Below are 72,089 nucleotides of genomic sequence, written 5' to 3' on the forward strand. Positions count from 1 at the left end.
GTTTCCTTTTCAGCTTGGCTTCACACGAAGGAATGAGAACCCAGTTGCAGAGATTTGAATTTGACCAGTAGAAGGCTTTCATTTCTGGAAAAAGACTAAAAGAAAATGGCAATCCAGATAATCACATCTACAAATTGCCACACTCCCCAGCACTCTCTCCATGTTGGGAGCTACTCAGACAAGCCCAGCAGTGGCCACTTTTCTAGAGGTATGGCTGTCTAGGGGGAGACTGAGAAGGAAGCAACAGTATGGGGGAGTTGCTGCTACCTTGAACAGAGGCTCCAGCTGCAGTGTTTTGTTTGTTGAGACAGGCAATCACTATGTAGCTCTGTCTAGCCTGAACTCACTCTGTAGACCAGGCTGGTCTCAACCTCATAGAGATCGTCTGCCTCTGCCTCCTGAATGCTGAGATTAAAGTAAAGGCATGGTCACCACACCTGGCTGAACTCCTTTAAGCAGAAGAGGCACTGCTTTCTAGAAGCCTATCAACTCTCATTTTAACACATTTATAAGTTTCTGGTTTCTTTATAAAAAATTTAAATTGCATATGTTTATTTTCATTTGAATATTCACAGATCAAAAGATTGCATTTTATTGTTATTTTTATTAGAGACAGAGTGCAGCACTGGTTTCTGATGGGGGAAATGTATTTCTAACAGGATTGTGTCTTGATGACGACTTGAATAAAGCTGTAACAACACCTGTGTGGTGCCCAGAATGTGGGCCTAAGACTTGAAGCTGCAGGTAACATATGTTCTCAAAAAGACATGCCTCGGATGCTGCTGGCTGCTACCCCTTTCACATGCCCCACAGACACAATGTTGTGTGACCCATGGGCACAACACTGATGAGCTCAGCAGGTCCATCCTTGGAGGACATGGGTGAATACATGTAGACAGTGCTTTCAAAACCGATGAGATTCAGGAAAAAAAAAATGTTCCAAGGCACCAAGGATATAAAGCTTTTTATAAAATATACAGAAAACAGGGGGCAGCGAGACTGCTTAGTGGGTAAAGGCTCAGTTAGGTGGTTATGTAGAGAAGCCTTATGGTGGTTGTCATTTAACTGCATATTTTTCAATCGTACATGGAGTACTTATAAAAATGGATCACTTATTATCCCAAAGCAAGAGTCAACACTACAATTTGGGTGTGAAACATCTTCCTTAGGCTCACGTTTTGAATGCTTTGTCCCCAGCTGGTAGGCTGGCCCTACTGATCTACTTCCTGTATGTTTCACAGCCCCTAGAGTCGTCTGGTTCTTATCTTCTCTGTTTGGCCCTCCGTGCTGTGAGGGTACCATGGAATGAGTTGCTCCATCATGCTATCCCTATAGTGATGAACTGAAATGGTGAATCCAAGTAAGCCCCTCCTGTCTTAAGTTGTTCATATCATATTGTTTGGTCACAGCAACACAAAAAGGAACTAATATACTTATTAAGTAATAAAGAACTGACAGACAAGATTCACAAGCATTAGTACAGTAAAATTACAAACAATACTTTGCAAAAAGTTAGCCCCAAACTGAAGGAGATTGTTCCTAAGATTGTTCAACAACCTTCAGTGAAAATGTGAAGAATTATGGCCACAACTGCTGATCTAATTATTGGAAACTGAATAGCTTTTAAGGACCCAAGAGGAGCTTGGTTTTGCACATCTAAATATGGAAATTTAATAACTGTACTTGATATAGTCCTCTATCTCTGTCTGTAGTGCTGCAGAGAGAAAATTAGTCTTGGTGTTTGTAATTTTACAGATATTAAGAGACTGGTGCAAACAACAAGATTCACGAGGTGGAGGGATTGAGGCAGCGGAGCTCATCTCATGGCCCAGTCAGGCTGTTGATACAGTGTAAGAACTGGAGGTCCTGATTGCTGAGTCACACACAGGATCTGCATGTGGGGATAGTGAAGTCACCTAGGTGATAGGTAAAACGTGTGGTGTATGTGTGTGGTGTGTGTGTATATGTATGTGTGTGTATGTGTGTGTGTATATGTGTGGTATGTGTGTATGTGTGTGTATGTGTTTATATGTGTGTGTGGTGTGTGTATGTGTGTATATATGTGTGTGTATGTGTGTGGTGTGTGTATGTGTGTGCATGTATGTGTGTGTGGTGTGTGTATGTGTGTATGCATGTGTGTGTATGCATGTGTGTGTGTATGTGTGTGTATGTGCATATGTATGTGTATGTGTGTGTGCTCTAGGGAGAGCATGCAGAAGGGACCCATAACTACCAAAACACTGAGGACCTCGAATGTAGACCATGTCCTTTCCTTGGTGGTGGAAGGACAGGGGTCTGGGAAGAAGACATGGGAAAGAGCTCCTCGGGTTATTGTCTAAACTGGTGTCAAGCAGTCCTGATTCTAGGTGTAAGAAGTCTTGTTTTAACTTGATGTCCCACCTAAGCCCTCAGAGGGATCAATTAACAGTTTTGCAGCCTGAGCTGACCCCTGCCCCACTGATACAAGGTGTAGGCGAACCCGGAAAGACCACAGGATTAGAAAGCTTTCTGGGTGGCTCCTGTGCTTGTCATCTGGAACTGGCTCCAGGATAAAACTTTGGGCTCGTACTGTGAGAAGATCATTCTCAGAATGGAGTGGGCCATGACGGGGGTACTGTGTTTGATGTGTGTGTGTGTGGTGGTGAATGGGTGTGTTGTTTGTAAAATACCTTTTCAGATTTACTGCAGGGACTCATAGGACTCAACATAGGTTACAGCGATGGCTTGGATTTATTTTAGCAAAAGTATACAAAGAAGAATAGCAAAGACAAAAGGATGTGGGATGAAGTGCAGGAGAAACCAGATGTAAACTTTCTAGAGTCCTCCCCCAACCATGGAGTCACATAGGATACACTAATGATTATCTATAGGTGATCCTGATAGCAGGCGTGGGCACGGTGCAATGCTAATGATTTTCTATAGGTGATCCTGATAGCAGGCGTGGGCACGGTGCAATGCTAATGATTTTCTATAGGTGATCCTGATAGCAGGCGTGGGCACGGTGCAATGCTAATGATTTTCTATAGGTGACCCTGATAGCAGGTGTGGGCACGGTGCAACGCCAATGATTTTCTATAGGTGATCCTGATAGCAGGTGTGGGCACAGTGCAATGCTAATGATTTTCTATAGGTGACCCTGATAGCAGGCGTGGGCACGGTGCAACGCCAATGATTTTCTATAGGTGACCCTGATAGCAGGCGTGGGCACAGTGCAATGCCAATGATTTTCTATAGGTGATCCTGATAGCAGGCGTGGGCACGGTGCAATGCTAATGATTTCCCATAGGTGACCCTGATAGCAGGCGTGGGCACGGTGCAATGCTAATGATTTCCCATAGGTGACCTTGATAGCAGGTGTGGGCACTGTCTACTAGGGAGGCTCATTTAAGCTTCATGGAACAAATGTCTAATCAAGTTCTTTGTCCATTTTGAATCAAAGGTTTGTTGAATTTTAGGAGTTTCTTAGATAATTCAGATGTATATTTGTGTGATATTTAGTTGGCGAATACTTTTTCTCTATTACATGTGTTGACATTTTGCTCGGTTGATGTCATCTTTTGATGCACAGACATTGTGCATTTTAAGACAGGATTTCTCTGTGTAGTCCTGGCTGCCCTGGATCTCAGAGGGGTTTGCCTGCTTCTGCCTCCTCAGTGCTGGAATTAAAGGTGTAGTGTATCTCCACACTGGGAATGGTATCCTCTTTGAAAACATTATTTATTTTTATATGTTTTATATGTTTCTGCCTGAATGGATGTCTGCACCACAAGCATGCAGTGTCAGGAGAGGGCATCAGGTGAGTTAGGGATGGTTCTTTGCTTCCATGTTGGTGTTAGGAGATGAACTTTGGTCCTCGGCAAAAGCAGAAAGTGCTCTTGACAGCTGAAACATTACTCCAGTCCCAATACTCTCTCTTTTTTTTAAAAAAAAAAATTTAATGAGAGAGAGAGAGAGAGAGAGAGAGAGAGAGAGAGAGAGAGAGAGAGAGAGAGAATGTGTCTGTATGCATGCCCCAGCATACAGGTGTGGTGACCAGAGGACTTCTTTCAGGAGTTGGTTCTCTCCTTTCATTGTGGGTCCCAGGGATCAAGCTCAGGTCGTTAGGTTTGCACAGCAAGTGCTTTTGCCCACCGAGCCGTCTCACTGGCTCACTGTCTTTTCCCTATCTGGGCCATAGTTAGAGCTCAGAAAAGGGAAATAATGTGCCAGGTTTTGACTGTTTGGTGGCAGTGCTGCCTGGATGCAGGGCTTATGTCATTGGCAAATGTTCCTAGTCCTGAATGAACTTCAGAGCCCAGATTTCGGCAGGTTTATTCTGAAGCTAGGTAGCCAGTTCCATGGCTACTTAGAGTCCCAGCTCAGATACTCTTCTGGGGCAGAGATAGCAGAATTGCTGTGGTGTTTTCAGCTTCTTCTTTGCCAAGACCTAGGCTCTGAGCAAAGCCTTGTCTCCAATCAGACATGAGAAAGCTGAGTCATCCAGAAGCATCAGCAGGTCGGGGAAAAGGCTGTAGCGGTAGCAACACCTCTTTTAGCCTGTATTTTCTCTCTAAGGTCCTGGACTTTCTTCTTGCCCCTTCCAGAAACCAAATAGGAACCTTTGTACAAGCTTACGAAGTACCTGCCCTGGTTTATAAGATGAAGTAGAGTTTCTGAGGTTCCTATAGAAGTTTGCCTGGCACATGTCTTCAAAGTAACATGGAGTAGGTAGTGATACCGGCTTCTACACTTGTACCTTCCAGGGTCAGCTAAGGCACACCCCCTCCTGTTCCCATCCCCACCATGTAGCCGGGGTTCCACTTGATGGGCTATGCCTTGTTTCTCCCTAGGAGAGTACACTGTTTTCTTCCCAGGTCAATACTTAAATCTGCAACAGTCTGTGATTCTTCTGCAGCCATCCAAAACTGAGATAAGGGGAAATACCCATAGAAAGGTGCAGTACTGCAGGCTCAGGAACTAGGGTGATTTATTGGGTGATTTACTGACCTATGCCTCACTTGGAGCATCAGCAGTTGGAGGTGGGGGCTCTCCATGCGCAGGTGAAAATGTTAGTACTAGCAAAGCCTGTGTATCCCTTGGCAACCAGACAGGCAGTACAGTGCCTTTGACCTTTGCTTCTCATTGCTGACCTCTCCGGGTAATTGGGCCCCTTTGCCTGAAGATGCTGCAGCCTGGGAGCTGGAGCTTCAGGCCAGGACACACTAACTGAAGGGTGCCCCCTGGTGTCCATCCCACAGATCTTCAGGTTCCACTGAAGCTGAAACGGAAGGAGACATAAGCTGGGAAGGTACTGGAGCATGGTTCTCCCTGCTCTTCAGTATCTCCAACATGAAATATTTGCCTAAGCCTAGGGCACAAAGAGACACTTCTTCCTCACTTCCTGGAAGCATCCATTTAACTTCTCAGGATTTATGCTTAAAAATAAAAAAAAATCAGACATTTGTTTAAAGATAGATATTGAGGGTCTGGGGATGCAACTCAGTTGACAGAATGTTTGTCTAGCGTGCCTGAGTCCCCAGGTTCTGTCTCCAGCATTACATAAACAGGATATAGTAGCACATGCCTGTGATCATACAACCTTCCAACCTCCCCACAGAACTGCAGTTCTAATCAGTCAGCCAGGCTCTGCAGACATAGCTTCTTACCAGGAATTTTCATTCACACCAGCTTCCAAAATGTTGTTTCAGCTGTTTTTCATTCTTTTTGTTCTGGTGTATTTATTCCACTGTGGGCCTGGGGGTATAGCTCAGTGACAGACAGCATGCTCAGCATATGTGAAGCCCTGGATTCAGTTCATAGTGCATGCACACACATGCACACACACACATACACACACACGCACACACACACACTGACACACACACTGTATTGGTTGTTTTCCTTGTGACTGTGACAAGGTGTACTTGGAAGAATGTCATCATAACAACAGGGGCGGATGGTAGGGAAGTTCTTACCTAGGTGGACAAGAGTCAGAGATCTTGAGACAGGTGGTGGCTATGGACGACCCCCAAGGATTTCCCACCAATGACCCATTTCTTCCAGCCAGGCTGTACCTCCCAAAGCTTCTAGAACTTGCCAGTGTAGTGCCACCACCTGGGGACTTGGGCTTCTACACATAACCCTGGGGGTGCATTTCAAACTCAAAACATATCAAAGTCCTTTATGATGATTTTAATAATGCAGACTCCCAGGGGGACATGGTTATCATTGTTTTAGGAAGAGCTTATTTCATCACTTTTGTGTGGACATATTGTGGGCTGCTTTTAGGGATAGGCTCATCAGCAAACTCCAAGGCAACTTCTCAGGTGTAATTTATCTTCTAAGAGGTTTAGATTTCACTATGAACAAACAGCCTTTTGGAACATTCTACATAAGTGGTCTGGTAAGAGAAGAGAATGCTTACGGAACAAACTTCTGTTTTGTTTAGAGACAGGGTACCTTGCAGCCTAGGCTGGCCTCATTCTTGCTATATAGCCAAAGATGATGCTGAGCTTCTGGTCCTCCTTCATCTTTCACACTTCTGTAAGTGCCCCTTACTTATATTTCATAAGCAAGCCCAATAAACTCATTGTTCTTAGAGCTGGACTTTGGTACAATTGTCCTTTGGTTTGGAACACTCCTATAAAGATGGGATAGATGTTTGTGTATGTCTCCCCAGGGAAAGAGTTCCTGAAACAGTCATGCATTCTAGGCAAGCATTGTAATAGCTGAGCTACACCCACAGCCTGGAACAAACTAGTAAAAGAGCTTGGTTTCCATTTTGCTCAGAAGCGTGACAGATTGTCTTGTAAATGCTGCTGAGTGGTAAGCTTGGGGATGTAATCTGCACTTGTTGCTGTGTTAGTTTCTAGTTACAGTTGCTGTTGGAATGTGTTTTACGGACTGTCTGTCTGGAATAACTAGACGGGTTATTATTGGATTTTGGTTGGGCATTAACATTGCATCTCTTGATGCACAATAAGGGTGTCTTTAAAGTGAGGAAAACATCCTACGTGCTTGGAAGAAAGGAAGCAAAAGTCTCCTTCAGTGATGCTTTGTGTGCTTGAGGGTCTTTGCATGAAAGAGCAACTGGACTGATTCTCTGGGATTCATTCCTGTTATACTTTGGTTTCTGGTGCTAGTGATGAGGCTGCATTTAAAACCCTTTAACGTTCTGCTAAAACTGCTCCCTTCCCTTGAGTGATGTTGTGGCCAAAAGTTGATTCATTGTGTGATTGCCTCTGTGCCCTTCCAGCTGAACACAGGACATGTGGTCATATCATTCCACTAAAGAGGAAGGATCTTTACTGATGGATGCAGTTGGAAAAATGCATTTGGAAATTTGAAAACACATTTGGAAAAAAATTGCTTTTGTTTTCTGAGACCTGAAAGAACTTCTATCCAGGAATTTGGGTCTCAGGTTCTGTGTGAGATTGCTTTTTTACTTCACCTTTTCTGGGTGCTCTGCCTGTGCAAATGGCTTGGCAGGCAGGACTCCATTTGGGCTTGCTGTTCCCTCCTGGCTTGAGGGTAAGGAAGAATTCAGCCCACCCTGGGAACTAAGAGGAGCCCAGTTGGTAGTCTTAGTCATTGCCTCACTGTTGTGAGTCCAGGTGCAGCTTTCTTGGGGTGAGTTGTCGAGTGGTGGGTTGCCAGTAGGCTTGAAGCTCTGAGCTGGGCCTCCGCAAGGTGTGAGTGCAGGGGATAGTTCTTGTGTGGTCTGAAAGCTGAGCTTAGGTGAGGTATCGGCTAAACGAGAGCTGCCCCTGAGAGGTTCATGTGTTTGATCACATAGTCCCCAGCTGGTGACACTGCTTTGAGAAATAGAACCTTTGGGATAAGGAGCCTAGGCGGTCGACATTGTCCCTTTGGGGCAAGCCTTGAATATTATAGTCCTAGTCTGCTTTGAGTCCCTCCCTCTGCTTCCTGATCCACTCTGATGTAAGAAGCAGTCCCATAGGTTCCTGCCACCATGGGTGGAACCACTCTCAGTTACCCTGCTTTCTTTGCCATAATGGACTATGGACATGAGTCAAGACACACCTCTCTTCCCTTCAGTTACTTCTGTCAAATATTTTGTCACTTATAGGGAAGCTTGGTGAACTGCAAAGCTGAGACCCTCTTTGAGGGTAATTGTGTTGACCTGCCTGGCCCTGAACACCTTAGTTCTCATGCTGTCTCCAGCCTCTGACTTCCTGGAACCCTAGATAAAGTCTTTTTCCTTCAGGTTTTTTATTAGCAATACCAGGAGTTAGTCGTGAAGTCAGGCTCCTGCTGGTTCTTACAGTGCAGCTTCATTGCTAATCTGGAGTCCCCAAACTCGTGTCCCAGTGACAAACCTATAGCAACAGCTCTGGGCCCAGAGGCTTTCAGGGTCCTCATCTCCCCCTCTTTTTGAGACAGGGTGTAGTCCTGGCTGTTCTGAAACTCACTCTGTAGATCCAGCTGACCTTGAACTCAGAGATCCACCTGTCTCTGCCTCCCAAGTGCTGGGATTAAAGGTGTGCGCATCACACCTGGCCTCCCAGCTCTTCTTGAAGAACCCTGTGTCCTATGTATCATGGTCTCTAGAGAAGGTAGGAGGGGCAATCCATCTGAAGTTGTTGATGAGTGATGTGACCTCATGTTTGTCTCATGTCCTCTCCTCAGATACTGCCTGAGCCCACACCTTCTGAGAGGTGAAGTATATACCTAGCCTGCTTTTACTTTTTTTCTCTTACTACACAAACTACCATAAACGAAGTGGCTGACTCAAATCTACAATTTCTCAGTTCCATAAGTTAGTGACTCTTCCTGGGCTAAAGCCAAAGTGTGAATGGGGCTGACTCCTCCCAGAAGCTATAGGGCAGAATCTGTTCCCTAGTCTCTTCTGTGGCCCCACTTCAAAAAGGTTTTATTGCCATACAGCAGTACCATCAGATTGTGAACTTCGGGGGAAAATTCAAGATTCAAACCATAAAAGGTTGATGTGTTCCTCATTCCACATCACATTCTGAGAATCAGACCTGCATGCTAGCACCTCAGTGTAACTTTACCTGGAGACAGGGTCATTGTAGAAGTAGTTGAAACGAGGCCATTCTGGATGGAGAAGACACAGGCAGAAATTAGGGGAATACTTCTTTACACCGTAGCACAAGAACCACAGGTTGCCAGCGTCCACCAGCAGCTAGGAATGAGGTCTACCACAGTTTCAGAGAGAACTAACTCACCCACACCTTGGTTAGGGACTTCTGCATGAAGAAGGGAGAAGATTTATTACTGTTTCTGAAGCCAACCAGCTTGTGGTACTCGATTTGGCATTTCTAGGAACAGCTGCTGGCCATAAGCCAGAGGAAAGAGTGCCAGATTCTTTTTAGTGCCAAAAGTGGCTGGCCTTCCTCTGCTTCCAGTTCCCTTCCCCCTCCCCTCTGTTGATTCAGCTACACCAGCCTTTGCCACGCTCAGTTTTAACAGCCTCATAGAGTATGAGGGCTTTATTAGTTTCTTTTCTTGTTGCTGTAACAAAATACCCAACAAAAGCAGCTTAAGAGTTTATTTTTGTGTGGTTTCTAGAATTTTATGTGAATGGAATTTTCCAGTCAGCACTCCATTTTGACTATAGATTGGACTCTTTTTTTTTTTTTTTTTTTTTTATGTCTTGGAGCCGCCACTCCTCCCCTTCTTCCCGCTTCAGACTGTCCCTGTCCCCGGAACAGCTGACTTTCTTCCATCCCAGCAGTTCCTGGGAGAAACTTACCCAAAGCCAAGATGGAAGGACTTTCTACCACACACTCTGCTGAGTCCGTCCTCTGAACCCTTAGTTCTGTGCAAGTCCAGTCTGTGTGACTGGCCCCGACTTCTGCACCTAGGGGACAGGCTACGATAGACTCTCAATATTATCCCTGCTCCTGGCAGATGCTTCTGTGGCACAGGGGGAGCCCCCGAGGAACAAAGGCACCTCCGTGCTGGGATCACAAAAGCAGTCCAGGACAGACTTGGCCTTCTGGCCCTGTGGTCTCAGGCATTATGGCTAACCCTTCTTTCCTTCCTCCTCCCTTCTTTCCTTTCTCTCTTCCCTCTTCCTTCCTCCTCCCTACCATTCTTCCCCTTCTTCCTCCCTCTGCCACCTTCCTTGTTTCTTACTCTTTTTCCTTCCTTCCTCTTTCCCTTTCTCTCCCCCCTTTGTTCCTATTTTCTAATATTTAAGTTGGGTTCAGTCACAGTGCCATCCCCTAGGATATTGTGAGATCTCAGGGAGGCCATCCATGCCAAGAATTTCCAGAGGCTTCCAAACTGGCCTTCTCATTCTCCTGAGTAAGGGGGATGCTCTCCTTCATCTTGTTAACAAGATACATACTTACAAACTTCTTGATGGCTCAGCAATTTTGAAGTATGATTGGGAGATCCAGCATAGACATCATTTGTGGTGCAGAGCTGGGATCTCATTAGCTGTCAGTAGTGCCGAGCTCTCAAGTTTTCCTCTTGGGAAAAGGGCTGGGTTTATAGTGCAAAAGTTCCAGTATAGAGTTCTATCTGTGTAATGGCACCGTGGAGCCTGGTGGAAGGTGCTCATTGATGGGAACACTATCCACACATGGACCATATATAGCCTTATGGATTTCAAGTGTTTGGAGATGATCGTGCAGGAAAACAAACACGTACCATAAGGCAGGGTTCTTTCCTCCTTTGCTGCTGTACCCTCCCTTGCAGGACTTTCTAAACTATATTCACAGTAACAAGAAGTCACCAGAAGCTTTGAGAAGAGGGTTCTGTGGTCACATTGATGTGGGATTGGTGCTCCTTTGTCTCCTCTAGGGAACATTGGCCAGTACTGCAAAGTAGAAACCCACGTAACTCCACTTAACCCAGTTTCTCTGACTATTTGACCATGGAACCCTCCCCCCATGGAATGGCATTTTTATTATTACCCTCATCCAAATTTCTGTAGTGGGACACAGTTTTGGAAATTTCTCCAAGTGATTAGTATATTGTTCAAAATCACTGTGGTTTAGTGTGTGTGTGTGTGTGTGTGTGAGTGTGTGAAAGGGGGGGGAGAGAGAGAGAGAGAGAGAGAGAGAGAGAGAGAGAGAGAGAGAGAGAGAGAGAGAGGAGAGAGAGAGAGAGAGAGAGAGGAGAGAGAGAGAGAGATTCGCAGGGAGGCAAAGGTGAATTTCAAGTATTGCCCACTGGCTTTTGTTTGTTTGTTTTGAGAGAATTTCATAGTCCTGGCTGTCCTAATTGGCCTCCAGCTCCCAGAAATCCTCCTGCCTCTTAAGTGCTGAGATTAAAGGTGTTCATCACCATGCCCAGCCCCACCTGTCTTTTTGAGGCAGGATCTCACTGATTCAGCTAAGCTTGCCAGCCATTGAGGCTAGGGGATTTGCATGTTTCTGCATCCCCAGTGCTGGGATCGCCCACTTTTGCCTTGAGTTACTCCAGTTTGTATGGAGCATCAGCTTACCCTGAGCTGCTCCGTTCTGATTACAAATGCTAACAGAGCAGAATGAAGCGTCTGATTTGTGCCAATAACAGTCACCCCCTGGCCAAGATAACCACAAGCACAGATTGACAGATGACTTCTTTGCAAAAAAGAAAAAAATCACCATCTGTGAACTTGCCAAATTAAATCAGGAGTTCAGATTATACTTACCAGACCATGTCAGAGACCCCAGGCACACGAGCTTATCAAACCAGACTAACAGATGATAGAGCCCCTGGCCTAACTTGCACAAAATGGAGACACACCCTGGGTTGCAGCATAGCCTATTGGCTTGTCACTTTATCATGGGCCCCTGGTTTATTTGTTACAGCCTCTGTCTAAGAGATCACCAGGAATGAATTCCCAGCTGTCCCCTAACTCAGTTCAGTTTTGATTGCAGCCGATTTGGACTCAGGCAGTGCACATCTGGTGTGCACTTGAGGAAACTGGGTCAAAGCCAGTTGTTCCTTCTTCTTAGAGCTGTGCATTGTCATTCATCCGCAGGAGCTGGCAGGTGATGTGGTTAGCAGCCTCTGATATGCTGGGAGGACTCAGATGTCTATTGAGACAAGTGGGGGGCATGGTAATCTGCATGGAGTTGGGTTAGGAGCAGGGTCTCTGACCCCAGTACTGTCCCCGCTTGACATCTGAAAAATTTCTGTCAGGCACTCTCTGTCCAGTGACTGCCCTGGAAGTGGCACTGTTTGCAGAGTTGGGTTCTTTTTGCAGCTAGGTTCCAAAGGGTAATCAGTTGTCACAGCAAATAAGTCCCCAGGCTTTTACAGTAAACCAGGCTGTAAAGAAGTAACTGTGCTTGGCAGCCTGGTAAATTGGGAGTTTGTACATATCTTGAACTCACTGGCTTCAAGCACATCAGCTCTTACTGTGTTTCAACCCAGGGTGCAAAGAGAAAATCGAAGTTGGGTTGGGGTGAGTCCAGGTAGGTTCAGGCCTTGGATAATTCTTTATTAACTTGGTAGGACCTTGAGCCAGTCAGGTGACCTCCTGAGCCTGGTGTCTCCTCTGAGAAACAGGGATAGTAATATCACGTAGACTGGTAGCCTCGGGGCTGTCTAGCTTTCAGGTCATTAGGAAGGAGAGTTTTAAAATGTGTGCATGAAGGATGTTTTCTGTTGGGTGGGAGGGGGAAGAACAAGATTTGTGAGAAGTGTGCCTGCTGAGGCAGAGAAAGGGTCTGGCAGGATGGACTCTATTGTCTGTCTTCCCATTCTCAACCCCAATGGCAGGTTTGAGCCCTTTACAAGCAGGAAACAGTAGCTGCCTCGACAAATGTTATGAGTTGGACCTCAGGCAGCTGCCTGGGGACAGCATAGAATGCTGATTGAGATAATCTCATTATTCTTATAGGCTGGAATATGGCCAGAGCCAAGGAAGCTATCTGAAGCCTGTTAGGTCTTGTGGTCCAGGTACTTTCGGGCACATAGGGTCCTTGTCCAGCATCCTTGCAAGGATCAGGTAAAGCTTTTCCATCAGAAGATTGTGGGTAGCAGTGGGGAGGCTAGAGTGGAGGAGGTGATCTTTTGCACCTGAGTCAGCCAGGAGCACCCAGGAAGTGGTTTATAGGATAAGAAAGACACTGAAGGTGGTGGCTGAGAATCAGTGAGATGTGATCTCATCGGTCCTTTACACCAGTAAGGTGGTAGAGAACACAGTGATCAATCAAGTGAACAATCCGTTAGAAGGCATTGTGACACCATGAATGTTTTGACAGACTCCAGGGTGTTCCACTAGCCACCTCTTGGTGGCCCTTAGCCTCAGTTCCTCCATTTGTGAAATCGGGTTGATAAGGATAATTGCCTTGACTTTGGTTGTTCTAAGGATACAGTATTATGTATTTTATGTTTCAGAGACAGATGACATGCCAAAGTTGCAGAGCCGAGAGCACTGGCGCCCCATCTGGCTGCCTGACATGGCATTCAGTGTGTTGTTTTCCTGTGAAGCTGACAGTCAAGGAAATAGCGGATTCTGTGTTCTACATAGCACTCTAAAATCCTATTTGGTGAAGTCTTGTTCAGGGGACCTCGTGGGAATCCAGCAGGTTCTAATCTTTGAACAGTGAAGGCAGGTCACTGTGGGTTGGCTTCCTGGCTCTTGGGAACACCTCCTTTTGCGCTGATATTAGTCCTATGAAACATATATTGTTATTCAAATTCCATAACGCAGATAAACAAACAAGGTCTGGGAGAGGCTGAGGGATTTGGTCAAGACCATGAAGAGGTTAAGAACAAAGCTTGGGTGACTTACTTATTTTGTAGCCCAGACTTTCTTTTTTCTCCTCTCCTCTCCTCTCCTCTCCTCTCCTCTCCTCTCCTCTCCTCTCCTCTCCTCTCCTCTCCTCTCCTCTCATCCCCTCCCCTCCCCTCCCCTCCCCTCCCCTCCCCCCCTCCCCTCCCCTCTCCTCTCCTCCCCTCCTCTCCCCTCCCCTACCCTCCTCTCCTCTTCCACTCCCTTTCTTCCTCCTCCTCTTCCTTCTTCTTTCCTTCCTTCCCCCCTCCTCTTCCTTTCCCTCCCTTTTCTTCTCTTTTCTTTTTCAGACAGGGTTTCTGTGTAGCCCCGACTGTCTTGGAACTCACTTTGGAGGCCAGTCTGGCCTCACACTCACAGAGATTCCCCCTGCCTCTGCCTCCTGAGTACTGATATTAAAGGCATGCACTACCATGTCTTTAATCCTGGACTTTCTATCCCTTCATTTGGTAGTTGACAAGATCCTAGAACTTGGCTCCTAAATTTCACCTCTGGTTAATCAGCCAGGATCACATTATATGGTACTACTCAAGATTGGGTTGCAGACCCTAGGCCTCCCATGAATTATATGTGAGGGGATGAAAAAGCAGAGATTGCTTCAGAATGGCTGTTGGAGGCGATAATTATTACTTTTGTACGCACAACGGGTAAAATTTGCCTCCCCTTCCTTAATCCCTTGCTAGACTTGATTGGATGAGGAAGGGAAACAGGCATGCATTGTATTCACACTGTTCCATGCAATTATTGTTGCAGATTTTACTGAATTTGAAAATGGTAGATAGTAAATCTTAATTTCCCAAGCTCTCCATCCTGGTAAGCAAATGTTAAGGGCTAGCAGTGCAGCTAATTAGCTGTACACAGTGCCCACCAACACGCAGTTCTCCTTTTCATATAATGCATTATGTTAATCACCTGGTATTCCATTTTTCAATAAAAGGTCAACAGAGCACTGTTTGCTCAGAATGTTCAATTTAAACTTCAGGTCTGTGATTAGAGAAAATCTAGCTTTTGCTGCATCAAGTGGGGTTGCCATGGAAACCAGACCCACAAGCTCTGTTCACGGCCTTTGGAGAATAAGCACTCCGCATTCATATCTTTGGGAAGTAATAATAACAACAACATTAATGATAAAGACTCAAACATCAAAAATTGTCGAACAATTAAATAAGGATTGAAAACAAAGAAGTGATCACTGAGGGGAGGGAGAGAGAGAGAGAGAGAGAGAGAGAGAGAGAGAGAGCATTGTCGTTCATCAAAAATCAATAACTGCCACACAGTTGGTCTCTGGAGCGTTCAAGCAGGAGATTGATGTAAGTGGCCAAATATTTCCCCTGGGAAGAGCAACGTGTTATTATGCCGAATACAGAATTAATTTAAGTGTACTAATGGGCTTTATTCAAGCTATTATACCCTTGAAAAATATTTTTTTGTGAGTAGCATCGAAGTGATGGAACAGACCTTTTATGCCATGAGTTGGGCATTTAGTTGTGAACCCCACATAGCCCAGATGATTTGTGTCCCTTCTGTCATCTGTAAGGACCCTCCCTGGAAGCAGTTCAGTGATCCTGGACTTCAGCATCCTAAGATCTGGCCCAAGTTAGCATGACTATATTTATCAAATAAAATAGCAACTAAGATCCATTAAACATTTAGTCTGAGTATGCCCCAAATATGGCACAGGGCACACTTCTACTGAAATTTTTTGCTGCTTCTCTGAAATTCCAGTATATTCAGGATCCACTGTTCAGTCAGCGCCTCTGTGAGGGAGGGGACTGTAGGGTTAGGGAAGCAATTCTCTTACTGTCAACTTCCAGCCTGACATGGAGCTGTGAAGTGAATGCAGAGACGTGGGGTTGACTAATCTGGTTAAGTCTCAGTGTAATTGTAGCTCTAATTTGCTGGAGGCATGAGCAAAGTCAAGTTCAAAGAGGTATAGCCCCTGCATAGTGGGTCAAGTCTTAAGGTTTTTCCTGCTGAAATTGAGCTGTGGACCCCCTCTGATGTGGTAAAACCACACCCCCACTCCTCTTGCATCTGATCCAGAGAATGGGCCCAAACTTAGTCTGGGGCTGTGATTATCAATCTGGGGCCACAGAGTAGGGCCATGTGAATTGCAGCCCTGGATGATGGCAGCCTCGCTCTTGAAACTACTCAGATGATGTCATACTAATATGGTCATGGTTTGATTGTCCTTTAATTGTCCTCCTGGTTCACATTGATGAATACCTACACACATTCAGTTCAACAAGAAAGAATTTAACATATGCTGCCAGGGCCAGGTGTTGGGGGACTCCAAACCAGCTGATTATCAGTCCTCCTTGCTAGGACAGATGTCACCCTGGAACCAGCAGGTGGAGTAGAAATTTGAGGAGAGGCAGAAATGAAGTACCTCAGGAAGATGGGGAAGACAAGAGGACTTTCACTATGGAGGCTGGCAGACTTCCTGGAGGGGGGACTCTCAGTTGACCTCCAGGGGCTCTGTATTAAATTGGATTTATCATCTCGAGAACACTCATCTGCAGGCAGAGACCTAAGTGGGATCAGGAGGTGGGGTTGGTAGAATTAGTTAAAAATCTGGGGGTTTGGTAAATTTAGTTCCATTCTAAGTCAGAAAGTGCAGAGGTTAAGGTAGACTCTGTGAGCTTGGACTTAGATTCTTGTCCTGTTATAGGGAAGGCCACGGATGTTTGCCGCACTTCTGTCTGTGTAATGTGAAGGATAGTTGTAACTGACCGTTGCGTACCAGGTCCTTTCTGTTGGATGTGACCGTTTCTATCTTAAATCAGAGCGTCTGGGGTGACCTGCAAGAGACTCTCACAAGATTGTGCTCATTAACATTCTTTAGTGTGTATGGAGGGGGAAGAAAGCTCATGGGGCTCACAAACCTTCTCTGGTCTTTGCTAGGCTCTTTTTGTCCCTGAGCTTGTACAAGAAACAAACAATTGACTAGGATGGGGCTCTTTGGTGGTGTAGCTGCCTTAAGTTGTCCAGGGGATTCTTGGTAGTATAGCTTTTGATGAGTCACCCTTGATCCTCTAAGGAACTCCAATAAGTTCATTGGGTTAGTCAAGCTGGACTTGAATCCTTTCTTTGGTCTGTTGATTCCTTTTCTGGGGCAAATAGTCATTTCTGGTTTTGTTTTTATGTGTATGTGTATATATTCTGCATGTGTATATTCATACACGTGCTTACATGTGTATGGGTACACATGTATGTAGGCATACATGGAGGCCTGAAGTTCATGTCAGATGTCTTCCTTGATCTCTCACTTTATCTACCGAGGCATGGTCTCTTTCTTGGCTGGAATTCACCAATTTTGGCTAATCTGGCTAGCCAACTTGCTCTGGGGATCTCTGGCTTCTGCCTTCTGAAGTTCTGGGATTATAGATGGCTGCCACACCTGTCCAGTGATGGAGGAAGGTCATTAATCCTACCCATATTGCTCAGTAAATTAAAGACTCATGTGGTCAGAAAAAGAGAGATATACAGTAAAGAGAGATTTAAAGACAAAGAAAATTTTTAAATGATTTACAGTGTGTTAAAAATATATGCAGGCTAAAAATTAAAGTTCTTAAAAGTAAAAAAGGAAGAAAGTAGTTGGGTGTGGTAGTACACACCTTTAATCCCAACACTTTGGAGGCAGAGGGAGATTGACCTCTGTGACTTCAAGGTGTGGTAGCACACACCTTTAATCCCAATGCCTGGGAGGCAGAGACAGGCGGATCTCTGAGAGTTCAAGGACAGCCTGGTCTAAAGAGTTATTCCAGGATGAAGATATACAGAAAATATAAAATAAAAGTAAAAGTAAACGAAATAGTTGTTAAAATGAAGCCGCACAAAGATGGAAAATACAATGAGAATCTTGATACTATATGCTATTATGCTCTGTTTGAATTGTTTGAATGCTGAGGAAGGAGCAACAGCTGCTAAAAGATATTTGTTTATAAATGTTGCTGAACTAATCCAAGATAGATATTTTCAAAATACCTTGACTTCAGAATTTGGATCTAAGGATATGATACTTTGGAAAAGAGATTCTTCTTTTGTTTTCACAGAGAATGAGACTCTATGGATTGCTTCTTTGATCCCAATATGGTATGATAGACCACGCCCTCCTGAAGGGTTGCTGTGAACACCCTTAAAAAATTGCTTCACTCAACTGCCAACTGAGATGAACCTAGCAGACGGGTTATCCCATAAAAGACCCGAATAACAGCGCCCCCATTCAGCAGGAAGCAGTTTGGAGAGAAAAAACTGCGCCCATGTTCCCATATATTGTTTATAAATGTTCTTTTACATTTAAAGGGGGAGATGATATAGATGTGAATAATTTGCATTGATATGAATCTTGGTTTACTGATATTAATTTAAGGTCAATTTTATTATATGTATATGTATTTCTGATATTGATTAAGGTTTTGTGATTGTGTAGTTCACTTAAAAATGTAATGTATATAGGTTGTTAATGGATAATTATCAATAATAGTCAAGCTTGTAGTCATGTTAGTTAGATTTTCTAGATGTCCATAGATATATTTTAGATAGACATTCTTCATATCTTTCAAAGATTATAAAATATGGCATTTTAAGTGTTTTAATAACTTAGGGTTTTTCTGACAATGAGACACGTCTGCTCTGGCAGCACCAATCTACTTCAAGAAGAAGATGGGCATCGAAGAGGCACCTTATGGAGTTTGATAGCCATTTGGGCAAGAAACTGCTCTTGCCTGGACTACTGCATAAACTGGACACAGAGAACTCGCAGAGAGAGGACTACTGAACTTGCCTAAAGGTGAGATGATCTTTCGGGGTTCCTGATTCATGAAAGAGTCTGCGAGACATTCTGCAGGACACAGCAGATAGTGACTGAACTGCCTTTGAAATTTCCTGCTTCATTGAAATGTCTGCTGGAAACTATGGGCCTGTAGGCTGAAGATGGATGCCCCAACGGTACAAAAGAACTTTGGGTGACTGTCCAGGTAGCGAGATGTCTCTCTGATTTCTAGAGTTTTGTAAGTTGCTTACTTCTCATTTACTTACGTAATATTGTATCTTTCTGGAGTCTTTGATGGAGTTGAAGAATAGTTAGTTATAGTTATAGTTTTCCTTAGTTATGATAAAGATAAAATAGATGTAAATATTGTAATTTTTACTTGATAACTGTTTTGTTGTATGTAATTTTGCTATGTTAAAGTTAAAGCCTTCTTTTTTGTTTTTTGTTTAAACAGAAAAAGGGGAAATGATGGAGGAAGGTCATTGGTTAAAAATAAAGAAACTGCTTGGCCCTCATAGGTTAGAACATAGGTGGGTGGAGTAAACAGAACAGACTGCTGGGAGGAAGAGGAAGTGAACTCAGATACAGGGCAGCTCCTCTGAGAGGCAGACGCGATGCTGCTCCTCTCCAGAGCAGACGCCATGAAGCTCCGACCCAGGATGGACGTAGGCTAGAATCTTCCCGGTAAGCGCACCTTGGGGTGCTACACACATAAATTAGAAATGGGCTAGTCCAGGTGTGAGAGTTAGCCGAGAAGAGGCTAGATGTAATGGGCCAAGCAGTGTTTAAAAGAATACAGTTTGTGTGTTGTTATTTCGGGGCATAAGCTAGCCAGGCTACCAGGAGCTGGGGCGGCAGGAACACAGCCCGCAGTTCCCCCCAACAGTCCAGCTCTTATGTGGTTTCTGGGGACCCCAATTCTGGTCCTAACACTTACAAGGCTAGAACTTTATCTACTGGGTCTTCTCCCTATTCCTGAACAGAATATTTCTTTTTTTTTTTTGTTTGTTTGTTTTTGTTTGTTTTTTTTTTTTTTGCTTTTTTTATTTTTTAATTAATTAATTTATTTATTAAAGATTTCTGCCTCCTCCCCGCCACCACCTCCCATTTCCCTCCCCCTCCCCCAATCAAGTCCCCCTCCACCGTCAGCCCAAAGAGCAATCAGGGTTCCCTGCCCTGTGGGAAGTCCAAGGACCACCCACCTCCATTCCGGTCTAGTAAGGTGAGCATCCAAACTGCCTAGGCTCCCACAAAGCCAGTACGTGAAGAAGGATCAAAAACCCATTGCCATTGTTCTTGAGTTCTCAGTAGTCCTCATTGTCCGCTATGTTCAGCGAGTCCGGTTTTATCCCATGCTTTTTCAGACCCAGGCCAGCTGGCCTTGATGAGTTCCCGATAGAACATCCCCATTGTCTCAGTGTGTGGGTGCACCCCTCGCGGTCCTGAGTTTTAGAAACATGTTTTCTGTATCTAAAATTCAGATAAGTAGACAAACAAAATATTTGAAAATTATTATATAAAAAAATTATAAATATATAAAATTAAACTAAATTGCATTATAGATTGAATATAGTACCTAATTTTTTAAAAAAAAGCCTAATAAGGGGGTCTGGAGAGATGGCTCAGCAGTTAAGAGTACTGGCTGCTCTCCCAAAGGACCTGAGTTTGATTCCCAGCACCCACACAATGGATCATAATCATCTATAAATTGAGTTCTAGGGGATCCAAGGCCCCCTTCTCGCCTCCTGAGGTGCCAGACAACCATGTAATACACAGACATACATATATAGGCAAAATATCCCTATACACAAAATAAAAAATAAAATCTAAGCCGGGCGGTGGTGGCGCACGCCTTTAATCCCAGCACTCGGGAGGCAGAGGCAGGCGGATCTCTGTGAGTTCGAGACCAGCCTGGTCTACAGAGCTAGTTCCAGGACAGGCTCCAAAACCACAGAGAAACCCTGTCTCGAAAAAACCAAAAAAAAAAAAAAAAAAAAAAAAAATCTAAAAGAAAGCAAAGTATCTAATTATCAGACTGTCCCCAGGAAATTAAGTCCTAAGGCCCCCAGTACACACACCGTGAACAGAGAGAAAATGACACCTTGAATGAATTATTCCCAGCTTTCACTCTGCGCTTGATCCTGACACCATCTCCCTGATGTCCGACAAGGCGACCGTCTCGCTGCATAAACACTAGCTCTGATCTCCCACCACCATCACACGGGTACATGCTTCACAGATCTCATAATCAAAATTTAAAATAATCTCATAGAGAACAATTACAAAGCTAAAGCATTAAAAAAAATAAGTATAAGCCGGGCGGTGGTGGCGCACGCCTTTAATCCCAGCACTTGGGAGGCAGAGGCAGGCGGATCTCTGTGAGTTCGAGGCCAGCCTGGTCTACAAAGGGAGTTCCAGGACAGGCTCCAAAGCTACAGAAAAACCCTGTCTCGAAAAGCCAAAAAAAAAAAAAAAAAAAAATAAGTATACTGTGGAAAATATAAAAATGTCGTTTACTTCCCTTATTTACTAAATGATTAACTATAAAGATCCAATTTTGCCTTGCAGTTTAAGGAGTTCCTTTTTTGCCATATTTACTTTTTATAGTCAAATGCTGAAGCCAGCTCCTTCTGCACTTTATTCCATACGATTGTAGGCTCTGTGCTGAACAGACATTTCTTTATGTCCTCCCAGGAAAAGTGATATAATACTGAATCACCAGTGTTGTGAGAATCAAATAAAGTGAATAAACTCTTTGCTCAGGTTTCTGTGTGCCCCGAGGGCTTGATAAGCGTTGTTGCTGTCCTCATAATTCCCCATTGCCTTCAGCCAACTGGGTTCTGACCCTATCTCTAAGCCTTTATCCAATGTGAGCTTGAGGCCCAGAAGCGCCATTCCTTACTAACTGTCCCCTTATCTCCATCACTGGCTTGCCTGTTCCCCTGCCACCTGCTCCTTCCCCAAGCTCATCTTGCTGTGGTCTGTAGGTCTTTGGAGTTGTCTAAAGATCATAACTTTTGTTAGTTCTCCAAACCTGAGCTCTGGGCAGTCACATGAATTAGTGGTCTAGAGAATGTCCGGGATGGCTCCCCAAGTAGCCCAGCCCTGTGCCCTATGCTCTGTCCTTGGTTTCTGACTTGACTCTGTCTTCTCTCCTTCTGGGTCTGGAGTTTAGAGAAGTCCTCCAGGCAGGAGGAGCAGTGTGAACAAGGTAAAGAGATGTAAACACAAATGAGGGATTCAGAGAAAGCCAAGTGGTTCAGAAAGGAGAAGCCAGAGAGTGGCTGGGGAGGAGTTGAGGGAATAAAGGATGGGAGGATGACAGCTGAGAACACAGCTCTGCCCTCCCCTTCTGTGTGGTCTTTGTTAGGTTGCCAGTCATGGTGACCCATATTCCTGGAACCTAGATGGTTCAATAGGCTTTGGAATCCCTTGTGCAGGGGTTGGGCATAAGGTACAAACAGAGGTAACTGTTGTCTTCATATTCTTTACCAGGAGTTAGATAAGTATATCAGTTAGTTAATACCACACTAATGCAACAAGCACACAGTAAAAGCAAGTACACATTTTAGTGGCACATAACCCTGATAAGTCACCTAGTTTTCAAGTCTGGGACTCAGTGGATCTTGTTTGGGTTTGCACATATGGCTAAACACCAGTTACATATCTGTTAATCAGTGCTGGCTGTGGTAGAGATGGCTGGGGTATGCGAGCAGCATGCCAGGTACATTTTCAGTGGGCTAGCCCAGGCATGTCCTCAGGACAGTTGCAAGGCAGCAAGTGAAAGTGCTCATTGCTTTCTCAAGGCTCTCTGGCATCACAACTGCGAACACGATCATCCTATTGGCCAAAGGAAGTCTTATGACCGAACTCAAATTCAAGGTATAGGGCAGCAGACTCTACCTCCTTATTAAGAGGAACTGCAAAAGAGAACACATAGATGCACGGAAGGCTGAAGACTAAGATGAATTATATACCACTGTGTGATTCAGTATATATGTAGAAGGATGTTATACAGGACACTTTTGACCACTCTGCAGCCAGTGGGAATAGAACCCATCTGAAAAGGAAACCTGGAAGAGAGACTGAACCAGTGAGCCAGAGCCCTGATCTAGCTGTATTCATTGCTTCTTTAGAAATTCCTCATGTGAACTGAGTTCTTGTCATTTTCAGTGAAAAGGAGCCCGACTAACAGTGCTCTAAATGCAAAACAAAGATGTTCAGATGTTAACAGCATTCCCGTTTGAGGCTAGAACTATGCAGAGAAACTCAAATGCAAGAAAGATGAGCCCCAGTTAGGGTCTGGGCAATATGGAGGAAGAGGAAGGGACAGGTAGAATATTTAGCCTAGGTGGTGTTAGTATGGAGGATGTGGAAGCTGGTGCAGTATGTGCCAAGGGACTGTGAACAAACTCCTTGGGGCTTTTCTTACCTAGAAGCTGGAGTAGGGTGTGCTGGTTCACTGACTCCAAAACATAAGCCTCTCATTGGTAGATTTGGAGATTTGATTGGTATGAATGCTCCTGTTGTGGCTATTTCAAGGAACTTAAATTTAGCCATCAGCAGGAGATATAATGGTTTATTTGTAATTGGCTCTGGATATCTGTGTTGGGAAACTTAACCACACTAGTGGCTCAAGATCATGGTAACATGAATTGGAAAGCAGCAGTCTGCAGGTCTTGCCAGTGAAGGTTCATAGCTGACTTTGCAGGTGCAGTTTGTGGCTCAGAAGAGAGGTCCAGGTTGTGGAAAGTTGTTGGGAAGTGACACCATCATAGTTTTGAATGAGAATATGTGGCAAGAAGTGCCTTTGGACCCCACCGGACTGACTGGTAACACAGAGACCTCACCTGGCACACAAGTAGATTTTGTTGACTTTTTCAGTGTGATTAAAAATTCAAGTTCATTGCTGATTTTGTTTCCCAGGACTGATGTATGGACTTACTACAAACGGGCATGTTAGCACAACTGAGGTGTAATCACCCACATTCCTGCAGGCCAGGCATCTACAATCATGATGGGGTCCTCTGGAGGTTCAAGGAGAGGGAGAGTCTTCCATGCCCTTCTCCCGGCTCCCCCCGTGGTTGCTGGGATCGTCGGTGTCTTTGACATGCATGTGCACTTTTCAGCCTCTATCTCCACATGACCTTCTGTGTGTCTCCATGTATTCCCTCTCATGAGAACATTTGTTGGGTTTGTAGTTGATGCAAACATGATCTTATCTTAACCGTTACTTCACACTCTTGGGGCTCTGTTTCCTAACAAGGTCACACACATCCTTGCAATTTCTTGATGGAATGGTTTATTTACTTATTTTGGAGACAAGGTTTCAGGTAGCTCAGGTTGACCTTGATTGCCCTATGCAGCCAGGAATGATCTTAACTTCTGATTCTGATCCTGCTTTTACCTTCCCAGTGCTGGGATTAAAGCTGTGCACCGCCATGCTTAGTCTTAATGAAGTTTTGGGGATTGAACCCACGGCTTCATGCATGCTGGGTAATCATTCTATCGACTGAGCTGCATATCCTGTATAGGTGGCTAGGGTTTTTGGACAACACTGTTCAATCCACAATAGTGGCCAATGATTATAACCTGAGTCCTGCTAGCTACCCTGAATAGTGCACCTGGCCTGAGGGCCTGCAATGAGGTGGGGATTGGGGGAGGCAGGTACTCATCCTTGGTTCTGGTGCTTCTCTGGGCCCTCTACCTACTCAGCCCTCCCTGGGATTCAGCCCTTGCTGTGACTCTTGGGGTTGGCGAGGCTGGAATCTGCCTCCTGATCTTCCGTCTCCTCCTTGATGTCTCCTTAGCAACAAGCATTCATTTATTCTGTGCACAAGCCACTGTTTAACAGTATTTATTTCCAGAGTCAGAAATATTTGATTCCAATTAGGGACAGTAAATTGAAACCCAGGCAATGTCAAAGATGCAGGTCAGGCAATAATGAAGAGCTGAGTGACAAAGGACAGGGAGGGAGAACTCAGGAAAAACAATCGAGTTTCCAGTGGGCTCTTGGAAAAGTAGCTCTGTCTTAGCTAGTTTGGTGGCTTGAATAAGAAGTGCCTCAGATTTTGGACATTTGTGCTGTTTGGAGAGGTTTAGGAAGTGCAACCTTATTGGAGGAAGTACGTTACTGGCAGTGGGCTTTGAGTATTTAAAGCCTTAACATTTTGAGTTTGCTCTGTCTGCTTCTTGCTTACAATTCACGATGTGAGCCCTTGGTTTCCTTTCCCCGTCACACGCCTACTGCGTGTTGCCATGCCTCTGCTACCCCTCACGGACTTTTATCGCTCTGAAACCATCAGTCAGATAAATCTTTCCCTCTCTAAGTTTACTTTGGTGATAGTGTTTTATCACAGCAACAGAAAAATAATGGATACAACTGGTTTCAGTTTCACATCTGAGGGATGGATATGATCATTCCTGCCAGTGTTGTGGGGATTTGAAAAACTGTAGATGGAAGTTTCTGTCCTATCCAGTCCTGCAGCCATTTAGTCCCAACAAAACACACAGAGGCTTATGTTAATTATAAACGGGTAGGCCTATTAGCTCAGGATTATTATTAATTAGCTCTTACAACTTAAATTAACCCATAATTCTTGTCTATGTTTAGCCACATGGCTTTGTACCTTACTCAGTGCAGCCTTTTTCATTTTGCTTCCTCTGTGACTGGCTGGTGACTGTCTCTCTGCCAGAATTCCTCTTCCCAGAATTCTCCTAGTCTGGTCACCTGCCTATTGGCTATTGGTCAATCAACGTTTTATTAAACAAATACAAGTGACGAATCTTTACAGGGTACAAGAGCATTATCCCACAGCAAAATATTGTGCACAAAGGCCTAGTATGCTATAGGGATTCAAATGAATGGTGCAAAAATCATGAATGAAATAGTTATTTGAGTTTTGTGCATCTTAGCTACAGAGAGAGAGAGAGAGAGAGAGAGAGAGAGAGAGAGAGAGAGAGAGAGAGACTACACATGACAACCAGATATTACCGTTATGGATCAAGTTAACAAAATAGTTCCATCACCTCAAAGAGTCTTCATTTTGCGCTTTTATCTACTTACATCTGCTTCCCTTCTACTCCCTGTCTCCATTGTTACTGCAGTGTAGCTGACTCCTAACAACTGTGAACCTGTTTTCGGCTTGTGTTTTTGTTATTTAGAGAGTGGGATTGAATAGTATGCAATTTGGGGGGACTGGCCATTTTTACTTAGCGTGTCTGGAGATCCATGCAGCTATCAAACATATTAGCCATGTATTCCTTTTATTACTAGTTAGTGGTCTAGAGTAGGTATCACAGTATGCTTAACGGTCCATTGATTGAAGACCATCTGAGTTGTTTCCAACGTAGTGCTGCTAGAATTAAAGCTGCTGTAAATCTCTGTATACAGTGGCATTGTATGCATTACTCTTCTTTTCTCCTGCATCCTTTTAAGCATTTATAGTACTGCTATTTTTTAAATTTGAGCTGCTTGGTAGGCTCATAGTAATAGTTCATTTCAAATTTGCATTTATTTCCATAGAAACTAATGGTGTTGAGAATCTTTTGATGTGCTTATGTGACATGGTCTAAAAAGAAGTAAAATCTGTTGTAGTTTTCCATAGTTTGCTTATTAATTCCTCTCTCTTCCTTTCCTCTACTCCAAGGTTTCTTTCCTTCCTATCTTCCTCCCTCCATTTTCCCTCCCTCCCTTGCTTCCTTCCTATCATTCATTTAGAGTGGGAAACATTCTGTTTGTTTCCCTGTATTTGAGAATGTCTTGACTTCTTCTGCCTTCCCATTCTCCTCTGTCTTTTTAGCCATGATTTTTCTGTATAATTCAGATTGGCCTTGAATTTGCAGTCCCTTGTGCCTCAGTCTCCTGTGTACTGAGATTATGGAAATGGACTACCATGCCTGAATCTTCTATTCTTGAAGGATATTTTGCTAGGTATAGGACACTGGGTTAACAGTTTTCCTTTCTTCCTCCTTTTCTCTGTCCCTACCACTAGCCTTTTTTCCCTTCCTACTGTCTCTTTTTCTTTCCCTTCCTCCTTTTTCTCTCTTTTCCTCCCTCCCTCATTCTCTCCCCGTTCCTCTCTCCCCCTTTCCACTTATAAATTAATGTGCTGTTTTCTTTTAGTCCTCATGGTTTTCAACAAGAAATCCACTCTTATTCTTATTGTTTTTCCTCAAAGATAAGAAGTCATTTTCCTCTATTTCTAAGATTTCGTTTTATTAATTTTAGAAGCTTAATTATGACATGTATTTACACGTAATTGTGATGTGTGTTTGTCTTAGGATTTCTGCTGCTGACATGATATACCATGACCAAAGCAGTTTGGGGAGGAAAGGTTTATTTGGCTTAGTCTTCTGCATCTTGTATTTTATCTGTTGCTTTCATTGGTTAACTAATAAAAAAAACTGCCTTAGCCCATTTGATAGGCCAAACCTTAGGTGGGTGGAGTAAACAGAACAAAATGCTGAAAAAAAAAAGCCGAGTCAGGAGTCACCATGATTCTCTCTCTCCAGACAGACGCAGGTTAAGATCTTTCCTGGTAAGGCAGCTCGTGGGCTACACAAAATATTAAAAATGGGTTAAATCAATATGTAAAAGCTAGCCAATAAAAGACTAAAACTAATGGGCCAGACAGTGATTAAAAAAATACAGTTTCCGTGTAATTATTTCGGGACATAAGCTAGCCATGCGGGCGGCCGGGTGGCAAAACACAGCCCTGCCGCTCTTAGTACAACAGCATCATTGTTCATCATCCAAGGAAGTTAGGACAGGAACTCAAACAGGACAGAAACCCGAAGGCAGGAGCTGATGAAGAAGTCATGGGGGGTATTACTCACCAACTCACTCCCCATGGCTTGCTCAGCCTGTTATAGAACTCAGGACTACCAGTCCAAGGATGGTGATGCCCACAATGGTCTGGGCCCTCCCCCGTTAATCACTAATCAAGAAGATGCCCTACAGGCTTGCTTATAGCCTGATCTTATGATCTTATGATCGCATTTTCTTAATTGAAGTTCCCTCTCAGATGATTTTAGTTTGTGTCAAGATGACATAAAACTATTCAGAATAGCATTTATGGGGCTTGATTTTATCATATTCAGAGTTTGCTCAACTTCAATTTTTTTTTTTTTTTAATTTGAGCCAGGCATAGTGAGTGACACATGCTTTCAATCCCAGCACTGGGGAGGCAGAGGCTATTGTATCTCTATGAGTTCCAGGACAACCTGGTCTACATCGTAAGTTCCAGGACAGCTAGGATTACATAGAGAGATCCTATCTCAAAATACAAAAATAAAGAGACAGAAGATTTATTTCTGTCTGTGTGCCGTGCCCCTGACTGAGTTTTGTGCCTATGTGTAGGTATCTGAGAAGGCGAGAAGAGACATGACATCCCCTGGAACCAGAGTTATAGTTATGAGTGGCCTGATGTGTATGCTGGGAACTTCTGTCAGCTGCAAGGGTGATGCCTACTCTTAACTGCTGAGCTATTGTGAAAGCCAAAGTTACAATTTAAGTTTTAATTTTTGTCCCTAAGAGAGCCATGAATCAAAAATGCATCTAACCTGTAATTCCCTTGCCAAGGACAGATAGTTCCTGAATGCTGGAGGCTCTTACTTACAGGAGATAATAAGCCACACGTTTTCACTCCTGCAAACACGTTTGTTTGACACACATGCACCGGCTATGCTTGATGGCATGTATGTGGGCAGCAAAGATGTCAGGATGTATGTTTACCCTTGATTCGACATGATGGGAAGTTCGGTGAATTGTGGGTTTTGCCTTTTTAAGCCTCTGCAAAACATGAGCCATGGCCATTTCCTGGGAACCCTCAGATGGTCCTGGCCAGGGCCCATCCTCCTGGCTAGTATTTAATTAAAGCTTCTTTAAAGTAGGCTCAAAACTGTGGTACTGGTCTTATTCTCAACCAGTGGTATTAACACTTTCTCTCTAGCTCTTCACCCAGCTTTAAAAAGCTATAGGTCTATGCTTTTATTTTTTTTTAACTCAGAAACTTTCAGCCATTTTTTCTTTTTCTTTTTTTTTTTTTAGGGGGGGGGGTTTGAGGCAGGGTTTCTCTGTAGCTTTGGAGCCTGTACTGGCACTAGCTCTTGTACACCAGGCTGGTCTTGAACTCACAGAGATCCTCCTGTCTCTGCCTCCCGAGTGCTGGGATTAAAGGCGTGCGCCACCACCACCTGGCCAATATTTCTTTTAGTACTTTTTAGACCCATTCTCTTTCTCTTTTGTTTTAGAATATTAATTAAAGATGTGTTACATTTGTTTATGTTGTGGAACATTTTCCCCCTTTTTCCTTCCTCCTTTCCTTTTTAATTGATTTTACTGAGCTACAAACCCCTCTCTGATCCCCTCCTCCTCCTCCCCCCAACCCTCTCCCATGGTCCCCATGCTCCTAACCCACTCAGGAGATCCTGTCCCCTTCCATTTCCCATGCAGACTAGATCCATGCATGTCTCTCCTACGGTCCCCATAACTGTCTAGGTTCTCTGGGATTGTGACCTGTAGGCTGGTTTTCTTCGCTCCATGCCCCAAAACCACTTATGAATGAGTACAGGTGATAATTGTCTTTCTGGGTCTGGAGCACCTCACTCAACATGATGCTCTCCAGATCCATCCATTTGCATGCAAATTTCAAGATGTCATTATTTTTTTCTGCTGTGTAGTACTCCATTGTGTAAATGCACTACATTATCCATCCTTCAGTAGAGGGGCATCCAGGTTGTTTCCAGGTCCTGGCAATGGCAAACAATGCTGCTTGAACATAGTTGAGCACATGTCCCTGTGGTATGCCTGAGCATCCTTGGGTATATGCCCAAAAGTGGCACCGCTGGGTCTTGAGGAAGGCTGCCTCCCGATTTTCCAAGAAATCACCACACTAACATCCAAAGTGGCTGCACCAGCCTGCACCCCCACCAGCAATGCGGGAGTGCTTCCCCTACCCCATAACCTCCTCAGCACAAGCTGTCATCAGTGTTCTTGATCATGGCCATTCCCACAGGTGTAAGATCGAATCTCAGAGTTTCAAACACTCTCTTGAAGTTTTTTTTTTTAGGTCATTTTCTTCTGCTTCAACTATATTTGGTTGTTCAAGTCTTGCTGTTGTAGGGTTACTAGTTTTTACTGGTGTTGTGTTTCTCTTTGTGGTGTTGCGTGTGTTATTACCTTGTCTACCCATCTTTTCCTCTGATAGATGTAGTTGGAGCTGTCTGTGACTCTGGTGATCAAACTTCCCAGTGTCAGTGGGTCCAAGGCTCAGATGGTTGCTCCTTGTGGTGCAGTCAGGGCCACAGTTCCAGTTACCCTGTTGGTCACTCCATGTTCCTGGAGATCTCTTGGCACTCCTGGGGTTTTCTCTGTTCCTGTGGAGTTCTCTGTCTCAGGCCTGCTGTGGCCTAGGTTGCTGGCTCAATTCTGTTTCTGTAAATGTCCCTGGTCTGGATCTGTTCCTGCAGAGGTCCCTGGCTTGGGGTTGGTCCTGCAAAGGTCTCTGGCTCTGGTCTACTCCTTCAGAGGTGCCAGACTCACACCCAGACACGCAGAGGTCCTGGCTCAGGCCCACTTCCTTGGGGGTCCCAGATTCAAGCCTGGACCCTCAGAGGTCATGGCTCTGGCTTAGTTCCTCAGAGGTTCCAAACTCATGCCCAGACCCTCAGAGGCCCTCTCTGTGGAACATTTTTTAATGAGGCAATGATGTGTTGCATTCTTTTATGCTGCATTTGTTTAACTCTGTGAAGTTGTGTTAATTTGCTTGTCTAATGCACTTGATTGGTCTAATAAGGAGCTGAACAGCCAATAACAAGACAGGAGAAAGGGAGGCGTGGCAGGTAGAGAGAATAAATAAGAGCAGAAATCTGGGAAAAGAGGATTGAGCATTGAGAAAAGGAGAGAGAACTCCTCCAGCTGAGGGGCCAGCCACTCAGCTACACAGCAAGTCACTGAGTAAGAAGTAAAGAAAGATATATGGAGTAGAGAAAGATAAAAGCCAGAGGCAAAAGGTAGACAGGTCAATTTAAGAAAAGCTGGCTAGACACAAGCCAAGCTAAGACTGGGCATTTATTTATTTTTATTTTATTTTTAGTATATGTCATTGATATAGGACCAGACTTTTATTAAGAGTTAGTACAGAAAGCACAAGCCCTTCAATAAATGGGGACATGACAATTGATGTACCCATACATTAGGACCCATAAGAATGTTTGGCTTTGCAACAAGTGTTGTTTGTAATATCACAAAACTAAAATGCCTCTAGCAGTAAAATAACTGGAAAAATAACATAATGGAGTACTAATACTGTGGAATATTTAGTGATGTATTTGAAAAGCAGCTGTATATAACATTGTACATCATGCATTTTTTTTTTTTTGGTTTTTTGAGACAGGGTTTCTCTGTAGCTTTGGTGCCCGTCCCGTAACTAGCTCTTGTAGACCAGGCTGGCCTCGAACTCACAGAGATCCGCCTGCCTCTGCCTCCCGAGTGCTGGGATTAAAGGTGTGTGCCACCACCGCCCGGCTGTACATGCATTCTTGAAATACAATGATGTGAGATTTCCCTCTGTGTGCTATGAATATGTTTTATTACCACTGGTTAATAAAGAAGCTCCTTTGGCATATGGCAGGGAAGAGTATAGCTAGGCAGAAAAACTAAACTGAATGCAGGGAGGAATAAGGTGGAGTCAGGTAGATGCCATGTAGTCGCCCAAGAAGCAAGATGTGAGGTAACAAGCCACAAGCCTCGTGGTAAAATATAAAATAATAGAAATGGGTTAATTTAAGATGTGAGAGCTCTCTAGGAATATGCCTGAGCCATTGGCCAAACATTGCTGTAATTAATATAGTGTTTGTGTGATTATTTGGGTCTGGACAGCTGGGAACTGAAAGCACAATCGTAGTTTACAGCACAATGACCTATAAAACAAAGAAACCGGAGAAGAATACACACACACACACATCTTGTTCAAAGTGTGAAGGTCAGAAATCACCTAAAATTTAACTATTTTCTTTCTAGTGATATATACCTATGTAGGCTGAACATTTATAATAGAGAATAAGACTCCGTGTAATTTATTTGGGAGCTGGGTGGTGGGGCCCCTAAGAATAAAGAATAAAAAACAACCAAAAACACTCTTTCCCCTTTAAACTTTGATCATATAAATGTCAGATCTTTTACCATAGCATCAGAAATAGATGTACTTAACAAATTCTTTTTGTTGTTCATGTTGGATAGTTTCTGTCAGTCTGTTACCCAGAATAACTCTTATGACTATTCCTCTGCTTTCTCTGTTTTGCTAGGGGCCCAACTACTAAGCTTTTTGTCTCACACATATTTTTAAAATTTCAAGAAAAATATCAACGAACTGTATGTGTGCATGTGCGTATACACAGGCATGAATGCCATGGCATGAGTGTAGCAGTTAGAGGACAATTTGGTGGGGTTGTTTCTCTCTTTTTACCATGTGGGTTCTGGGGGTTAAACTCTGGCCATGAGACTTGCTAGGTAGCCATCTCACCTGCCCTAGTTTCAAAACCGTTGTTTGGCTTTTCTTTGTACATTTATTTCTTGGTGAGATCTTCTGTTTTTCCATTTTCTCCCCCCCCAACTTTATGAGGACTGTGTTTTGGTTTGCTTGGCTTTCTTCTGCACCACTGCAGCAGGGAAAGCTGCTTTGATCCTGCCAGGTGAGGGAAGAGGTTCAGCTTTCCGATTGACACCTGCTGACATTAAGACAAGGACTTTTCACTACTGCTAGGTAGGAGATTTGTCTTCCTATCTGGCCTTCACTAACTTTGTAGGGGTGAGGATCAGTGGTCATTATCACCTGGCAGGGATAGAATGAAGTTCCTGGCCTCCTGCTTAGCCTTCTGTGGTAGTGTCTGAGCGAGAATGTTGGGACATCTGGGTACAGTTTCATGCAGTGGGAATCCAGGCTTCCCACTTTGCTAATATTGGAGGCACAACAACAGATTTTACTTGAGTGTTGTTAGAAGTAGAGTGGCCTTTGGTTAAAGTTCTCTGTCTTGCTAGGCTTGTTCTTTGATGACCTTTAGTAGAGGTCATCTTTTTGTTGTATGTGTGGTGGGATGAAGTGCTAGAGATTGAACCAAGATGTTTCACAGAAGAAACTTCTTTTTGTTATTATTAGCTTATTTTTTTAAAAAAAATTGATTCTTTGGGAGTTTTCATATCATGCACCCCAATTCCACCCATTTCCCAGTCCCTTCGTAGCCACCCTTCATCCTTATGGTGTTCCCCCAAAGGAAAACTAAAAAAGAAATAATAAAAATAATAAAATAAAAACTTCAAATAAGGATATTAATTAACAAACAAATGCTTCACTCCTCCATCTTTCCTGCCTCCCCATCACCTCTTCTTTCTTGGTGGGATGGGAAGCTGCTGTGTATTGTGCAGCGTGATTTGTGTGGGCCCCTGTAGTAACATGAGCAATGGACCTCAGCACAGACCCCAGGTGCGGCAGGACCATGCACCCAGACAAGGCCATCAGCAGCAGGGTGAGCCCAGATGTCACCATGACTGGGTAGTAGCACAGGCCTCTCAGATTGTCGTGGGCCCAGGAGCAGCATGGTCCCTGGACCCCATCATGACCCCAAGTGGCAGTACAAGCCACCCTGACCTGTGTGGCCCTGGTGGCAGCATGACCCTTGGGCAACAGCATGGCCTCAGGTGTTGACCTAGACCTAGACCCTGGGCATCTGCACTTCGGCAGAAGAAATTCAAGAAAGCATAACATTCTGGCTGTGACATGGTTATCCCTCATTGTTTTTTATTGCACTTATGATTAGAATTCAAAGTAGAAATATTTGAAAAAATGTGTTTGGGAAAGGAAAAAAGTATGGATGAATTAAAGTTATGGACAGCAAAAGCAGGATGCTGGCAAAGGTAGCTGCAATTGTGGAAGACCTTGGTGCTATTAAGAAGAGAAACCTTGCACTTTGCCCTGGGATTATAGGAAAGGTGCCCCGAAGGCAAAACTCTACCCACCTAAAGCTCCAACATCAAAAAGCTAATTCACTCTAAAGGAGAGAGCCTGAACTGAAAATGCCACCACAGGTGGTCCCCACTCCAAAATAGCCACCCAGGGAAATGTTTGTGTCGTCACCTGCTGGCCTGCCCTGGCACCTGGGTACCCTGTCCCTTTAAGAGACAAGTCCCGCCCACTCTCAATCTCCCCCTTCCTGCCAAGTCAAGCTGATCTCCTGCCTCCTTTCCAGCTCTCCCTCCCTCCCTCCCTCCCTCCCTCCCTCCCTCCCTCCCTCCCTCCCTCCCTTCCCCTCCCCCCTTCTCTCTCCACCCTTCTTCTGAAGAGGCAGCTTCTGCCTCTCTCTTCTCCCCTTCCCCCTTCTTTTTTTTCTCTCTCTCTTCCCTCTCCCGTCCACTAAATAAACTCTATACCCAAGCTTTCTCTGCATGGTGTATCTGTCTGTCTTCCATCTGCTAGCCTCAGGTCACCCTCCGCTGCCCTTGCCCCGTGTGGGACAGACCTTTGGTCATCCATATTATGAATGATAACATTGGTGCGTGACTCAGCCAGGGACCCTGGACCTGGACCACTTTCCAGCTTCCTGTGCCTGCTACATCGCTGCAAGTGGTAAGGTCCCCTTCTCCTAGTCGGCTTTCACTGACATTCATCCCTGTCAGTTCCCCATGGCTGAGGACTGGGATCTCATGTCTCGGACTGTAGTCTCTTGGCCATTCACTGTGGCCCTGGTCCCCATCGTCTGAGCTGACAAGCCTGAGAATGGCCTGGCTCTGTCTCAACGATGTTTGCAGACAGCTAGCCTTTGGGTCTGGCCGCTCTCTCATACGCCCTCAGCCATGGAAAATAAACTTTCAAATACTACCTGTCTGACCTCCCCCGGGATGTCTTTTAGAGACCCTAAGACCTCTAAGCTCAGTGCCTTGCTTACAGATTCCTAGCCTTACCCACCTTTGCACTAACAAATAGCCCACACACCTCTTAAATAGCAACCTAAAGTGTGAGCTTTCTAATTTTTATCAGCTAACAGGCAGATATGAAAGTTTCTGTCCTACCATGCTAAAATCTGTCCAGCTGGCATCTCACACCTGTCTGCTTTTTCTTTTGCTGGGCAGCTACTTCCACCCCACTCCCTGCCTGTCAACACCCCTTTTCATGCTCCTGTTCCTTTTCTCGCTCCTATTCTGTCTCTGCTACTGCTACATCTGCTGGTCCTGCAGGAACCACCAATACTGGTTCCATTCCCAGCCCAGCAAAGTGACTGTTGCAGTTCAAGGCTGTCACTGGGCTGACAGTGCTAAGTAGTTTTCCTGTCTACTTCATGTATGAAAGAATGTGTGAATGGTGTGTCCACACAGATGTAATTCTGTTTTAAATGTATATTTATCTGTTTAAAATCCCCCCACGGCTCTGAGAATGTGTTTCTCCATGCTACACTTGATTGCTGCCATCTTGACTAAAGGCAAGGAGGGCAGGTCAGATGACCTCACCACCATCTTGGTAACCAAGTTCTGCCATATTTACTAAGGGCAGGTCAGGTAACCAAACAGGTTGCCATTTTGACTAAGGGCAGGTAACTAAGTTGCCATCTTTACTGAGGAACTCCTTGCCTGTCTCATCAATTACTTATGTTTTTGTCTCTAAATTCCTCTTACTGACTCTGTTATATATGTGTTTTGCACAGTGGTGTGCTTTCGGTAGTGCCCACCAGAGCATCCACTTCCACCCAACTCCTGTTTAATATATGTGTGTGTATGCATGCATGTGACTTTTGAGTTAACTTTATATGAATATAACTTTATATGAATATAAGTTAGCTTGAACTCTGTGTGTCTATGTGGATGAAACTTAAATCCAACTGTGCATATTTGTACATGTACTTACAACTAAATGTTTTAAGTAGTCTCAGTCCTAATGAGCTCTGTTCACTGTATCTCATTCTAGACTAAGAAAGCATTAAGTCTCAAATATTGAAATTGATAATGTACTTTTAAATCTGTTACAACATACCGTATATGCAGTCCAGCTCTGCTTGATATATATTAAGCTGTTCCCCACTATTGTCAGTTTTACTGTTAAGCTTCTATTGCAAACAGTTTTTTCTTCTTTGTCTTTCACAAGTATAAATCCTACCTGTTAAGTTAAAAACCAGTATAGTCTAGCTTGGACTCAGCTCTCCAGGTAGATTCTATACTGTAGTTATAACTCATCTATACCTAGTAAATAGCCCTCAAGTGCTCAGAGATCTGGGAAATATGGCCTTTAAATATTTAATTATTATTGTTATTTTTTTTTTTTTTTTTGGTGGTTTTCTGAGACAGGGTTTCTTTGTAGCTTTGGAGCCTGTCCTGGAACTAGCTCTTGTAGACCAAGCTGGCCTTGAACTCACAGAGATCCGCCTGCCTCTGCCTCCCAAGTGCTGGGATTAAACGTCTGCGCCACCGCCGCTCGGCTTAAATGTTTAATTATTAAAAGACTTTTCATAACAGAGAGACAGGTTGACTCCTAGCAGCAGAAGACAGAAGACGAATGGACACAGAATGAGCACAGAGCAACGTCCATCCGCAATTCACTTCGTCAAGTGAAAACACTAACCACTGGGAAAACTGCCTTTCACCTAAACTGAAGGTCTCCAGACAGTGGATAGAATAGGTGAAATCAACAGCCTAGCTGCTCAGGGCAAGGTAGACTTGTCTTCCCACAGATTTTCTAACCCACAGGATCTTCTAACAACAGAAGACAAACACAGTCCTGAGACCCCTGCCCTCGACAACCATGGAGGACCTTGAGGAGTAGCTCTAGATAACCAATCAAGTAAATTGTCATTCGAGAAAAATCTGTCATTTTTTAAATTAATAACTCAAGTAAAATTTTATCCTTCTCAAAGATCTCTGATGCAGTTTGACAGCTGAGAGGTTTTGCCAGTTTAAAAAGGACAACCGCACGAGGCAAATTTCAGTATAACTTCTTAACATGTTCTAAATAAAAGACGTTTTAATATATACAAACACAAATTATTAAGGTGTGTACCTGTAAGTTATAAAGGTCTGAGGACAAATGCAAGTTATTTCTCTCATACTGCTGTTCATAGTCTTAATACTATCAAAATGCTGATAAGCCATTAATCTAACTCTGGCAAAATACTGCTACTACCACTACAAGATCAAGATTTTAAATTCTCTTTGGTCTGGTGTGGGAAGTCCTTCTGTATAGGTGTTGCTTTTATTGGTTAATAAAGAAGCTGCCTTTGGGCCAATTGCTTAACAGGGTATAGCCAGGCTGGGATGGATATATATATATATATATATATATATATATATATATATATATAGAGAGAGAGAGAGAGAGAGAGAGAGAGAGAGTAGGTGGAGCCAAAGAGACTTCATGTAGCCACACAAGAGACAGATGCTGCGGATGTAACTTTCCATGGTAAGCCACAGCCACATGGCGATTACACAGATTAACAGAGATGCATTAGTTTAGGATATAAGAGCAAGCTAGAAATATGCTTAAAGTATTGACCAAACAGTATTGCAAATAATATCGTATCTGTGTGTTTATTGCAGGACTGGGAGGACAGAAACCTCTCCCAACATTGGTCATTTTTTAAAGATACTTTTCATTATACAAAACATCTGTCACAGTCATTCTGGCATAAATATGCTGCTTTTTATACAATGTATGTGTCTAAAACTTACGTTTTACAAACTCAAAGAATTTTTGTGAGTTCCAGGGAGCTGAATTGAAGGATTCACCTTAAACAGGTCAGATATACTCCTCTCTCAATTCCCTGGTCTCCTCCTCAATTACCAGAACCTAAAGAAAATTATTTTCTTCTTAAACATAACATTGTCCTCTGCTCTGTCAACACCTCACCAGGTCCAAAGACACCAGACCACCCGACAAATCCTGTACAGAAGTGAAATAATCAGATACTTGGTGACCAGCATCCCAGCTTTCTCAGGTCCCCCAAGACTCTGATATCCACAAATAAGCAGGAAGCAGTCTTGAGAACCCAACACCCTCATCTTCTTAACCTGTCATGCCTAACTCCTTGCCTTTTTATTATATTATATTTAAGAGACAAGCCCCGCCCACTCCCAATCTCCCCCCCCTTCCTGCCAAGCCAAGTTGATCTCCTGTCTCCTCTCCTGAGCGCACTCTCTCTCTCTCTCCATCCTTCTTCTGAAGAGGAAGCTTCTGCCTCTTTCTCTTCTCCCCTTCCCTCTCGCTCTCTCCCTGCACCCACTAAATAAACTCTATACCCAAGCTCTCTCTGCACGGTGTATGTGCCCGTCTCGCATCCGGCGCAGCCTCAGGATACCTGCTACCACCCCGTGGGACCAGACTTGGGTCACCTGCATCATGAATGATAACAGTTTGTCCAGGTTCAGAGACAAGGCATCCAGACGCTACTACAGCTGTGATCCAAAGGGATCAGGCTACATCTCAAGCTGGCAGCAGAATTTGACGTTATCTAAACTGTGCAGGAATGCACCAAAGTTTCGAAAAGCTACTGACACCAGTAGAATTAGATTTCTTGCATGGAACTCTTGTGTGCGCTGTGCAAGAAGCTTCAAAGGTAAAACCCAAGTTGTAGTAGAGACCTCAGGATATTAGAGATGCCAGAAACATGGGCATTCATGAGGGCTCTGTTATGCCAAGATCCGCGAAGTCTCCCAAAACCAACAAGGAGACCAAGTCCCGCATGTAAAAGCAAAGAGCCTTTATTTTACGCAGGTTTGCAGTTTTGTCTCTCTCTGTGTCCAATGTATTGGAATAAACAGAGAGCCCCGAGCTTAGTTAGAATTGGGTTTTTATAGTAGTAAAGGTGGGGGTGAGGGTTTTCTGAGGTTCAGGACCCCTGATTGGCTGACTTCTGTCTAGGGGTGTCCTGGTAAGTATGCTAGCAGGTGATCCTATCTACAATGGTTGGAACGTTAGGAATTTTCTTTGGATGGTCTGTTCTTGGGTGGTGGTCAGGTCATCTCAGTTTGTGGTTCTTCCTGCAACCAGGTATTGCTTCAGGGTAAACTACTGAGACTCAGGCCTCCTTTAAACTTATCATGGCTGAGTCCTACTCTGGCAGATGATAATGGTTGGAAGTAAAGAGATTCCTGTGTGTGGTCTGTTTCTATTTAGCTTATCATGGCTGGCTTCTATGGCTCCATGTATGAAGTGGGACTGACTCATGAGAGAGGCCACATGTGTCTAAGATAACAGAACTGGGGAGTAGGGCTACCCAAGCACGTTGAAACTGTTATGCCCAGATCATGGACCTCCCAACCTCCAAAACCAACTAGGAGGCTGAGTCCTGTATATAAAAGCAGAGTCTTTATTCTTACACAAGAGAGCCTCAACTCAGTTGGGGTTTGGTTTTTATGGTAGCAAAGGTGGGAGTGAGGGATTTCTAAGGTTCAGGAACCCTGCTTGGCTGACATTTGTCTAGGGGTGTCCTGGTGAAAAGCTGTGGTTATGTGCTGGCAGGTGATCTTATCTACAATAGTTGGAATGTTAGGAATTTCCTTTGGATGGTCTGTTCCTGGGTGGTGCTAGTTTATGGCCTTTCTGCTGCCCACTATGGCAGCTGTTTAGCCTGGGCCCCATGTGTGGCCCGGCTACCCTGGGCCCCACTGAAACACGTGCTGTCATCACAAGCCCTAGATTCTAGACATGGGACTGCAATATTTCATGTTTGTTTTGTTGGCTTTCAGTGTTACTTTGTCCCTGATTCTTGCCTTTTAGGATGGGAATAAATCTTTTCCTCCCTCCCTCCTTCCCTCCCTTTCTTCCTCCCTCCCTCCCTTCCTCCCTCCCTCCCTTCCTTCCTTTCTTTCTTTTTTTTGACAGGGTTTTTTTCTGTGTAGCCCTAGCTGTCCTGGAACTAGCTCCTGTAGACCAGACTGGTCTCAAACGAAAAGAGATCCACCTGCCTCTGCCTTCTGAGTACTAGGATTAAAGTCATGTGTCACCACTGCCCAGCTAAATCTTTCGTCTTAATGTATGTTTTATCAGGTATTTGGTTACAGCAATGAGAAAAGTAACTGATACAGCTGCCTTCTTCCTCTGACAATTCAGTCTTCCTATGCATGCTTTATATTTAGTGGAGGGTTTTTAACTGTATGTTGAAAGAAACAGAGAAAAGAATGTGTATTTCTTCTTCAAGTAGTGGGGAATATTTAAGGAATATTTAAGATCTAAACTACATGGACTGGAAAGATGGCGCAGAGGTTAAGAAGAACTGGCTGTTCTTCCAGAGGTCCTGAGTTCAGTTCCCAGCAACTACATGGTAGCTCACTACCATTTGTAATGAGATCTGGTGCCCTCTTTTGGGGTTTAGGCATTCATGTAGGCAGAATATTGTATACATAATAATAATTAAATAAATCTTAAAAAAAAAGAAGATCCAAACTATAGCAAAGTCTTTCTTCCATCAGACAGCTTGAATAGAGGCCTAATTTGAGTTTTTAAAAAGTGTTTTGTACTCATGTACGTTTTACTTTATGTGTGTGAATGTTTTGCCAGCGTGTATGTAGGTGATGGGAACTAAACCCAGTTTCTCTGTGGAGCAATAAGAACTTTCATGCATGGAGATTTCGGTCCAGCCTCTAGAGGCCCAATTTAAAGTTGTTCCTATGGTTCTTCCAGACATAAATTGGAGTGGGAGTAATTAACCAATTGTAGGGCAAATTTCCCAGACCCCTGCCTCTTCTCCCTGGGGTACTGATTTTATCTGTCTGATTGTAATGTTTCTCCCTCCTACCTTAGCTTGTGAGGATAGGGGATGCAGCCAGTGTGATCACTTATCTGGGATGACAGCAACTAAACATGAAAAATGTGCTGGGAGAGACAAAAGGACAGTGATCAGAAAGGCTTTTTCTTTCAACCTAAATCATGATGTTTTAGGCGTCGGCTAGAATTTTCCATGTTATTTATAACTGTCCATCCCTGTTAGGGGTTATATGTTTTATCTAAAAATAGATCATCACTTCCTAATCAGATGATAAATGTGTGTCCCAAATGGAAGCACCATAGTTAGCCTTCTCATTAGCAGAGACGTTCAGGTGAGTAATGAAACCGTTACTAGCAGGACATTGGCTCAGATAACTCAAGATGATCAGTGTTCGGATGTTGGGTTCTTTAGATTTTCTTGGGACCCTTTATGTTACTGAAGTAACCCCTCATTACCCAGATTCTTCAGGATGATTTAAATTACCTCTTACTGCCAGCATGCACTGCAACTATGCTGCATCTTGTTGGAGTTTGGGCTGGGACCAGGCTCTTTCTCTTCCATTCTTCTTAGGGGATTTAAATGAAGCATCAAAGCCATAGACTTAGAAGGTGGCCAAAACTTATCTCCTCTCTCCACTCTTATACAATTCTCAGAGTACTGTAGCTGATATGAAACTACCCACTGCTTCTTAATCCTAGCTTCTCATTTGTGATATCTGAGAAGTAGTGCTGTGGCCAAGAGAAATTCTTGCTTGTGTCTCTTGCTTCCCTGTAACTGCCTCACCCTCCATCCCCAGTGCTTTAACCAGTTGCTAGTACCTCATAGATGGCCAATGAAAAGTCAGTTGACTGCCTGGAACCAACCTGTTGGCGTTTCCCTTCTGGGTGAGGCCTTTTGCGTTGTTGCTCTGTTCTGAGTGATCCATATGGCTCTTCAATAAGTGAGTCAATAGAAAGCCTGCTATTTTCAAAGCAAGTGATCTTATGAATGAAACCCAGAGCAGGAAAACAGTTATTCCATCCAAAGAAAGAGACTAATTAAACACAAGACTGCAGTGTGTACATTCACAGGGAGAACTGAAGGTGTTCATCTGTGGGGAGTCACACTGCTCATTCCTAGGGCAGGGTGAGAGGGGGGAGTCTCCATCATGTTTGTAGTGATCAAAGATGTTCTCAAATTCAGCCCTTTTGTTAACCATGCGATGAATGAGGCTGACTTAGTGGGACATTTCAAGCAGCATGAATTAATTATGAATTGCTTCAAATGATCAACCAGCCTTTATCCAGCTCTCTCCTATGCTTTTGCAGGAAGGGCCAGAGGAAGCTCAGCTCACACCATTTGGTGGTAAATAGTAGGTAACAAAAGCTGGCTTTATGTCATTCTTGAGAACTACTTGTTAATGTCTTGTCTGAGTCTGGCTCCTTCCTGGCCTTGCGGTAGTATCAGAATTATGGTAGACACTGAAGAGGCCACCCATCCCAAGTCTTACAGGACTGTTTCTGTTTCAAACTGAGAGTTCCTGGAACTCTCATTTCCTGTGAAAAGCCCTAATTGCCAGAGACAGGAATAAAAGTTGTGGAAGAACTACAAGATCCAGTTGAGACAGAGCTCAGTACAACACTGTTGTGGAGTTGAGTGGTACTGAGTAGGTCATTCTCTTTCTGTGACTACCTGACTTCTGATAGTGGGAACCACAGGTGGTCTTTTAAAGATGCCTTTGCTTACCCTTGTTCAATACCTGGTCTGAAATTCTTATAGGAGAAAGCTTGGCCTCTGGACTTGGGGATTTGAGTGTGTTTTCACATTTGAGCTTGTGTTAGTCACGTGGCCTAGGGAAGTTATCTACCTGTTCTGAGATTTTCCCTAAGCAATGAGGATACTAAGAGCACCCCAGAGTTTTGCAACAAGCATCTAACGAGACAGTATGTGTAATGTTGATGGGAGGGCTCTGTCAGAGTAAGTAACCAACACATAGTTCCTGGTACAGCAGCTGATGGGTGTGGTTGGGGGGTAACACTGCCTTATGCTATGTTCAAATCTCGTATGTTCTCCTATGCACAGAGATGGTGGAAACTTGTCGTGCATGAGGCAGAGAGACTTTGGTTGAGTGCTTTGGATCCTGCTCTCAGGTCAGATAAGTTATCGGGGTAGGGAAAGTGGGAAAGGAGACTATCCAGCGTCCTCCAAACATGTGTTAAGAAGCATGGTGGAATTAGCCATCCTTTCCCCTATTGGCGATAATGTATGTACCCAAATATTTATGGAACTGGGTCCTTATTTGTGATTACACAACATAGAAGTCAGCAGGTCTGTGGGACTGAAGCAGCGTGGAGAACACAAGTGCTTCCTGGCTCATTTGTTCCACTCTGTTCCCTTCATCTCTCCTTGGTGAGTCTTCCCATGGTTCTCCTCCTGGGTGGGGTCAATCAGGTCTTTCATAGCCCTTTGTGTAAGTCTGAATGAAAGTTTCTCTTTTGACTATTATTAATGTGAGGAGAGATCTTTGGGGGCAGTTTAGTTGCTGCAGATTCTTTAAAGATATTTTAAATTTGTTTTTTGACAGTTCTATATATGTATAAATGTATATTGAGCATATCCAGCCAGAATCCTTCTCTTACCCCTCGTGGAGCCCCCCCCCCCACTAAATAATTTACCCTTCCACCTTCTTGTCCTCTTCTTTTTCTTCTCTTTTTCGGGTGGAGGGCACATCCAGTTAGTACTGCCTACATATGAATAAGTGTTGGGCCACTCACCCAAGCGTGGATAAGCTACCAGCAGCCACATTCCAGAAGAAAAATTACTTCCTCTCCTATAGTAGCTATCAATTACCAATAATCCCTTATCTAGGGGTGGGACCTCATGAGTCGTCTCCTTTCTATGCTACAGTATTGACTGACTTGATCTTGTGTAATTAACCAGAGCTGCTGTGAGTTCATGAGTGGAATGGCTCTGTCATGTCCAGAAGATAGCTTTTTTAGCATTCTTCCCTATATTTTGGCTATTACATTCTTTGTGCCCCTTTCCCCTATGCCTTGTGGGGTGGGGCAGGTGGTTGAGTTGATATAAATGTCTCATTTAGGACTAGTACTCAACAGTCATTTATTCAATGCACTTTTACTATTTATGAGTCTCTGAGGCATTGACTGCTGCCCACTGCAAAAGAAGCTTTGTTACCAAAATTGATAGCAGCACTAATCTATGGCTATAAAGAAATGGTTAGAAGGCAGTTTGACAATACATCCATTTAGCAAAACAGCAATAGTAGGTTTCCCTCTAGGGTCGATTACCTTTACACTCATGGCATTTTGATTAGATTTTTATGACCAGACATGAACTACTTCCTGTGGAACAAGCCACAAATCCAAGCAGAAAACAGTTACCCCGTAACAGCCATACCACTATTATACCAGCAGACACGTGTTGCTGAGTAGGTTGATCATACAGCTTGTAGGGTCCACCATGGGTAAGTCCATTGATGACTTTTCTCACTTGGCAGCTTTCATAGCACCTTCTGGTTCTATAAAAGCCAACCACCAGACAGGAAGTTTCCAGGTAAGTTCCAGCTAGTTTCATATATGTTCTTCAACCAGAGAATGTAACATCTTCAGCAACAGGATTGTCAATCTAACTATGGAGGACAACAAAAAGAAATGGCAACAGCTTGTGTTGTCTCAGGGATCTCTTGAGCCTCCGTGATAAATATTCCTAGAGGCATCCCATACTTGGCACTGAGATTTTCATTTGATAACCAGTATTATGGGAGAAGCATTATTGATCCATGCAGAGATGTTCTAACTCTGTTTTTTTTTGTTTGTTTGTTTTGTTTTTTTTGAGTCAGAATTTCTCTGTGCACCTCCAGCTGTCTGGAACTCACTTTGTAGACCAGGCTGGCCTTGAGCTCATAGAGATTCACCTCTGCCTCCAAGTTCTGGGATTAAAGGCGTTCACCACCATGCCCACACTAAACTCCTTTTTTAAAAAATATGTTTTTAATTAGCTTATGAAAACAGTGGGATTCCATAGGCTTTTTCATACATATCCTTTTCATGTATTTATTTCCTGTTGTCTTTATGGCTCTTTGTGGTGTACAACTATTTTGATCAATTTTCAAAAAGTAGGTTCTCCCTCGTTATTGGCCAAACAGTTGAGTTTTGAAAGTTCTCTGTAACCTTTATTCAGGATTTTTCAGATATATTTTTGTTTACTATTATTTTCCCATCTATGTTTTGTAGTTGGAATTTTCCTTGGACCACTAACTAGCTCCTAGATAAAGACATGGAGACTTATTATTAACTATGAATGCTTGACCTTAGCTTAGGCTGCTTCTCCCACTACCTGTTTAAACTTAATTTAATCTATTTCTATTCACTTGTCTTTTGCCTTTGTGACTTCTTTCACTCTGTATGTCCTGCTTTTCTGCTTCCTCTTTATCTGTCTGTCTGGCCCCAGTGCCTTCCTGTCATCTCCCCTCCCCCTCCCCTAGCCTAAATTCCTACTCCTACTTACTCTTCCTGCCTATACCTTCTTCCTCACTATTGGCTATTCAGCTTTTTATTAGACCAATTAGGTGCCTTAGGCAGGCAAGGTAAAACAATAACACATCTTTACATTATTAGACAAATGCAACACATTTTTATATAGTTAAACAAATATTCTGCAACAGTGTTTATCTTTTTATTTTCCCTCTTCAGTCATTAGGTCTTCTTTTAATCTTCCTATTCTGTTTCATTTATATATTGTTTCTTTTGATGATAGCATTCACTGTCTTGGTCACTATAGTATTTTTCAACATTGATGTACTTTTTCAAACTACTGTCCGGTCTTAGTTACTTTTCTATTGCTGTGATAATTCACCATCACCAAAGCAACTTAAAAAATGTTCAATTTGGCTTATGGTTTCAGATAGAGCCCATCATGGAGCAAAGGAACAGCTGAGAACTCACATATTGATACACAACCGAGAGAGAGAGAGAGAGAGAAAGAGAGAGAGAGAGAGAGAGAGAGAACGCTCAATGGGAATTACATGAGTCTTTTGAAACCCCCCAAACCAGCCCCAGACCTCCTCCAACAAGGTCACACCTTTCCCTAATCCTTCCCAAAAAGTCACCAGCTGGTACCAAGTTTTCAAATCTATGAGCCTATGGAACCATCTCACTTAAACCATCACATCCTGCAGTACTGAGAACTGAAGAGCACCTGTCTTATTCCTGATTTTATGGGGGAAAGAGTATCAGATGATGATGGTTGTTTTGTTTTCTTTGAGACAGGGTCTCACTAAGTAGCCCTGACTGTTCTGGAACTCTCTGTGTAGATCAGGCTGGCCTTGACAGCATAGAAATCTGCCTGCCTCTGGCTCCTGAATACTGGGATTAAAGGCACGTGTCCCCATGGTCAGCTTTCTTTTATCTTTATCTTCATCATCATCATCACCATCATCATCAACTGAGACAGGATCTTGCTATGTATTTTTAACTGTCCCTGAACTCATAGCTTTTCTGCCTTAGACTCCAAGTGCTCTGCTAACAAGGGAACACGACTATGCTCAGGTTTTTAGTTTCAGTCATTAAATATGTTAGCTCTAGGGTGTTTCTCTGTAGCTCTCTTGTAAGTTTGGGATTGTTCACTTTCCTCCTGGGTAATTATTTTTATTTTGAAAATTTATTTTTACTTAACAATTATGTGTATGTATGTGTGTGGGTTTGTGCACATGCATGTGATGCCTACAGAGGCCAGAAGAAAGCATCACATCCTCTGGAGCTGGATTCCATGTGTTTGTGAGACCCTTGATGTCATGAGTGCTGGCAGAACTCCAGTCCTTTGCAAAAGCGGTGTGTGCTCTTAATGACTAAGCCATCTCTTCAGCCCTGGGAATTCTTTAAAAATGAAGAGATAGATGTTAAATTTTTGTCAAATATCTTTCCTGAATCTGTTGAGGTAACTGGTTTCTGTTAATAGTTTATTAATATTGTGAAATAAATTGACTGATATTTTTAAATGTTAAACCATTCTTTGATATCAAACCACTATCAAATCTCAAGATATAAAGCCATCATGAGTATTGTTTGATCAATTTAAAAAAGTTCATTTTGAGATGGTTTGTTACTTGTTTTATTGACCAAAATTTTTGTAAATATTGAATGTGTACACAAAAAGTATGCGCCTCCTGCCATGTGAAGTCTCCTGAGCATTGGTATGGCCAGGTGAACTGACAACCTTACCTCTTGTGGACCAGTAGTGGTGTGGGAAGTCCTTCTGTATATGTGTTGTTTTTATTGGTTAATGAATAAAGCTGTTTCAGCCAGTGGCTTAACAGAATAGAGCAAGGCAGGAATTCCAAGAAGATAGAGGAGAAAAGAAGGCAGAGTTAGAGAGATGCTATGTAGCTGCCAAAGGAGAAAGACGCCTGTGGGAGCCCACTGGAACCTTGCCAGGACCTCGTGGTGATGTACAGGTTAAATTAAGATATAAGAACTAACTAACAATACACCTAAGTGACTGGCCAAGCAGTGTTTTAATTAATACAGTTTCTGTGTAATTATTTCGGATCTGGATGGCCAGAAACGAACAAGCAGCCTCTGTCTACACAATAGTGATTGTGTCCTGCCTTGTGAAGTCTCCTGAATATCACTGTGGCCAGGTGGCTTGACATTACCTCTCTGGACCTGTAGTAAAAAGGGATTATTATAATATCTTTCTTAATTTATAGATTTTTTTCCTTCTTGTATTTGACATTCTGCTACCTGGGACAGAAACATTTGGAATTGTTCTGTGCTCAGAATAGGCTCTTTCCTCATTATGAAATGCTTTATTTGTTCCTGGCAATGTTCTTTGCTTGGAGATGTGTTATGCTTGCCTATAGTCTCAGCACTAGAGAGGAAGAGGCAGGGTCATCCCCTCCTATGTAGTGAATTTAAGACTAAGCTGGTTACAGGTCTCAAACAATTCAAAGATCACCTCACCTTCTTTCATCTTGTTTCTGAGGAGAAATATGCTGTAATTATTCCCTTTGTTCTTTTGTAAAAAGTATGTCATTTTAAACTCTGCCTGCAAGATTGTATTGTTTGTAATTGATTTTGAAAAATTTGACTGTAATGCACTTGGGAACTATTTTCTTTATGTTTCTTTGGTTTTATTGTGTTAAAGCTTTTGGGTCTATGAGTTAAAGTTTTCATTAGATTTGGAAAAGTTTTATTGAGGATTTTTTGAACTGTGTCTTCTCCTTGCCCTCTTTCTTAGTTTGGGTTCTAGTGCTATGAAGAGACACCATGACCACAGCAACTATTATAAAGGAAAACATTTAGTTGAGGGTAGCTTACAGTTCAGAGGTTCAGTCCATTATCTTCATGGTGGGACATGGCGGCATGTGGGCAGACATGGTGCAGGAAAAGGAACTGAGAGTTCTATACCTGGATCCACAAGCAGCAGAAGGAGTCCGTGTAGTGGGCATAGCTTGAGCATTTATAAGACCTCAAATTCTGCCTCCACAGTGACATATTTGCTCCAACAAGGCCACACCTACTGAACAAGGCCACCTCCTAAGAGTGCTATTCCCTGGATACCAAATATTCAAACATGAGTCTGTGGGGTCCATATCTATTAAAACCACCACACCCTCATTTTTCTTCTTTCTCTTCAGAGGCTCTATTACACACAAACTAAGTTGTTTAATGTCTCACAGTTTATTGATATTTTGATTGGATTTTTTAAAGTTTTCTGGTGTTTGGCCTCAGAGTCTCTTGTGTTTTTAAACTGAATAAAATTTTTAAAGAAACTAAGACTTTGAGACATGGTATAACTCATGCCCTGCATGATACCATGATAGAAATTTAATTTTGTTTCTAGTTACTTGGAATTAAAGGTAGGGTTATATTTCTAAAAGGATGTTACCACTAGGATCTCTATGTTAGAGAACACTGGGTAACAGAAGTGGGCCCCAACAAGCTGGGGAAGTTGTATTAGTTAGGGTTTCTTTTGTTGTGAAGAGATACCATGACCATGACAATTACCCGCCCCCCCCTTTCCCCCAAGACAAGGTTTCTCTGTGTAGCCTTAGTTGTCCTGGAACTCCCTCTGTAGCCCAGGCTGGCCTTGAACTCACAGAGATCCGCCTGTCTCTGCTTTCCTAGTGCTGGGATTAATGGCATGCGCCACCACCACCTGGCTAATGGCAACTCTTACAAGGGAAAAACATTTAATTGGTGTGGCTTACATTTTCAGAGGTTTAGTTCATTATCATCATGGCAGGACATGGCAGTGTTCAGGCAGACATGATGCTGGCTACATCTTGATCATAAGGCAACAGGAAGTGGACTATCTCATTGGACATGGCTTGAGCATCTCTGAGACCTCAAAGCCCACCTCCACAGTGACATCCTTCCTCCAAAAAGGTTATAGCTCCTAATAGTGACACTCCCTTTAGGGGCATTTTCTTTCAAACCATACATTCTACTCCCTGGCCCCCAAAGATTTGTAGCCATATCATAATGCAAAAAGTCCCCATAGTCTATAACAATCTCAAACTTATTTAAAAATCTAAAGTTCAGAGTCTCTTCTGAGATTCATGCAGTCTCTTAACTGTAATCCTCTGTAAAATAAAGATAAAAAGACAATATTTTCTAATATATAATGGCACAATATATATATTACCATTTAAAATGTGGGGAAAAGAGCATAGCAAGGGCATACTGAACCAAAGCAAGACTGAAAACCAGCCGGGCAAACTCTAAACCTGCATTTCCATGCCTGATGTCAAAATGCTCTTCAGATCCCCAACTCCTTTCAGTTTTGTTGACTGCAACATACTTCTTTCTCTTAGACTTGTTTACACCTTGTGTGTCAGCAGCTCTCCTCAGCAGGTATTCCATGACTCTGGCATCTCTAATATCTTGGGGTGTCCAAGGCAATCCTGGCTTCATAGGCTGTTTTGAGATTTCCACTGCCATGGGAATGAATCCAAAACTCTTCACTTTAGCCTCAGGCAAACTTTTCAGACAAGGGCAAAAAGCAGCCACATTCTTCACCAGAATATCACAAGAAAGGCTTCTAGGTAACACACTAAAATTCTGTTCCTTGAAACCTCCACAGTTCATCAAATCACACTCAAATGCCATTGTCTTCCATGCTTCTATGGTATGGCCCATTAAAGAGAACTTAAAGAGTTCAACTGCTTTTCTAATCCGTAGTCCCAAAGTCCATATTCCTTCAAACAAAAGCATGATCAGGCCCCTCACAACTGATGTGGGAGTCCCCTCTGTGTGCTGTGATTACCATTAATGAATAAAGAAACTGCCTTGGTCTGTTGATAGGGCAGAACTTAGGTAGGCAGGGAAAACTGGACTGAATGCTGGGAGGAAGAAGGCAGAGTCAGGGAGATGCCATGGAGCTGCCAGAGTCAGACATGCTGAATCTTTGCCGGTAAGTCACTGCCATGTGATGATATGCAGATTAATAAAAATGGGTTAAATTAATATAAAAGTTAGCCAATAAGAAGCTAGAGCTAATGGGCCAAGCAGTGATTTAATTAATACAGTTTCTGTGTGATTATTTTGGTTCTGGGAAGCCGGGACAAACAAGCGCCCTACTCCTACACACAACAGTACCCCAGTCCCTGGTGCCAACTTCCATCTTAGTTAGGGTATCTATTGCTTTGAAGAGACACCATGACCATGGCAACTCTTATAAAGGAAAAACATTTAATTGGTGTGGCTTACATTTTCAGAGGTTTAGTTCATTATCATCATGGCAGGATATGGCAGTGTTCAGGCAGACATGATGTTGGCTACATCTTGATCAGAAGGCATCAGGAAGTGGACTATCTCATTAGGCATGGCTTGAGCATCTATGAGATCTCAAAGCTCACCTCCACAGTGACACACTTCCTTCAAAAAGGTCATAGCTCCTAATAGTGACACTCCCTTTGGGGCCATTTTCTGACAAACCACCATAGAAGGTATTGCCTCACTGACCAGCCCATTATAGGCTGACACATTTATGGTCTTTGTGGCTTTATTTTCTTTCATTCCCTGTTACTTCCTTTCTCTTTATCTCTTCCTCCTCTTCTTCCTTCTCTATCATCCTGTCCTCACTCTCTTTCTTTCTCTTTGGTCTTTGATGTTCTTCCTCTCCCTCCCTTCCTGTCCTATGTTCCCTCATATTCTTTCTCCCTCTGTCTCTCCTTTTTCTCCTTTTTCTCTCCCTTCTCTTATCATGTCTCTTCTTTCCTCCCTCCCTCCCTCCCTCCCTCCCTCCCTCCCTCCCTCCCTCTCTCCCCTCCCTCCCTTCCTTTCCTTCCTATTATAATTCTGCTGGCCTGCCCTGTTACCTAGGTACCCTGTCCCTTTAAGAAACAAGCTCTACCCATTCCCAGTCTCCCCCTTCCCAATGAATCAAGCTGATCTTGTGCCTCATCTCTTTCTCTGTCTGTCTGTCTGTCCTTCTGTTGAGGCAGCCTCTGCCTCTCCTTTCCCCCTTCCTCTTTCCCCTCTTTCTCTGTCCCCTCCCTCTTTCTCTCCCCCCTCCATAATCCCTTTACCCCTATACCCTTCCCAGTACCCACTAAATAAACTCTATACCCAAGCTCTCTCTGCATGGTGGTGTATCTGTCTGTCTCCCACCTGCTGTAGTCTCCCACCTGGACCTGCCAGGGTCACCTGCGCCATAAATCATAACATTTCTTCCTTCTGTCCCTTCCTTCTTTCCTTCCCCTTCCTTTCTTTCTCCTTTCAAATAGGACCTCATGATATAGCACACATTGGCCTTAAACTCCCTGTGTAGCTCAGTCTCGATTCAAACTTTTGGCTCTCCTGTTGAGCTTAAAGGTGTGTGTGCCATGCTCCCGGTCTTTGCTGTTTCATTGTATGTTTCCTGATGATTGTGGGCTCTGTGTAAACAGGGATATGGTTCATTTTGCTGATTGTAAGCTTCCACACTTTTTTAAGGTCCTCAGAAGGGAATGTTAGAGGATTTAATGAAACACCAGCATTTTATGGGCTATAGGAGGGAGATCTGATTCAGATCCTGGGATCAGTTAAGGGGAAGATGGTTCCCTAGGGAAAGACACATGGCATTCAATTTAAAGGATTAATAGGAATTAGGCAGAGAGCACAAGAAGAAGATTAAGTAAGAGAAATAAAACCCAGGCTCAGTTTGAGATCAAGATGGAGAGCAGGATAGAGAGGGCAGAGGGACAGGTAAGAGCCTTGAGAATGCACACAAAGCTAGACTCTACTTGGGAGGCGTTGGACAGTTTCCAAGGTCAGACATGATCATTGGACTTTTGAGAAGATGATCATCTTGAATTTGAGGAAGACTGTGATGGTTTACTCTTCCTTGTCAGCTTGACTGACTTTGGAATCACCTAGCCAATATGTCTCGGCATGTCTGTGGGATGTTTAACTAGAGAAAACACAGCCTGCATATAGGGAACGCCATCCCATGGACTGGGGTTCAGGACTGAATGAGGGGGGAAAGGAGCCATTCATCTCTCTCTGTTTCCTGAGGAGGCAGTGTGACCAGCTGTCTTATGCTCCTCTCCCAATGGCTAGAGCTGCACTTGTGTTTAGACCTTACCAAGTGCGATGGACTGTTCCTTCAACTATGAGCCAAAATAAATCCTTCCTCGTTTCCTTTGTCAGGTATTTGGTCACAGCAACAAAAAGAGTAACTAATAAAACTTGGATGACCACCATGTGGTGGTAGCACATGCTTTTAATCCAAGAATTTGGGAGGCAGAGGCAGATGGATCTCTCTGAGTTCAAGGTCAGCCTGGTCTACAGAGTGAGTTCCAAAACAGCCAAAGCTACATAGTGAAATGCTGTCTTGAAAAAACAAATGAACAAACAAACAACACTCCCCTTCAAACTTGAAAAAAATAAAATAAAGCAATTTGAATGACCCAGGAACTTGGATGAGGACCACAGGTTCAGGGACAGAGTGAGTGGAGGGCTTGGAGAAAAAGGGTAGATTGGAAGCCAAGTTCAGTGTCTGACAAGATGTGGTTGATGTTGAAGAAGGAAGGAACCTAGAGGTCTGCCTTTCTGGATGACTGAAGATGGGGGAGGGGGTAGGCTCTCCTGGGGGATAGGTTGAATTTGAGATGCCATATTACACTGTAGAGCACATGTCTTCCACAGAAAGTTCTACCATTGGAGAGAGCCAGGCCAGTTACTCAGTGTTTGTGAGTCATCAGTATATAGAATTCAGGTGATGTGGTTAAAGATCTTAGAAGAGGCAGAAGAATCAGTGGATCACTGGGGTGGTGTTGGGGAGAATATAAAATGAATGGGTGTGGTGTGAGGAAGGTGCAAGGAAGTCAGCCATCAAATCTGGCCAGTAAGACTTCCAGGAAGCAGATAAGAGTCACCTATGCCAAATGCCACTCAAAGATCAGCAAAGAAAAGACTGACAAATGCCTTTGGCATTGATTGATCTGGAGGGTATTGATGATTCTCACACGAGCAGTTTTGGTGAGGGTGGTGGCATGATTGGGTGGTGGGGGTGGTGACGTGTGGGGTGATGGTGGGATGGTTGGGTGGTGATGATAATACTAATACAAATACAGTAGACCTGTGAGACAGAGGAGTGGGGACAATTGATCCAATGAAATCTGTGTATTGAAGGAAGCAAAGGAGGTAGTTGGGAGAGCAAGGTGGGCAATGTGGGAGTTTAATTTCATTTGCCTTTTGAACATCACAAAATATCACGTACAATGTTTTCATCTGCAGTTTCTGCTTGAAATACAGGAATGGTCTTTGTGGAGTGATCTCATCTGTGAATTCTTCAAAAAATTCCAAAGGGATTGTTTAGGAGGGACTAATGTGGTCCAAGAATTTTGGGGATTTTCATTCCCCAAGGGAGGGAGTTCTGGGAACCCAGAGTGGGAAATGGCATCAGCTAAGCCCAGCATCACCAGGCTCAGTGAAAAGAGCAAGGATGGCCAAGCACCTTCTGCTCCTGGTTTCAGGTTCCAAGACTACACGTGGGCCTGGTGGAAGGGGGCAATGGACAGCAAGATTAGATCCTGGGCAGTATCTTATGGGGAGTGAGCTGTAGAAGCAAGAGAGGGAACTCATATCCATCCATGTAAAGTTTCTTTCTAGTCTCTTAAATAGAGTAGAGTTGAGGGGAAGAGGGAGGGGAAGAGAAAAAACAGTGTGAGGCATACACCTATAATCCTGGCACTCTCAAGGTGGAGATTTGAGGATCAGTTCTAGGCCATCCTCAACTATATAGGGAGTTCAAGGCCAGTCTAGGCACACGAGACTCTACCTCAGAAAAACAAACCCCAGAAATGATCAACTTAAGAAGTATGTGTGTTCTCATTGTAGTAATTGTGAGAAAAGTGAGAGAGCTAACTATTCCCTCAATGTTCCATTTATGGGGAAAGACCACATCCTGGTGAGGGAAGAAAGGTGATTTTCCGGATGTGTTATCTGGAAGATCCAGAACCATGGCGAAGCCTCAGTCAAACCCCGTAATGCCACATTGAATCCCCTCTGTCTTTTGCCCCCTCTTAGGGCCCCTCGCTAATGGAAACTACTATGAGTCAGACATTCAGCCACAGTCTCACTCTGGGGTTTCTGGGCTGCAGACTGTCATTAAATTAACTGAAGGTTTTCTGTATGGGCTTGGAGCAGTGATGCAGAGACATAGGATCTGTTGTTTGCTGCCCTGAGTACTCATAAGTGTGATAATCCAATCAAGGCCCTTTCTGTCATAGCTCCCCCCCCTCCTCCCGACCCAGCTAGGTCCACCCACATGGTCTCTAGCCCAGCAACCAGACGGATCTTTGAAATGGAACAATTAAATCTAAAGCAAGCTGTCTGAACTGATTTTTCCCCTTCATCCTCAGCCAGCACTGTGAACGCTCTTCCTAGCATTGTCTTCATTAGCAGCCAAGACAGTCTCGACAGGACTCCAACAGCTGGCTCCAAATCGTGCTCTCTGTGTTCTGAGTTGCAGGCTCATGTTTTTCTTACCACCTGCCTGGGCTATCTCCACATCCCTCTTCTGATTCCCTGTTCCAAAGTCAAAAGCTCTGGGGCTTGCCCTCTGGTGTCAAGGACGTGGAAGCCACATCTGGCCACATAGCTACACAACACACAGCCTGGGTAACCTTTACTTGAGCCTGGGGTCAATAACACCTTATGGAGTTGTGCTGGTGTAAGTATTCATGTACTTTTGGCCAGAAAAAGGGACTTGTCTGTATGACTCTTCCAGGTTTTGTCTACAGTGCTGACCAGGAAGGGAGGGAGAGGGGGCTTCTATAAGCTAGAAGGGCTCTACTTTGTCACTTGCTTCCTTCTCAGCCCATAACTATATTCCTAGTTGGTGACCCCTCATCCAACTTCAAGTGTTTACCCAGGACCATGACGAAAAGGATAGGAACAGGGTACAAAGAGACTGTGGGCAATACCCACTGTAGGCTTTTGTATCATCTGCCTGTATTGTGGTATGGTATGGTTCTGTACTATGGTACTACACCTATAGTGTGGTGCCTACACTATGAGATGGTTCATGAGTCTCGGGCAAGGGGCTGGAGATTGAAACACACAAATAGACACACAGACAGAGACATGGATCATCCTTGAACTCTCCAAGAATGCCCCCTTTATTGTGTTCCAGGGCAGCTTATATAGGGATCCTTAACTGATAGCCATGCCCCAGCTAAACCCACCAGAAACCACTCCTCTGCCATTAGGAACTCCTGAGGGTCTTGTGCTCAGAGCAGGTGCAAACACAGGAAAACAAGTTGTTTACAGGAAATTCGGGGTCTGGGGGGTCTACAGTTCCCAACAGGTTTTTAGAACCATCAAGTGATTGTATTTAAGATGGGAAAAACTGAGACTGGGAAGTGGTGAGAGAGAGCCTAAAAGCAAATTGGAGGATTAACCCTAAACTTCTCTGCAAAAGCTAAGGGAGAACAGGTAGTCCTAGTGGTGACCTAAAGTTTTGTCCCTGAAATACTCAAGTAACCTCAATCACTGAACAAGGTCACGTGTAATGACCCTTGTATCTTCTCCAGCTGTCTTGGGGTTTGCTTGTGCCCTTTAAGTCAAGCGTGGGCTGGTCTGTTAGTTACTCTAGTCCTTAGCTAAAGTTGGTTGCCCCAACGTTGTGAATGACACTTTGGGTAATCGCCCAGGTACGGGTTGTCTGTCATTTCTTGCACTTTTTTGAAGTTGCTTGATTTCACTTCCTGTTTACTTAAGTAATATTATTTCCCTTCTCAGGTCTTTGATGGAGTTGAAGACTAGATAGTTATAGTTACTTTCCTCTCATGACTTATCAAGCCTTATATTAAGTCAAGTCTTATATTAAAGTCTTTTTAATATAAGACTTAGACTTCTCAAGATAGGATAACTATTAAAACATTTAGCATATGTTTCTTGCTTGATGTTGTTTGTGCTGGTTGTAATTCTAATTTTTATGTATGTTTTTGTCTCTTCTTTTTCCTAGACAATACTTGATATTTGTTCTTATTGTATGTAGTTTTGTATTAGGCTTAGAACTCTCTTATTTAGACAAAAGGGGGAGGTGCTGTGGGAACTCCTTCAGCCTATAGCCTTTAAGATACCAGCCCACTTTGGGTGTGGTCTCATGTACTATAAATGCAGATGAAAGTGGCATGCATGGGCCTCTTGGCTGCTGGATTCAGTTCCAATTCCCAGCGCACGCAGAGGACTGTGGATCGCTGCTCTTTCTGTGAGTTTATCCCCAGATAAATAAACCTTTGTTATACTCCATTCTGAGCTATTGTGGAACTTTTTTTGTACACCAACAGTGGGCTGTTCATCAACCTTTGCTACAGACACCCCATCTGTGTTGCTCCAGTGATGTCAGTTCATAGTGGCAGATGCTGAGGCTCACCTCTCATGTTGCACATGCACACATAAATATATGTACATATGTATGTGTTCACAGACTACACTTGTACCTGTGTGGGTCTGTGTAGTCACATAGCTTTCAAGAAGCCTGGCTCTGTTCAAGGAGCCTGCTTCTCTCCTCCTGCTGTGTCTATGTCCACCCAGTCCTATGTGGCACTTTCTAGAGAACCCTGATGATTCTCCCACCTAAGTGGTTCTGGGATCCTTTCTACCATGTTTTGTCTGCTGTCAGAGCTGCCTCCTGGTGTTTTCTGGGCCATGGGCTTCTGTTGATGGCTTGAGCTGCAGTGCTGACTTGTTTTTGGTCACCGTAAGTCCCCCACTTCCCTGAATGGCCTGACTCCTTCCTCTGGCTCCTTCTGCTTACATATCATCTTCTCTCTCCAGCTCCTAGTATTTCTATAATTTGACATTTATAAAAACTGGATTTCTGTAATTTAAAAAAATTAGTGTAAACTTGATGGGTTTTACAGATCATCTGGACTCATTGAGACCCCTTTCCCCCTTGTCACCTTTTACAGCCTGTATTATCACAAAACCTTTATTTGCATCATTCTACATAGGTATCTCCCAGCTGGCAGAGTTTATCCTCACTTTTATATATCATTTATTCATTTATATATATTACATACCCTTACATCTCTGCCCTTTATGTGCTCCATATTGTGAGTAGTATTTTGTGGAGTTCTGCGAGAAGGAACATTAGGGATTGGCTAAGGACATGGACTCTAGGTCCTGCCTCTAGTACTGTGTAAAAAGATGTTTAAAGTCTTAGTGCTCTACTTGTCACCTGTAGAATGGGAGTAGTATTTGTGTCTTAGCTTTGGGAAAATTAAACAAGAAAACAGACCTGTAACTCATTTTTAATAGCCTCCAACAGAGTAGGTACTACAATATATTATTTTCCTTTCTGTTGTCTTTTCAAACCCATCTCTATAGATATATTTCATGAAGTAAGCTTATTGGACCAATGGTCAGAAAGTCTTTGAAATGTTTTGACAAATTGCTTTTGAGAAGTTAAGAGCTATTTGTTCCCTCCTGTCTTTTTGTGAGGAGCACACTATAATTCAAAGCTCCAATTGTAAAAGTTGGGAATGATGACGGAGTCCATTCTTAAGCTGTTGGGTCTTTCATCTACCATGGCCATTCAGCTCAGTCCTGCATTCCCAGGACAATTCTCTCTTCCTGCAGATGCTTGACACCGTGTTTTTCTTTAATCATTTTATAATTTAGTGGCTTACTGAGATAATAGCTTTTATTCTTTCATGGTAACTAGCATCTTTCTTTTTCTATTGCAGGATAAGAGCTTTGTTGGATAGTTTTATGTCAACTTGACACAAGCTAGTGTTATCTGAAAGTAGGGAATCTCAAATGAGAAAATGCCTCCATAAGATCCAACTGTAGGACATTTTCTTTATTAGTGATTGATAAGGGGAGGGCCCAGCCATTGTGGGTGGTGCCATCCCTGGGTTGGTGGTCTTGGGTTCTATAAGAAATCAGGCTGAGCCGGGCGGTGGTGGCACACGCCTTTAATCCCAGCCCTCTGGAGGCAGACGCAGGCGGATCTCTGTGAGTTCGAGGCCAGCCTGGTCTACAAGAGCTAGTTCCAGGACAGGAACCAAAAAAAAAAAAAACTATGGAGAAACCCTGTCTCGAAAAAGAAAAAAAAAAAAAGAAAGAAAGAAAAGAAATCAGGCTGAGTATAGTGGTCTATTATTTGTGTTTTAATAAATAAAGCTTGCCTGAAGATCAGTGCAAAGGAGCCACATTAGTCAGCCACACAGGCCAGGCAGTGATGGCACACGCCTTTAATCCCAGCAACCACACTAGTTAACCATAGAGACTGGGCGGTAGTGGTGCACTCCTTTAACCCCAGCGCTAGAGAGGAATATAAAATGGGAGGAGACAAATCTCACACTCATTCTCAATCTGAGAATTCATGGTGGCAGGATTGCCCATTCTTAGTCTGAGGTAGAGGTAAGAGCCAGTAGCTGGATGCTTTGCTTTTCTGATCTTCAGGTTGAACCCCAATATATATCTCTGGGTTTTTATTATTTGTGCAAAAGCTGAGCAAGCTATGGGGAGCAAGCCAGTAAGCAGCACCCCCTCTATGGCCTCTTCATCAGCTTCTGCCTCTAGGTCTAGGTCCTGTTTGAATTCCTGTCCTGACTTCCTTGAATGATGAACAGTGATGTGGAAGTGTAAGCCAAATAAACCCTTTCCTCCCCAGCTTGCTTTTGGTTATGGTGTTTCATCATGACAATAGTAATCCTAACGAAGACAAGTAGCTAAGCCTTGTTCCCTTGTATGACTAGGTTTTATTTTGCAAGGAATTCTGGAACTAGGGTAGCACTGAGTGGTCAAGGCCTGGGAAGGAGACATTTGGATTGTCTGTCATGACTCAAAATCTAGCTGCTGAAGAACTTAGATAGGGACCAGGTTGGCAGGGGCACTTGGGAAGCCAGGGGATCATGCAAGCTGAAGGCCAGCTTGGCTACAGAGTGAGTTCTAGTCTAGCTGGGATTACATAAGGAAACTCTGCCTCAAAAACCAACCAATAAACAACACATGAGAGAGAAAACCCTGTCTGAGATGTTACCCACGCACATGGGAAGACCAGTGAGGGGTACGTACTGGGATCTAGGAATTGTCTGGTTCCATCTTGGTTCTGCCAGGTTTCTGGTCTGTTCTTCTAAACTCTGCTGACTGGGGGCCAAGAGAGATCCCAGGCATGACCATAACTTTTTCAGCTTTGACCCTTGGTGTAGGTGGTAGCAGCAATGTCAGCAGAAGGTGAGCATTCCTAGGCCATCAGTCTGACTGCTGCTTATGAGCCTGGAGGTACACGAGTGCCTGATACCTCACTAGAGCCAAACGAATTTGTTGCCTAATTCTGTGAGCTGCTAAGAACTGCTGTTCTGACTGATAATCCTTCCCCTGGCTTGAACCAAGTGCATATCACAGGAGCCTTGGGCTGATCAGCCTCTGTAGCTTTTGTAGATGCCTGCGCTTGTCTCTGGGCATCCCAGAGTCCCAGGCAGCCCTGGGCATAGGAAGTCTCAGTGGCTTCTCCAGGGGTCCTCTACTGGCCAGACCACTGTGGTTTCTATCTAGAACCCAGGGCACTTTGATTTTCCACCCAGTCTCAGAGACTAGCATCTTCCTGACCAATGGTCTGATGCTAATGCCTCAAAAAATAAATCACCAGTGCTTACTCAAAGAGTTGATGCAGCCACAACAGCCAGACAAGGAGACTTTTCTGCCAGTAGCCTGGATATGCTGGCTACCTTTGAGTTGTGAGGCACTCAGTCCTGACTACCTTCATAGAGAAGAAGTATATTAGTTATTACTTTTCTCACTACTTGGCAAAATAAATGACAATCAACACCTTAAGAAAAGAAGGGTTTATTTCGGTTTAGTCTGAGGGTCTGTCACAGCAGAGAGGGCATAGTGGCAGCTGTGTGAGGAAGCTGGCCACATTGAATCTGCAGTCAGGAACCAGAGATCTGAATGCTGGCGCTCAGCTAGATTTTGTTCCACTCTGGGACACCAGCCCAGGGAATGGCGCCACCTACATTCAGGGTGGAGCTTCCCTACTCTGTCAAACCTTTCAGGAAACACACTCATTGGCAAATCCAAAGTTTTTTGGTGCCATGGTGATTAGAAATCCCAGCAAGTTGACAATGAAGTGTAACCATCACAGGGAAACGGAGGTATGGATATATGCAGCAAATGCTTCAAATACAGATTGTAACCCTAGTAGTCAACCTGGTCACCCAGCATCAGCTCCCTGAACATGTGGTAGGAATTTAATATGTTTATCGACTGATAAGTTAACCGTCAGACCTGTCTCTTTATATTACAGAAAGGGAGAGACATTGCTGTTTCCTATTTCGAGAAGATGAGAGAGGTGGGGTTTACAGGGATTTGATTTGCATTGGCTATAAGTCCTCGAACTTCCTCAGAGGCTGGAGGTTAGGTAAAGGTTTCTAATTAGTATCACATTTATCAGCCCAGGTTCCCAAGCTGGGAGCTCTTTAGCCTTTTCCCCTCCCTGCCCTCCCCCGGACTCCACCATGTAAGCAAGTCACCGTAGTATGGCCCTAGAAGAGCGCCATGAAATCATTCATTGGGCACTGGCCCAGGAAATTGGGGTCAGCCCTCCCTAAGTCGTTTAGTGGCTAATTACATGCTGAGTAATGCTAAAATGCATCGAGACCCTGTTAAGGAGAAATACAGTGCTTTGCAAGGCATATGGCAGAAATTCAGGTTTGGCATTCTTCCACTTTTAAGGATTGGGTATTGAGGCTTTGGCAAGGGAGAGACCCGGAAATAGAACCACTGTTTTTATAATAGCCCCTTTACCCTTAATGCCCATTTTATCCCTGTAAGTGCAGAAAAGTATGGAAATATTGCCCTGTTCTTTGGCACAGTTTTCTGTGATTTCTTTTTTCTGTTAAAAGCCCCAAGAGAAAGTACATTTCTCTACCTACTTATTTGCCACTGTCAAAAGATAACAGAATTCATGAAAGTCTCTTCTGTCAATCCTCAGCAACTATGCAATTATTTCAGGCTAGGTTTAAGAAAAAAATTATTTCCGCGGTGAAGACTTGCCTCTCTTCTCAACAAAAACAGGGTGTTGTTGCCTCCAGATGTTTTCCTTCTCCGAGGATTGCAACTGAACATCTGCTTCAACACACGCAGGTTACTTTCCTCTGGTTGAGCTCGCTCTGATGCCTTCTTGTGAATAGCAAGTAGGGATCACAAAGTAATTTCTCTCACAGCCTTAGAAAACCTATCATTTTGGGACATTCCATAGGGATGTTGGGCAGTAAGTGATGGGAAGGCTTAACGGGGAGGAGAAAATAGACAATCTTGTCGACCATAATCCAGGGAAGATACATAATGGGAAGTTCTTGAAAGATACACAATTGACCGCCTGTCACAAATAATTGATGGCTGAGATCCTGAAGAATGTGGCCATGATAAAAATTCTGTGTGGATACCCACACACTCCACATCTTCCTGACTCCTGACACCTTTTTTTTTTTTTTTCCAGAAATCTTTGTGGGATCAAATTAGAAGCACTATTTGCTGAAAGGCAATATTCTCTTCTTCAGGCTTGTGAAAGCAGAGCTCCCTGTCTCCTGGGGAGCTGTGGTTTGGCTTTCATCTTTATACTGAACTTCAGCCTTAAACTTTATGATAAACGCATGTAGCCCTTGGTCCACCTAAGAACAATGACACACAATGGGCATTCCTTTTGGTAGAAGCGTAAAGAGGGCTCACCTGATTTCTTGAACTCTGGAATGCATTAACTCAAATCTCTCTGGGGTTTGACAGGTCCTTCATGGAATGTTTCACTAAAGTGCTCTGGACTGCTTTGCAGTTTTGCTCGAGTAAAGAACCACCATTGTGCATGGAAGGAGCAGGGTGACTGCTTGTAGTCCAGTGTGAATATGTGAGCAAGGTGGGGGGGGGGAGAGGGGAGAGAGGAGAGAGACAGGGGAGAGAGAGGGGAGAGAGAGAGAGTTGTTGGCTCACTGCAGGGAGAAACTTTGCTCCTTGAGAAGAGAAATGAGGTCACCTTACATGGTTCCTGATTAGTGAGGAAAAGTGTGGCTGGAACTGGAGGGAATCTTGGGAGGGCTCCTTAGTAGTTTGTGTCAGTGAGGCAAACGATCTTTAATCATGGTGGTATTGGTGATCTGCCTACATTCCCTCATCCACTGCCAGCACCTGAGAGCATCTTTGTGGCACTGAGACTATTTTGCTTGTCTACGGTGCTAGTGATGGAAGCACCAGGAATGAATGTCCCCATTCACATGGCCCTCAACGGGTGATCCTTGTTCTCTCATGCCTCCAATAGGTAATGCTTTGTTTTGCCTCTAAGAGCTTTCCTAGGGGATTAACCATCTTGCCTGCAGTGCTAACTGGCCTGATGTAGCCTTGTCTACTGGGTGAACTTAACATCAGGTTTTAGGGTGACTCCTCTTCTCTGTCTTATACTCTCAGTCTTATATTAATTTATTTTCAACCTTCCAAATAACTTTATGTCATTTTCTCAGGTTCTTTTTCTAGGGTTGCCCCAAACTAAGATGATGTTCGTCTTGTCTGAACAGCACAGGGGGCCATGGCCCGAGATGGGGCCCTTTAAAAGTCATAGTTCAGGGTGCCATATTGTGAGGAGACCCTGCAGCTCTCATGAGAACAGAAAAACTCTCTAGCCATTCCTTGCTTGTTGTCCCGTATCTTTTGTCTGCATAACAGGGAACTTATTGACTTTACAGTTACCTGCTGCTCACTGCCTTGCTAGCATGCCTGTGCTGTTATGACATTCTGCCTCCATTGGCTTCCCCATGCTTTAGAGCCAAGGAACTTATTCTTACTACAGTCTTTCCAGGAGCCTTTGGATAACCTGCTCTAGAACATTACTAAGAGTGGCCTTCTGCCTACCTAGGCCCCCATTGTCCACTCCTGAGATACCTGTCAGTTCTTGTAAATCCTGTGTAGACAGCAAGGTTAAAGACCAGAGGTATCATTTAGGTATTGAGTTTTACTGTAGATTTAGGGGTAGATCTCTCAGGAGGCCAGTCTAACCCTGTTTGCCTCAGGCAGATTTAAGTGCCCTAAGACGTCATCATGTTTACTCTCTTAACTTAAAATTCCAGAATTCTGGTTAACTGAAAAGGAGAGTACTGCACTTCCATGAGTTCACAGTCCTCACTTTAGGTTGTTTCTCTGTCTGTGGGCATTCATGGGCAAGCTGGGTGGTGTGTGTGCCTATAATTCCAGCTACTCAAAAGAGTAAGGCTGTTGAGGCCAATCTGAACAACTTAATGGGATCCTATTTTAAATAAAATCTAAACATGTATAGGGGAGAAAGTCCCATTTCTGGGCATTAACAACAGAAGTAGCCTGAAGTCAGCTTCTTATTCAAGGACTGGATGGGGAACACTAGAATCTATAAGCCATCTATAAATGCCCTATTAAGCTGCTGAAACTGGGCACAGGTTTCCACCCATATCTGCTTCCCTTCCTTGGCATCTTTCCCTTCCTTGTCTCTGTGAGAAGACTTTTGGCAGGGCTCCGGCTTCTAAACAGCAGAATGGGTCTCATCTCAACTCTTTAAAGTCTTTTAAAGAGTTTATGACTACACTGAAGAGATAGCTCGGAGTTATTGGTGGCCAACCATAAAAATCCGAGTTAAGATATTAAGCATCTACATTAAAAGCCAGACATGACTCTTGTGTGTGTGTGTGCATACCTGTAACCCCAGTCTGTAACCTGGGGGTGTTTGTGGAGATAGAAGTCTACAATCACTGAAGCTTGCTGGTCACCACCCTAACTCCAGGTTCAGTGAGAAACCCTGTTTCAAGGGAGAGTGATAAAGTTGGGCTCCTTTCATCCTTCTCTGGCTCCTGTGTATGCATGAATGTGCATATTTGCATAATATATGAATATATCATTCTCCGCACACACAAAGACTTTATAACCCCTTATATGATGTTAAATATTATGCCTGTTGTGAGGCTGGAAGAGGTTCAGAGTTTCCCACTAGCCAATGGTCTCTCCAATGATTCCTTAGTTTGTTTCAGAGACTCTTACCTCTGTATCAGTGTCAGCATGTTTACAGTGATGTCGCTGAGGACCCTTTCCTTTTCTGAGTAAAGACAAGATTTCTCACGGACTTCCTGTGCTCTGCTAGAAGACACTTGGTAGGCAAGTGCTCTTAAACCTGTAAAAGTAGCATGGCATTAGCATGAACTTTCACTTTCCTAGTCTTCATTTCTACAGGTTTCTTTTCAGCCCTCATGTTGTCAGGCAGACCCAATGCCAGCATTTTCTCTGTTTCCACATTCTATAGCCTCTATAATGCTATGACCCTCTGATATAGGTCCTCATATATTTTCATTGCTACTTCATAACTGTAATTTTGCTACTGTTATGAATCATGTAAATATCTGATATGCGGGATATCTGATTGGTGACCCCTGTGAAAGGGTCATTTGATCCCCAAAAGGGTCACAACCCACAGGCTGAGAACTGCTGCTCTCCTGTGAATTGAGTAATGGGTTCAAGACTTCTTTAAAGTTTCATCAACGTAGTCAGTCTTGTAGATGATGAAGGACGTTTACAGTTTTGAGATTCAGTAAGTGACACATTAACAAGGAAGCTGTTGGCTTTCCTGCAATTTCTGCTCTAGCGTCCACTCCAGGAGATGCCATCATCCAGCAGAGACTGGAGACACTTCTCTGCATTTGGATAAATAATATCTACAGTGCTTTCCAAAAGGGTGAGTTCATGTCTCTGTCATCTCCATGAACTCTGCACAGCTTGGTGCAACCATATGTATAGAATAGTCTAGAAGAAATCCACCTCTTCTTTATTTGGAAAGAAATTGCCCCCATCCTCCAGAGGAAGACTTAGACGTGATCTCTTCAGGGGCTGGGGGGAGGGTGATGGCCTAGTTGATAAAGTGCTTGTGACCTAAGCATGAGGACTCAAACTTGATTTCCTGAAACTTGTATTAAAAACTCGAGTATATGGTGTACATACTCCCAGAGCTGAGGAAGTGGAGACAGGAGGATCCCTGAGGGCTTGCTGGTTAGCCTCATCAGTGCGTCCTAGGTGCTAATGAGAGACCTTCTCTCAAAGGAGTTGGGTAACATTTCTGAGGAGAAGATATGGTTTTCCTGCCCCCCACAGGTATCAAACTCACATGCATTTGAACCTATACACATGCAAATAATAATAATAATAATAATAATAATAATAATAATAATAATAATAAATTTACACACAGAGATCACAGATACTGGTAGTTTTTAACCGTACAAAACATACTGTAGACAAACACTCATCATTTTGAACTTGTGTTCCAACCTTTGCAGTCTCTTTGTAACAGAATTGAAATAAGTCACTACAGGTCTGTGTCTATACACCCATTGATCCATCTGACAATCCATGTTTTAGCCACTCTTTCCAGCTAGTAAACCATTTATTAAACCTCTGCTTGTGCCCAGAATGGTGTCAGAAACTGGAAACAAAGGAACTACTATGATGGACTTGCTGCCTGCAAGCTAGTGATTAGATCATGGGAAGATGTTCTGCCATTTTGAGGGCCCCTCTGATTCCTATATAGTTAGTACCCCTTAGTATGACCATATAGCTCAACACCAATGACAACCATTGGTCTTTTTATAAAAACTTAGTAATCATAACATTTCCCCCTACTCTGGAAAGTATTCAGACTGTATCTCTATTTCATTTAAACTCCCTGTATTAAGATGCTGCTTCTAAGGAACCAAATTTAGTTTTGAAAAACTGTTCTGAACTTTGGAGTCATTAAATGTAGCCTCCGTGTGTATGTAATATGACAGAGAAAAATTGCAGGCAGTAGCATATATATTGAAAATTCTGCACTGGATTGCCATCAATTGCTAATAATACATCATAATTATTCTTATAGGGTTAAGCTTTTCTCTTTCCTCTCCCACCTGCCTTGCTGAGATAACCTCTAAGGATGTCCAGGAGGATAGGAGGGCTGGAATTCAAAAGCTTTCATGACAGCTGAGCTCTCCGTGCAATTCATTATAGTGAAAAGATGGGGAGGGGTTGTCAGCCAAGATAATGGCTGTGCAATTTCCAGTCCATTCTCCTTGCAGCCAGATCGTGGAGGCAGCCCATGGACCAATTTCATCAGGCAGACCCTGCTCATCTCTCATCTGTCTATATTGGGAAAGAGGTTGTGTCTGGCTGGCGCAAGAACAAGCTGACAGCAGGGCCAGAGTGGGGGAGTTGGAGAGGGACAGGCTGAAGAGGTAGGCAGGCTCATCCCCAGAGCTTCAAATCTTGGGCTTCTTGGGAGGGGTACTGACTGACATCAGTCCAAGGGGATAAAGGCAGAAAGTGGGAGACATGGTGTGTGTGTGTGTGTGTCTGTGTACTCTTAGCCCAAGCTGTCTTCCTAGATTTCCTAGCTTTGCCCTCAGAGTCAAGCAAAGCAGAAACTCCATAAATGTTTGTTGTCTGACTGATTGTGATGGAGAAAGCAAATGCAAGGTATGGAATTAGTGACAGCCCAGCTCTTGTGGGAAATTACTTACTTTCTGCCAAGGGAATAAGATTCTCTGCAGGAAGATTATAGGAACAGGGCTGATGTGAAATTATCTAGTGAGAAGAATCTCATACATCTCTAGTACCATCTTTACAGGGACCCAAGGTTTTAAGAGAACACTGCAGTTGTTGCATCGGTTGCAAGGAAGTCCTGTACACAAAGGCTGTGGTTCCTTCCAACTGGAAGTTGGCAGGTGTCACACGTGTAAGTGTTTGTGCAGGTTTCCGTCCTCATTCTCACTTTGAGAGCTGTTTCATTTTCTCCCCTAGACTGGCTACCTTCCTTTCCTTATGCCCCTTTCCATGTGTATGTTCCTGATGGATTCTCAAGGTTATGGCCACTACTGAAATAGTGGCCCTCCCTCATTGCAGTAAGGAAAAGCCAACCCTAACACTGCATCAAGTAGCACTGGCAGGGAAAACTAGAAAAACTGTTGGATAAAAAGTGTGTATGTCAGCCTGGAGAGATGGCTCAGAGGCTAAGAGCACTTGTGGGGTCTGCAGACCACCAGACCCTGAATTTTCTGTAAACAGCTTGTTTCCTGCAGCTGCTCTGAGCAACCTGTAGCTGCTCTGAACACAAGACCTTGATGGAGGAGAATGGGTTCTGGTAAGCCCTGCAGCTCAAAGATCCCGAGAGCTGGGACGTGGCCAGAGCCCTATATAAGCAGTCCCTGAGCACAATAAAGGGGATATTCTTGTTTCCAGACCCATGTCCTCGTGTCTCTGTCTGTCTGTGTGAGTATGTGTTTAATTTCCAGCCTAGTTCCCAGCTCACATACCATAGAGTGCAGAACAAACATAGTTTTTTTGTTTTTGTTTTTGTTTTTTTTGTTTTTTCGAGACAGGGTTTCTCTGTGGTTTTGGAGCCTGTTCTGGAACAAGCTCTTATAGACCAGGCTGGTCTCGAACTCACAGAGATCCACCTGCCTCTGCCTCCCGAGTGCTGGGATTAAAGGCGTGCGCCACCACCGCCCGGCCAAACATAGTTTTTTACAAGCACTGACTGCTCTTTCAGAGGACCTGGGTTCAATTCCCAGCATCCACGTGGCAGGTCACAACTGTCTGTAACTCCAGTTCCAAGGGGTCCCTCTCACAGACACACAGACAGGAGAAACATCAATGCATGGAAATGGTTGTTGTGCTATATTATTTATGGAATAATAACAGGAAAAATATCTGTGCATGTTCAAGAGATGAAAAATATTTGATACTTTTGTTTGATATGGTATCAGGGGTTAAATCAAGGGATTTATACACACTAGGCAAGACCTCTACTTCCAGCTGTTTTACATAATATTTTTTATTCAGATTGGTTGGCTGCTATAGATGTAGGGTCAAACATATAATTTACATATGACCTAAGGGAATTTGACAAATGTACACACTCTACTTGAGACCAAGGATTTTTGTTTTATTATCTAGGAAAGTTCTTTATATCTCTCTTTCTATGCATCATGTCTTCCTGCCCTATACCAGATGACCTTCTAAGTCTTCCGAAGTCTGAACCAACCACTAGCACCTGTTAGTTTTGCTGATCCCTGCTTTTGAGATAGGATCTTCTAAGCAGCCTAGGCTGGTCTCAAACTTAAAAACCATATGCCTCAGCCTCTAGTGCCTGTTCTTGAAATAGATAGAAATGGAATTTATAGCACTTCTATAAGCTTTTGGTATCTGGCTCTTTTCATTCAACATACTTGAGATTCGTTCATGTTGTTGCTTGAAACTATTGTTTATTCCTTTTTATTGCTAAGTGATGGTTTCTTGCAGTGATATATCATGTTTTATCTATTCTCCTCTTGACATGCAATTGGTGTTTCTGGTTTAGGAATACTAGGAATGAGGCTGCTATGGTGATTGTTGAATAAATCTTATTGTAGAGTATTTTTATTTCTCCAAGGGATGGAATTGTTGGGTTGGTGGGTAAGGCTGTACTTGATAAGAAATTGCCAAGGAGTCTCTCAAAGTCATTTCATTTTTCAGTGTCTTCCAGCAGCAAAGGAGGGTGAAGTTGCTTCATAGCCTCAGTAATGTTTACTATTATGCATATTTTTAATTTAAGCCATTTTAGTAGGCATTTTGCTGGTATCTATTGCAGTTTTCATTTGAATTTCCCAGCTGACTGTTGAATAATCACAGGGAACCCTTCTGTGTGTTTATTGCCTATTCATATCCTTCCATGTCTGATTTGCACACTGCAAGAGTGGACTGCTTATATTTTTAAAAACTCTACTTCTGATGTAGAGTACAAAGAGCTTTCACAAGCATGCATGCATATAAATTCTACCACGAGCAAGACACAACCATGTCTATTCTCTCAAGATGCCTTTTGCAGCTAACCTTCCCTGTGCCAAACAAGCCACAAGTCTACCTTTGCTATTAGCCTTGTAAGGTTTAAAAAAAAATAGAATTATGCTGTGTGTATAATTAGTTTTCACTCAGCATTGTGTTTTTGGGTTTTATCCATATAAGAGTTGTATCAGGGGCTGGAGAGATGACTCATTTAGTAAAGTACTTATTGTACAAGCATCAGGATTTGATTTTAGTCTGCAGCACCCCCATAAAAACTGGGCATGGTGGTATGCATTTACAACCTTAGTGCTGGGGGCTCTGAGGACAAGCTGATCCCTGGAACAAGCTGGGCCATCAGTCTAGCCAAATCAGTGATCTTTGTGAGAGACTGTGTCCCAAAAAATAAGGTAGAAAGCAATAGAGAAAAAACACCTGATATCAACCACTGGCCGTCATATTCTTATACACAGATACACACACAGATATACATAAACTACACACACAGTTTTATAAAATAATGCTTTTCCTTTTTATTGTGTGTATGAGTGTGTGGGCGTGTGGGTGCATGTGCACATGCCATGGTGTACTTACGGAGGTTAGAGGTCAATTTTGTGGAGTCAGTTCTCTCTGTCCACCTTTATGTGAGCTCTGGGGATCAAACTGAGGCAGTCAGGCTGATGTGGTAAGGCCTTTACCCTTACTGGCCCTGTCGTTTGATTTTTTTTTTTTTAGTTGAATAACATTTCTTTGTATGAACACACCCACAATTTGTGTATATTTTTGTGAGCTGGTTAACAGTACATCAACACAGAGTGTTTCAGTATGGGACTATTATGAATGTTTGGAAACATCTATGTACTTTCATTTCATTTGTATGAAAACTTCATTTGTATAATAAATGTAGGACCTATATTACTAGGTTGTATGTTAAACTTTACAAGATATTTTATATCTCCCAAAATGATTGTACCATTTTATGTTCCTGAGAATCCTAATTGTTCCACATTATCACCAAACAGTATTATCAATCATTCTAACTATTAATTTTTAAATTAAATTTTATTTATTTTGTGTGTATGAGTATTTTGTCTGCATGTATGTCTGTGCTCCACATATGTACCTGGTGTCTGAGGAGCTCTGGAGAGAGCACTGGATCCCCTGGAACTGGAGCTATGGTTGGTTGTGAGCCATCATATGGGTCCTAGGAGCCGAACCTGGGTCCTCTGCAAGAGCAATAAATGCTCTTTATTACTGAGCCATCTCTCCAGCCCTAATAGCTTTTAATTTTATCCATTTTAATACAGATTCTGTAGCTCATGAGGATAGCTTTTGCTTGCTTATGATGTTGAGCATATTTTCATGTGTATATTTGCCCCTTCCACACAAAATATCTGTTCAAATATTTTATTTTTTTCTTTAAATGGTGCGATCTTCGGCTTGAGTTGCAAATTCTTTTTATATTCTAGATACAAATCTAAAAAAAAATTTGATGTTGTTGACTTGCCTGGACTGTAACTCCCTGTAGAATGATCTGGTCTTGAACTCAGAAATCTGCCTGCCTCTGTCTTCCAAGTCCTGGGGGTTAAACGTGTACAATAATATATACAGCCTAAATCTTTTATCAGCTATGTATTCTTTATATATTTTCTTCTAGTTTATAACTTGCTTAAGAATATTTTCCAAAGGAATGAAAAGTTTTAATTTTGATGAAATGCAAGTTACTAACTAGCTAACTTTCTTTTTTTTCTTCTTCTTCCTATTTTGGGTTAGGGTTTTATGTAGCCCAGGCTAGCCTTGAACTCACTATGTAACCAAGCATGAACTTGAACTTGTGATCCTCCTGCCTCCACGTTCCACATGCTGAGGTTAGAGGCATGTACTATTGCACCTGGTTTATGTCTGGGGATTGAACCCATGACTTTACACATGCTGGGCAAACACTGTACCAACTGAGCTATTTTCCTAGTTTTGTTGTTTCTTTAAATATATTTCTTAGGTATGAGTATTCTATCTCCATGAATGCCTGCATGACAGAAGAGGGCATCAGATCCCATTACAGACGTTGTGAGCCAGCTACCAACTGAGTTAGTTTTCTGTGGGTTATGCTTTTGTGTCTTCTTTTGGATTAAACACATGTATTTTATAGTTTTAAGTGTGTTTTATGTGGCTTTCAGTCACATCTCTTAATACTTTTGTCTTGTATTCTCTAAGGATCAACTATGCATCTACACTTTGTCAAAGTATTAGATTCATGAACAGAACCTTTTCTCCCCATCTTCTGTGTTACCGCTATAGTTTCTGTTTTGCACCTGACCATATCTAGATGCTCCTCTACTTAAGATGGGGTTATATCCTGATCAGCCATCATAAGTTAAGAAGAGTGTATGTAAAAATGCCTTTAACTTGCCTTACCGAATATCACATCTTAGCCTCACCTACTATAAATGTGTTCAGAACACTTCCTTTAGCCTATGGTTGGGTAAAACCATCCAACATGAGGCCGGAGAGATGGCTCAGCAGTTAAGAGCACTGGCTGCTCTTTCAGAGGTCCTGAGTTCAATTCCCAGCAACCACGTGGTGGCTCACAATCATCTGTAATGGTATCTGATGCCCTCTTCTGGCATGCAGGCATACATGGAGATAGAGTATTCATATCTAAAAATATATTTTAAAAAACCAACAAAATAGCAACAAAAACCATCCAACACGAGGTCTGTCTTATAATAAAGTATTTATTAGCTTGTGCAATTTAATGAGAACAGCATTGGGTACCATAAGGAAATGCTGTCTTGGTGCATGAGGGCTGTTAAGATGATTAGGTAATTTGGGTTGGTTGTGTATGAAGGATAACTGGTTGGTTTTTGTCTCCTTGACACAAACCTAGACATAGCTGATGTGAAGTTTGAGTGAAAATGGCCCCATAGGCTCATAGGGACTGGCACTATTGGGAGGTGTGGCCTTGTTGGAGGAAGTGTGTCACTGGGGGCAGGCTTTGAGGTCGCAGATGCTCAAGCCAGGCCAGTGGCTCAATCTCCTTTGCTGCCTGTAGATCCAGTTGTAGAACTCTCAACTCCTTCTCTAGCACCGTGCCTGCCCACATGCCTCCTTGCTTCCCACTGTGATAATAGACTAAACCTCTGAACTGTAAGTCAGTCCCAATTAAATGTTTTCCTTTATAAAAGTTGCCACAGTCATGGTGTCTCTTCACAACAATAAAACCCTAACTAAGATATCTGGGAAGAAGGAATATTAATTGAGAAAATGCCTTCATAAGATTGGCCTATGGAGCATTTTCTCGATTGATGATTGATGTTGGAGAGTCCACCTTACTGTAGGTGGTGCCATCCTTAGGGATTTGGTCCTGCATGGTATAAGAAGATGGTACATACCTTTAATGCCAGCACTCGGGAGGCAGAGGCAGGCAGATCTCTGTGAGTTTGAGGCCAGTGTGGTCTGTGGAATGAGTTCCAGGACAGCCAGGGCTACCCAGAGAGACCCTGTTTTGAAGAAAAAACAAAACAAAACAAAAAAACAAAAAACCACTACCACCAGCAGCAGCAGCAGCAAAAAATGA

Source organism: Chionomys nivalis, chromosome 8 (genome assembly GCF_950005125.1).
Source record: "Chionomys nivalis chromosome 8, mChiNiv1.1, whole genome shotgun sequence".
NCBI lineage: Eukaryota > Metazoa > Chordata > Mammalia > Rodentia > Cricetidae > Chionomys > Chionomys nivalis.